This window comes from Hippocampus zosterae, chromosome 3 (genome assembly GCF_025434085.1).
Source record: "Hippocampus zosterae strain Florida chromosome 3, ASM2543408v3, whole genome shotgun sequence".
Lineage (NCBI taxonomy): Eukaryota > Metazoa > Chordata > Actinopteri > Syngnathiformes > Syngnathidae > Hippocampus > Hippocampus zosterae.
The window spans coordinates 16148983-16218256 of record NC_067453.1 but is presented as its reverse complement, the minus strand read 5'-3'; the positions used below and the strand labels follow the sequence as shown (position 1 = coordinate 16218256).

General features: G+C 42.6%; 5 protein-coding genes, 3 long non-coding RNA genes and 1 other non-coding gene across 19 annotated transcripts in view; 4 read left to right on the top strand and 5 right to left on the bottom strand.

Moving 5' to 3' along the window:
• Window positions 1-9551, top strand: part of impdh1a (IMP (inosine 5'-monophosphate) dehydrogenase 1a) — an 11957-nt gene extending 2406 nt beyond the window's left edge. For 3 of the 5 annotated variants that reach the window (XM_052060264.1, XM_052060262.1, XM_052060266.1), the window contains 15 exons: window positions 669-767; window positions 1851-1899; window positions 2328-2429; window positions 2540-2614; window positions 3916-4122; window positions 4204-4291; window positions 4365-4564; window positions 4904-4994; window positions 5073-5168; window positions 6115-6258; window positions 6972-7113; window positions 7223-7366; window positions 7847-7930; window positions 8143-8159; window positions 8932-9551. In XM_052060264.1, coding sequence (XP_051916224.1) covers window positions 669-767; window positions 1851-1899; window positions 2328-2429; window positions 2540-2614; window positions 3916-4122; window positions 4204-4291; window positions 4365-4564; window positions 4904-4994; window positions 5073-5168; window positions 6115-6258; window positions 6972-7113; window positions 7223-7366; window positions 7847-7930; window positions 8143-8159; window positions 8932-9035 — 1642 coding nt within the window. In that variant the 3' untranslated portion in view covers window positions 9036-9551. The remainder of the gene's footprint in view (window positions 1-668; window positions 768-1850; window positions 1900-2327; window positions 2430-2539; window positions 2615-3915; window positions 4123-4203; window positions 4292-4364; window positions 4565-4903; window positions 4995-5072; window positions 5169-6114; window positions 6259-6971; window positions 7114-7222; window positions 7367-7846; window positions 7931-8142; window positions 8160-8931) is intronic. The other 2 variants (XM_052060263.1, XM_052060265.1) reach the window with 2 other exon arrangements.
• Window positions 9552-12241: 2690 nt separating this feature from the next.
• On the bottom strand, window positions 12242-17609 carry LOC127597289 (proline-rich transmembrane protein 4-like). The gene is made up of 3 exons (XM_052060243.1): window positions 17329-17609; window positions 16715-17241; window positions 12242-14344 (listed from the first exon to the last, which is right to left on the bottom strand). Exons 2-3 carry the CDS (start codon window positions 17184-17186, stop codon window positions 12312-12314), a joined length of 2505 nt encoding a protein of 834 aa, XP_051916203.1. The 5' UTR covers window positions 17187-17241; window positions 17329-17609; the 3' UTR covers window positions 12242-12311.
• Window positions 17610-26501: 8892 nt separating this feature from the next.
• si:dkey-5i3.5 (uncharacterized protein LOC565091 homolog) lies at window positions 26502-34138 on the top strand. Of its 5 annotated transcripts, none has more exons than XM_052060303.1 (4): window positions 26502-26880; window positions 27938-28223; window positions 28474-28720; window positions 29603-34138. In XM_052060303.1, the coding sequence occupies exons 2-4, from the start codon at window positions 27993-27995 to the stop codon at window positions 29962-29964; spliced, it is 840 nt and encodes a 279-aa protein (XP_051916263.1). In that variant the 5' UTR covers window positions 26502-26880; window positions 27938-27992; the 3' UTR covers window positions 29965-34138. The 5 variants fall into 5 exon arrangements, with proteins under 5 accessions (XP_051916263.1, XP_051916259.1, XP_051916264.1 ...); XM_052060299.1 differs by lacking the exon at window positions 26502-26880 and adding an exon at window positions 27162-27245; XM_052060304.1 differs by lacking the exon at window positions 26502-26880 and adding an exon at window positions 27226-27245 and having other exon boundaries at window positions 27970-28223.
• A 651-nt stretch (window positions 34139-34789) lies between these two features.
• Window positions 34790-34871, bottom strand: trnal-aag (transfer RNA leucine (anticodon AAG)). The gene has a single exon. It is a non-coding gene; the product is annotated as a tRNA-Leu (tRNA).
• Window positions 34872-35234: 363 nt separating this feature from the next.
• rbm28 (RNA binding motif protein 28) lies at window positions 35235-45809 on the top strand. Its single transcript, XM_052060250.1, has 20 exons — window positions 35235-35606; window positions 36099-36254; window positions 36336-36466; window positions 36538-36613; window positions 36814-36906; window positions 37462-37533; window positions 38538-38634; window positions 39157-39341; window positions 39861-39924; window positions 39994-40103; window positions 40175-40248; window positions 40314-40449; window positions 41265-41329; window positions 41402-41560; window positions 41656-41805; window positions 42925-42999; window positions 43108-43192; window positions 44476-44623; window positions 45109-45223; window positions 45497-45809. Exons 1-20 carry the CDS (start codon window positions 35489-35491, stop codon window positions 45632-45634), a joined length of 2247 nt encoding a protein of 748 aa, XP_051916210.1. The 5' UTR covers window positions 35235-35488; the 3' UTR covers window positions 45635-45809.
• A 1555-nt stretch (window positions 45810-47364) lies between these two features.
• Window positions 47365-50542, bottom strand: LOC127597332 (leptin-like). 3 transcript variants are annotated; one of them, XM_052060332.1, is made up of 4 exons: window positions 50415-50431; window positions 49487-49520; window positions 49250-49441; window positions 47365-48737 (listed from the first exon to the last, which is right to left on the bottom strand). In XM_052060332.1, the coding sequence occupies exons 3-4, from the start codon at window positions 49397-49399 to the stop codon at window positions 48399-48401; spliced, it is 489 nt and encodes a 162-aa protein (XP_051916292.1). In that variant the 5' UTR covers window positions 49400-49441; window positions 49487-49520; window positions 50415-50431; the 3' UTR covers window positions 47365-48398. The 3 variants fall into 3 exon arrangements, with proteins under 3 accessions (XP_051916292.1, XP_051916293.1, XP_051916291.1); XM_052060333.1 differs by lacking the exon at window positions 49487-49520 and having other exon boundaries at window positions 49250-49414; window positions 50415-50542; XM_052060331.1 differs by lacking the exon at window positions 50415-50431 and having other exon boundaries at window positions 49250-49767.
• LOC127597348 (uncharacterized) lies at window positions 48659-49351 on the top strand. The gene is made up of 2 exons (XR_007961634.1): window positions 48659-48763; window positions 49179-49351. It is a non-coding gene; the product is annotated as an uncharacterized LOC127597348 (long non-coding RNA).
• A 2142-nt stretch (window positions 50543-52684) lies between the features above and the next one.
• LOC127597344 (uncharacterized) lies at window positions 52685-64922 on the bottom strand. Its single transcript, XR_007961631.1, has 3 exons — window positions 64813-64922; window positions 64657-64712; window positions 52685-52823 (listed from the first exon to the last, which is right to left on the bottom strand). It is a non-coding gene; the product is annotated as an uncharacterized LOC127597344 (long non-coding RNA).
• On the bottom strand, window positions 63135-63719 carry LOC127597343 (uncharacterized). Its single transcript, XR_007961630.1, has 2 exons — window positions 63365-63719; window positions 63135-63330 (listed from the first exon to the last, which is right to left on the bottom strand). It is a non-coding gene; the product is annotated as an uncharacterized LOC127597343 (long non-coding RNA).
• Window positions 64923-69274: the final 4352 nt, after the last annotated feature.

Below are 69274 nucleotides of genomic sequence, written 5' to 3'. Positions count from 1 at the left end.
TAGCAGGCATCATGGAAATTGACATGTTTGATTTGCTTTCACGGGCCACATAAAATGAAATAGCTGGCCAGATCTGGCCCCCCGGGCCTTGAGTTCTACACCTGTGATCTACACAATCAATTGCTTTTGCGCTTATACACTGGGTGGTGGTAGTAAAAAATATGCAATTAAACACTGTCACTTACAAAATAGGCTAAAAATATTTTCTCAAGTTACATATTTTCATGCAATTTACTTACCCAGGACAGAAAGTCAAATTTTAAGGGAAGGCTTAACTACTAATAAAATTGCATACAGTACCATTTGTATGTAAAACATATTTGCTCAGGTAAATTGCTTTTGAGGGAGATGAAACGTGAGTAGGAAATTTTAATAGGCAAGTTGATTTAAAAATTGACATAGTGAACATGATCATTGAGGCATAGTTAATTAAACTTTCAGTTGCTCTGAAAAATGGCACGGACATGCTTTCCATGTTGAAATGAATGATAGGCTAGCTTTTGTATTTTGCAAAATTAGAAAACAAGAAATTGTCATTATTTCAGATCATTTCAGTGGGAGTTGGATACTTTTCTGCTCTGAGGAAGTAACCTCTTGCCTTTTGTTCACAAATGTCATAAAAAGGTCTGTTTTATGAATTCTGAGCCTGTGTGTGTTTCTTACTTCAGCATGGCCGACTACTTGATCAGCGGAGGCACAGGCTACGTTCCCGAGGATGGCCTGACAGCACAACAGCTCTTTGCCATCGGTGACGGGCTGACGTACAAGTAAGGGATGCCAACAACTCAGCCATGTGTACAACCTACATTTCCCCAGCTGACGCAGAAAGTGCAAGCCAAGTGCACAGAGTTATGCGTTGTCTTCCATTAACTGTGCATAATCTTGTCAGAGATAACATATCTGCACGGGTTTTATATGGAGGATTATTTTGAGTCGCATACTTTCAAGGATGACTGAGTGCTGAGTAGATGTTAAAAGCATGCATGTGTGTGTGTGTGCGATAATGGTGTCGCTCGTTTCCTTTACGGGTGTTTGCAGGGTTTATCACTGTCAGGCGGATACATTCAGAACAGAATATATCCATTTGGATTGGAAGATTAATGTTTTAAATGAGAGAGAATTTATATGGAAAAGGAATCTTACCCTTGCTGGCCTTAAATGACTCTTTTCACAGTTTAATCAGTTCCTAGGTGTCTTGATAAAAGGTCTCGGTTTCTTCTGTGAAAAAAAAACCCACTCACCCACAAGTTATTTAATGTATACGGAGCCAATTCAAAACAGACTCTCGACACCACACACAGACCTGGCCAACAACTATGCTCATACGTTATAAATCAAGCAAAACAAATGAACAAGCACTTGGCATATATTTGAAAAACTGCAGTTGTGAATCGCTCGTTCATAGGCAAAAATAGGCAAACCACAGAAGATATATTGAGTTTAAAAAAATATATAATACGACGTTTAAATATGAGGAATACACTCCAGACATGGGGTGTCAAACTCATTTTTGTCTCTGGCCATTTTGGAGTTACGTCTTCCCTCTCAGGCTGGTTATGACAGTGAAAGCACAAAAATCTTTCATCGCATCATCGTAATATAACCTACACACAAGAGATTAATGGATTACTAGTTTTGAAATCAGTCAGCTCTAGTAGTTTGTTCAATTATTGCTCAAGTGAGTGTAAATACGGTAACAAAATTATTACAGGATCTCAATGTCATTTACTACACACGATTACGGTATTTGACATTTGGGTATAGATTTTAGCAAGGACCATGTTGTAATGTTTTACACACATGATGCATCATTCCAATTCGATGCTTATAGATTTTGTCTCCCTTCTCAGTGACTTCCTGATTCTGCCTGGTTTCATCGATTTTACTTCCGAGGAGGTGGTGAGTATCAACAACCGTGGACCACGGTTCATTTTGTGAAAAGTTGACCATTAGCAGTCTCACCAGTCCACACACATCCGCATCGGCGCTACCGCTTGCTTATGAGCATCTCCTTGTTTTCACCTTTGCCAACTCTGTTGGGAATTTACATTGTTTTCATGTACGGGGTCACATGAGTTGTTTGTCTGAGAGCAGGTGCTTGCTACAATCACACACCTGTGTCACCCGACCTCAGGCAAATGACTTTGCTCTCTAATGGTCTGTGGTTTGAAACAACGAAACACATTTGATTCACAGATGTGTTGCAGATGCACCTCTGCGATGTGGTCTGTGCATGGGCTAGTTGCAAATTGCTAAGCATCAATTCACACACTTTTGTGTGACAACCTCATATGGTATTGCATCACTTGCGTTGCGTTTTTTGATAGGACCTAACCTCTGCATTAACACGGAAGATCACACTGAAGACGCCTCTCATTTCGTCTCCCATGGATACAGTCACAGAGTCATCCATGGCCATTGCTATGGCAGTGAGTGCAGCCTGTTCGTGTGTCATGTTTTTTTTGTTTTTCATCTAGTTTATCCTCTGATTTCCTCAAACTAAAAATAGTATCTGCTGTCTCTGTTTGGCCGGTTGCAGTTGATGGGTGGGATTGGAATCATTCATCATAACTGTACGGCTGAGTTCCAGGCCAATGAGGTGCGCAAAGTCAAGGTAAGATATAAAGCCATGAAGTGATGTGCAGTGCAGAGGTTGTGGGTTTAATCCCGGTTCCGGCCTTCCTGTGTGGAGTTTGCTTGTTCTTTCCGGGCATGTGTGGGTTTTCTCCGGGTATTCCAGTTTCCTCACACATTCCAAAAGTATGCATGGCAGGGTGATTGAAGACTCAAAATTGTCCCTCGGAGTGAGTGTGAGTGCAGATGGTTGTTCTTGTTTGTGTGCCCTGCGATTGGCTGGCAACCGGTTCAGGGTGTCCCCTGCTTACTGCCCGAAGACAGCTGGGACAGGCTCTGGCACCCCCTGTGACTCTTGTGAGGATAGAGCGGTTCAGAAAATGGATGGATGGATGAAAATGAACATGGCCTTGATCCTTTTAGCACGTCCAAACCTCCAGGGTGCTTTCATACTACACAGTACATTTCATAGAGCACATTTTCCTCTAAAAAGTCAATATTTGGTGTAAGTCTAAATGGTCTAAAGTAAATTTTACAAGGAGAGGTTTTGAGTAACTTTTACTTGCATAATATTAGTTTATGTTGTTCAAAAAACAGTCACTCAAGGGATGAGGAATTAACCCACAATCTTAAGGTTGGGAGATGACCATGCTTTTTTTTCTGTGTAAAATTGACTCTGAATAGTTTAAATTTAGACTAGGACCAAATATAGTCTTTTTAGAGAAAAAATGTACTTTATGAAATGTATTGTGTAGCACCAGTCTGTTTAAAATTCTAGTGAGTTTTCTGCATTGGTGTGGTTCGTTTGGTCTCGTGTGAACACCACCTTTTCTCACATGTGGTTGGTTGAGATATATTTCTGTTCTCTTGGGCTTGTTATTGTATGAAACGAAAAAAAAAAATCGGGTAGAAATAGAGCAATGAACTGATTTGACCCTGAAACAGTGAAATATACGTATGGAATGAGATTGAATAATAAGCCTGAAAATGCTTCAAACAAACTCAAACCCTAGTGGAGCGAGGGTCGGTTCACTTAACCTATGAAATGTGTACACAAAGTGCTCAAGATTTGAGTCTTGGTATTGCCATTAGTTTCGCTAAGGCCCCATAGAAGGAACTGGATCCTTTTGGAGGGCAAGTACGAACGCTAACCCGATGGAATCGACTTTCAATATAAATGCAAAGAAGACGGAGTCCCTTTTGTGCTTGTTAACTTTTCTATTTTGGTTTTGTCTGGACCAAATCTTCTCCTTTATGTGAAAGCGTTTTTATAAAGTGACTCTGTGAAGCCACACTGAAAACCAACTGATACTTTGCTGCGGCATATTTTGTTCTTGTCAGAAATTTGAGCAGGGCTTCATCACGGACCCCGTAGTAATGAGCCCCCGACACACGGTAGGCGACGTGTTCGAGGCCAAGATCTGCCACGGTTTCTCTGGGATCCCTGTTACAGAGACCGGCAAGATGGGAAGCAAGCTGGTCGGCATCGTGACCTCTAGAGACATTGACTTCCTGTCTGAGAAGGACCACGACAGACCCCTAGAGGAGGTATTTATTCCTTTTATTATATTGAGATAATAGAAATGGTAAATATGTGACATTTAGATTCAGCCTGACCTATTTTTATAGGCAATGACAAAAAGGGAGGATCTCGTTGTCGCACCGGCTGGTGTCACACTAAAGGAGGCCAATGACATTCTTCAACGGAGCAAAAAAGGTAAACATGGGCTATGGGAGAAGCACAATAACGTCATCAACGCCAAAACGCACATCTTTTTTGACATTTTTAGGAAAACTTCCAATTGTCAACGACAGTGATGAGCTGGTGGCCATCATCGCCAGGACTGACTTGAAGAAGAATAGAGACTACCCTCTGGCCTCCAAGGACTCCCGCAAGCAGCTGCTGTGCGGGGCAGCGATCGGCACCAGGAACGATGACAAGTACAGACTGGACCTCCTCATGCAGGCGGGGGTGGATGTGGTGGTCCTGGTGAGTTTCCACAGCACCATGATCAAACTCAAGTTTGTACAGCAAATAACAAGCAGTACATAGGAAATTCAACCAGCGTTTCTCAATTGTTTTTTTTATAGGTTATTGGCAACACTTGGGAACTGTTTTAATTATGTTTCCTTTAAAATATTACAAAGTTCAGTTGAACCACTTGATGTTTCTCAGAGACCACACTTTGACAAAGGCTACTTTAACCCTCTAAGGGACAGCGGTTATTACAGTGGACAGCTTATCATGTTAGCGGGTTACAAGTTTTCATAATTGGTCCATGAAAGGCTTAAACCTGACCCACTAAACCCAACATTTTTTTCTTACGAGGACTCCTCCCAGGGTAACTCAGTTTACCAAATCAACATGATCAACTACATCAAGCAGAAGTATTCCGAACTCCAAGTGGTTGGAGGAAATGGTGAGCTTTTTTTTAAACTGTGAGATTTTCCATGACAGAGCGTTGTCATCACTTCTTTGCGTGGTTGTCTCTCTTTAGTGGTAACAGCTGCTCAGGCTAAAAACCTCATTGATGCCGGTGTGGATGCCCTCAGGGTGGGCATGGGCTGCGGCTCCATCTGTATCACCCAGGAAGGTAAATGATAGTGTGTCATGCGTTCATGAACAAACATTCACTCGTTTGTAGTTGTGTTCCTGCAATGGCAAAAGTGGGGTTGACTTAGTCATTCACAATTAAGACAAAAGTTGTCTCCAAGTCAAAGGTTGCTTTTAGAGGCTGATAACATCATTATGCTATTCCAAATTGAAAACTTTTTCAAATGCAGCCCACAATTTGGGTCTTCAACTGGCTGTTTTTTGGAGGATACACACTTCACACTACTTCACACCCATATTCCAAGATTCTTCGTGCCTTGCTTCTCACGGCTAAAAAATAATTGTAAATCATGGAACCATTTCATTCGTCCTGGGTTAAAACAGAGAGGATCAAGAAAAAGAGGTTGTATGGTATCGCCGGGAGTTTAAATATTCAGAGTAGCATTGTACAGAGGTGTCTGCTCAAGTGGACACAGATAGGGTCTCCATTTGGACAGATTTTTTTCATGTGGTCGATAACAGCATAGAAAATTATTAATCAGCAAAGCATCAACGCCATGCATCCAACATGTACACAACCATAAACCCATATTACATAAATGACTGTACTCAGTAGTTCAGTTATTCAGTATAAACAAATCACCTTCTAATGGGGATCAGCAATAGTATGGGCTAGCATACTCATTTGAATAACGGGCTAATACAAACTGAATTGACAACACATTCCCACACATAGCACTTAACACGTGGTTGATTTCAATAAACTCACCCTCTGTCGTCCACACTTGATAGAGAAACTTGCTGCACCTCACACGAGATGTGTTCACAGACCACTAACAAAATAAAATGAAATAGGAGGGGGGGGATGGACTCTTTCAGTTTAATGTATTTTCACTCATTTAAAAATCTACCATCAGCGACGACAGATTTTAATGGCAGGGCATGTTTTTCAAACATTGATTGCTATTTTATTTTTGGCCTCACAGTGATGGCATGCGGGCGGCCCCAAGGCACATCGGTGTACAAGGTTGCAGAATACGCCCGCCGTTTTGGTGTGCCTGTAATTGCTGACGGGGGCATTCAGACCGTCGGGCATGTGGTCAAAGCACTGGCTCTGGGAGCATCGACGGGTGAGACATAAAATTAATCAATCCAGCCATTATCTGATCCACTGATCCTCACGCTTGTTGCGGGCATGTTGGAGCCTCTCCCAGCTGTCTTTGAACTGTTTGCCAGCCAATCACAGGGCGCACATAGACATAGAACCATTCACGCTCACAATCACACCTTGGGACAATTTAGAGTTGTCAATTAAACTGCAGTGCATGTTTTTGGAAAGTGGGATGAAACCAGAGTACTTGGAGAAAACCTACTTGGGCACGGGGAGTACATGCAAACTCCACACAGGAAGGGCGGGGCCGGAATCGAACCCACGACCTCTGCATTGTGAGGTGGACGTGCTGACCAGTCGACCACCGTGCCGCCGACATGAAATTACATTTGCCATTTTCAGTTGTCCTCAGTCAGGTGCTGGAGCCTTTCCCCAACTGGGGTACATCCTAATCTCAACTCAACTCAAATGTATTTATAGAGCACTTTCAAACTGCCATTGGTGCAATTACTAGCCATTTAATTAGGTACACCTGCACAATTGTAAAATGGACCCAAACAAGAATTCTACCTTTATTAAGGTGGCAATGCTGTTTTGATCGAGACTGTAAGAGAGTGTTTAATTTAGCGGGTTGTTTGTAAATCTGGTTGTAATTTGCAGTGGTGTGTAAATGTCAGTATATGGAGGGTTGTTGTTTTGACTATTTTTGGTACTGCTGTTTTCTGTGCTCAGTGATGATGGGCTCACTGCTCGCGGCGACCACCGAGGCTCCGGGAGAATATTTCTTTTCTGATGGGGTACGTTTGAAAAAGTACAGAGGAATGGGCTCCTTGGATGCCATGGAGAAAAACAATAGTCAGAAACGCTACTTTAGGTAAGCAAAGGTGGTCCAGTGGCTGCCTTTTGCTTTCTTGCCTCCCAACATTGTCGCTTGATGCTATTAATTTACATGTATTGCTTCATTTTTTTTTGCGTGTGTCCAGTGAGGGAGACAAGGTGAAAGTGGCTCAAGGTGTATCGGGATCAGTCCAAGACAAAGGCTCCATCCAGAAATTTGTGCCGTACCTCATTGCAGGCATTCAACATGGTTGCCAGGATATCGGAGCTAAGAGCTTGTCAATTTTACGGTAGGAATTTTTAAAAAAAGAGACAACCTACTTCTTCAAAATTACTAGGAAATCACAATGCCCCATCACTGGTGAGCTATATTTAGAACAGGCATGCGGTCTATTACGTCTTTGGGGGCTATCTGGCGCCTGTGGTTACCGTGTTGCTTTGAAATTTGGTGTAGGGTTGGTTATTATGAAAATTATCTCCACTGTTAGGTCACAATGAGGTTGAAATGCAAAACGGCTTGCTCACAGACAGAAATGTGTGGATAAGATTTATTTGGTTATTTAATGTCACACTTGATGTGCGGGCATCCAGACACTCCGGAGATCCAACAACTTGTAAGCAAGCACTTTAAATTCCATTTTGCACTTCACATCCCCCTTTAATTAAATGTCAGCGATCGGAAACAAAGAGAAACATTATCATCTGCCGGATGAAGTTAGGTACTGCCTCCCACCCTCCCTCCCTCTGATGCAGAGTTGTTTCCATATCAGATCAATGATGTATTCTGGAGAATTGAAGTTCGAGAAGAGAACAATGTCTGCTCAAATGGAAGGTGGAGTACATGGCCTTCACTCGTAAGTATTTTTCGAAACTTTTGCCCGTAAAGTTGTCCTTTGCTATTGCGTGATGTGCATTTGTGGTCCAATTGTATGTGACGTTATGGCAGATCCCAGCTAATCCTCCCTTGTTTTTAGCTCACTGTATTCAGTCCTATAATTGGATGCAATGGCCGCGAAACATCATACTGTCTTCTCTCTTCCTCTTCTCACTCATGCTGTCATATTAGATATTCTTTTGTACCATGTAAGTACACCCATGCAGCTTTTTCTACATCTTCTCGCACAACCCATGGCATGTTTCTCACTGGTCTACTCACCAATACAATACACAGTGTTTCCCAACATTTATTGAGCCAAGGGATGTATTTTCTCTCAGCACACCACCAAACAAGAATTTAGCTTTCATATATTCAGGATGTTCTTTTGTTTTGCTTTTACCCCTCTCTTATTTGCCGAAAAAGTCACTTATTTTCTAAATATGTGCCAAGGCTTTGTCATCCAAATATAAAAACTATTATTTTGGCGCCATCTGATGGCGCTTTGGTGCCAAGCACCTACAGTATGTTGAACTGAGTGGAAAGTCAATTTATTTTCCAGCCTCAGCTTTGTCTAATAGAAAAAAAAAGTTATTTGACGCCATCTTGTGCCATCAATAGGTAATAGCAAACCGTTTAGTGCTGAAAGCAGCAAGCATTGGTAGTCATGTTAAATTAACTTTTTTTGTGAAACACAAAGCAATTCAAGCAACAGGTGGATACACAGACAAATTGTAACTTCTGCCATCTTCTGGAAGACCATTGATTTATCCTGGCTGTCTCTTTCGATCACTGGCATATGTAGATGAACAAAGAAACACTATTTGTTGTATAGGAATTATGATTTTTATGTCCAATTAAGTGAAATGGGATCATCTTCCATGGCACAGAGGTTGGGAATCACTTGTGTGACATAGAGTGAAATGATGTCTTCACCACAGAGGAAAATTTCATTTTTCACCCATTTTTCATCACTTGCAGTTATGAGAAACGACTTTATTGAGGCCGGAGGAAAGGGATACGCCCGCTCGGGACCGGATGTTCCCGCCCCAGCCCTGCTGAGCAGACGAACGACGCAAACATGAACAGGCCGCCAAAGTCTCTCCTTCATGTTTCATAATAACTGTCTTCTGGACATCATGCACCGCTTTTTTCTCTCATGAACTTTTCTGGATGATTTCTTTTAAAGAACAAACAGACGTTGGTGAAATAGTTTTGCGACCTGATTTCTTCCTTGCCATGTTCGGGGTCTCACATTTTGAAAAATTGGAATGTGTGTCCCGCTGCACGAAGCTTTGACATACTCTTCTGTCAAAACATGTGGTACACCTGAAGCAGGGGTGGGCAAGTTGTGGCCCGGCGGGCACATCGGGCCGGCTCTGTTTTGTTCAATGCAGCCCACCAAGCATTTACATTATTGTGAATTCTTTAAATGTGTTGCTTGATTTTAGTTGGTCCCCCCACCCCTCAAGGATTGGTTGGTTAAAATGTATTTATGAATGCTTCATTCATTCATTCATTCATCTTATTCAATAGTTGAAATAATATACATGTACATAAATACAAATAAATAATCAGTCAAATTAAAACTATTTTATAGATGATTGCATAAATTTCATTTGTTTTCAATGACGGAAGCCGCATGCAAAACTACCAATTCCTTAGTTACTATGACAACGTCTTCATCTTCTTCTATTTCTTGCATTTCTTCCTTTAGGCATTTGACAAGTACTTTTGGTGCATTACTGTCACCTTCTATACTATGAGAATGCCGCAAGTAAATGTAGTCATGGAGGAAGTAGTCATGGAAACTAATGTGTGACGAATCGCTTCTGTGCCATCTGCCAGAACAAATATTTGCTTTTTACGGCACCAAAAGGCAAATTAACCGAGCAGGATTCTGCCTTTGGCCAAAATGTGATGCAGGACTTTCAATAAGGTAAGACATTTTTTACACTTAAAAATAAAACTTTTTCATAATTAGAAACAGAAGTTTCGTCCAACCGGAATTAGTTTGTTGTCGTCCACACGTTTGGGGAACGGGGCTTTGGGGTGCCAGTTTCAGCTCTAATTTTAATATATTCAAGTTGCATCTGAGTATAAATCGCAGGAAAAGTCAAACTATGAAAAACAGTGCCACTTATATTATGAAAAATACAATCAAATCAAAATTGCGCAACCCTGGTACACACAATCCACTGCGATCGAGAACTGTATCGATAAAATCTATACGGTATGGCAATAAATGTTAAATGATAATAATGCTATTATTTTCATATTAATTTAACAATCTGCTTGTTATCACAATTTCCAGTGGCGCAAAAATGCACTACATAATAAAGAGAGGGACTTTGGCTTGTATGGATGTCCCTAATCAAGTGTCCACAGAGAGTGAATTGCCTAAAAACTCAGGTACCGGTATATAAAAAGGAATAACAATTTGTACTTTGAAAATGTAATTTTCTTTTTAACCATGAAAGTAAGACACCACAAATGTAATTTTATTGAAAAAGTATTTTATTTGCTCATTATTTGGAGAAAAATGAACATTGTACATTCCTCAATGAGCATCTCACTTGCACTGTTTAATTCAGGGTCTTTTCTTCCAATGGTAGTCTGTAACTTCTCTCAGGATCATCTGGTGTACTCTATATAAAATGGGCTGCCTATTACAACAGAGGGAACAAAAGAGCAAACTTGTACAAATGTGTAATTATGTGTATTTGCTGCTTGTGCTATAAAAGGGACTGTTTTGTGTGCGTGTGCATGTGTGCATCTGCGTGTGTGTGTGTGTGTGTGTGTGTGTTTGTGAGTGTAAGACTGCTATAACGTGCACATTTATTTTCTTGATTAAATAGAGGACACTGATTGACAAAAAGCTCTTGTTCTGACACTTGATTTTCTTTGACACTGCAGAGGCGATAATTTTAAAATAATTGAAAGATTGTTCATGTAATCATGCATGTCATTATATTAAAAGCAGTTTTTTATATTTTGCTTATTTTATGGATAAAAATTAGGTCAGTATAATTTACACATTTCTCTGACAGTCTTAATAAAAGCCGCGCATTGCTACCACGAAGGAGACAATTGTTGCTCTTGTATTTAATTACAGTTGATTGCAGAAGTGTACCGAATTTTATGTCTTATGAATGTTACCACAATGAAAAAAAAATGTACAGGTAACTAAATTCTAAAGAGCAACCTGTCAGCACAAGACAAGACTATGGCTATAGCGTTGCCCTTTTCCTGCAGTGATTAGCATGATTAAATTGACTTCAGAAATCTTCTCTTTACTATATTAAATACAGTATGTACAATAGAATTTCAGAATGCATGGAAAATAAGTTAAGATTTATATACTGCAAAAAAAAAAAGAAACTACACAAATGCACCTCAATAACTTGTGTTTGAAATTAATGTGGTTGAAAAGTTTATTTTAGGAGTCCAATTTTTTTTTAATATTTCAGGGCCAGAAATGAATAATAATAATAATAATAAAATATATGATCCTAGTAGGGCGGCCCGGTAGTCCAGTGGTTAGCACGTCGGCTTCACAGTGCAGAGGTACCGGGTTCGATTCCAGCTCCGGCCTCCCTGTGTGGAGTTTGCATGTTCTCCCCGGGCCTGCGTGGGTTTTCTCCGGGTGCTCCGGTTTCCTCCCACATTCCAAAAATATGCATGGCAGGCTGATTGAACACTCTAAATTGTCCCTAGGTGTGAGTGTGAGCGCGAATGGTTGTTCGTCTCTGTGTGCCCTGCGATTGGGTGGCAACCGATTCAGGGTGTCCCCCGCCTACTGCCCAGAGACAGCTGGGATAGGCTCCAGCACCCCCCGCGACCCTAGTGAGGATCAAGCGGTTAGGAAGATGAATGAATGATCCTAGTATACATATGAAAAAAATGTTGATTGTGTAGGTTGTATTCCACTTTCTTCAGATGGTTAATGATAAGGATTGCTGTAATCCACAATCATGAACTTTATAACAAATCCAATGAAATATTTCTCTACATGTGTGGCTATTTAGATGCACTTGTAGCTGTACCGCATTATTTGCTCTGGATATTTCTCTGTTAAAGTCTCTCTCTCTCTCTCTCTCTCTCTCTCTCTCTCTCTCTCTCTCTCTCTCTCTCTCTCTCTCTCTCTCTCTCTCTCTCTACGCTATGAGCATTTGCAGTGATATCATCGAACTGTATGTATATATATATATATATATATATATATATATATATATATATATATATATATATATATATATATATATATATATATATATATATATATATTTTTTTTTTTTTACATTTATCTATATAATTTCAACACATTACATGTGATTCAAATCACATACTTTACTAACTGTCTACAGTTCGATGGTATCACTGCAAATGCTCATAGCGTCAATTTGTTTGCATACGTTGACGAACTCCGCTTGCACGGCCAGATCCCATTCCAGCTGCTTGCTCTCGCTTAAGTGTTGACTTCCCATCAGTTGTCCAGATACTTGGCCATCCTTGGAAGCGACGCTCAAGCTTCGGTAACGTCTGTAGTATGACAAGTGCGGAATGGGACGTGGCAGGCTGTTTTGTGCCTTGATTTGCCCTCTGTTTGCCCAGGAATTGGAGCGGAGCTTTCTTGTCTCCTTGGCTTTGCTACACAGGCCCAGAGTTGAACCAGACATGCTTCCTTTCCAATCATACTGCTCAGATGACACGGGTGCTTTGTTGTGGGATTTCAGTATGCCGTGAGGCTGGGAACGTTTGGAATTGTTCTCTTGATCCAGGTCTCCACAGGAAGAGGTTCGATAAAGAGAACTTTCCACAGAGGCAGGCCCTTGTTTTGATGTGCCTTGTTTGGGAGAGCCCAGGGAATGGCTGGAGGAACAAGGGAAAAGTCTCGGCACGCCAAATATGCTGTGAGTGAATAGGGAATCACTAAAGAGAGCCTGGTCGATGCTGCGGGACAAGTCTATTGGAGATGGTGGGTGTAGGTCAACAGTGGAGTCGGCCCGTAAACTCAGGGAGGAGAGCTGGAAGTCTTCATGTTTAGGCTTGTGCGCTGGGCTTGCGGGCGTTGGTAGTAAAGCAGTCTGAGCTTGGTTTGGCAAAGAGGTACAGGCAAGACCATTTGCAGGGGTATCCAACATCAAGCCAAGAGGAAGAACCTCCGACGGTCCCTTTGTCGTGACACCGCACTCTACCATCTTTTGGGGTTTCTCTTGCAACCAGGAAATTACGTGTGTATTTGCATGGCCCAGAGCGGGTAGGGTGATCCCACGTGTGGGTGAGCTGCAGGACAGTCGAGACCAAGACCCTGGCCTGGGATGAGCATTGAAAGACTTGTGACAGAACAGAGGATGCGTGCCAATGAGAGACAAACCAAGGCAAACTCCGGTTTCACACAGCCGGCATCCAATCTGATATCCCCACCAAGGCCAGGGCAGGAAGCCGTAACTTTCAACTCCGCCTAAACCAAGAGCGTGTAAGATTCCATAGAGTTGCAGGCCACCGCATCCTAGCAAACACAAAGAAGCCCCGACTCCGGCACCTGCTGCCCGACCCCAGTCTTCCACTTTTGCAAAAGGGCAACTTGCGGGATGCATCATCTCAGGAGATCCTCCGCACTCCCCATTGTCATCCAGCCGGTAAATGTGTTTGGTGTCCACGTGTATCAGACAGTAAAAGATGGCATAGGAGCTTGAGAGAAAAAGTGTTAAGCACACAAAGACCCCCTGAGGGACCAGGAGAATGATAGTGGGGAGGCTGTGAAAGAGCTGCAGAATGCCAATGCATCCAAGAGAAACACCAAAATGCACCATGGATAAAGAGAGCAGGAGGCAAGGTTTGGGGAGGGCGGACATCGAGGGGGAGATGGCGAGCGAAAGCGACAGACGCTTGCGAGAGCGCAGGGAAAGAAGGAAGAAGGCCAGGGAGAAGGCGGATATCAGACAAGGGAAGGGAAGCTGGGAGAGAAGCAGAGAACTCAGAGGAGGAAGGCGGTCTTGGTGTTTGTAAGCGTCATAGAGCAAGCAGAAAGCCTGAATTCCGGTGAAACCGACGAGAAATAAGTGCAGCAGGGCGAAGTAGGGGCTTCCAGACGGACAGCGGAAGGGGAGGCCCAACAAGCAGACCACTGAGATCAGGCTGAACACTGTAAAGACGGAACCAAGACCGTAGATGTGGGCTTCCCAGGCAAATCCCCATGTGGCGAGGGCAGTGTTCCAGTCCGAGTACAGAGGAACAAAAAGGACAGACCTATGATCCAGAGAGGGACCCAGGGAGTCACTGGGTGGAAATTCATCCTGGTTCATGGAAGTCCAGGTTGGGATTGTTGTCTCACAGGGTGTGACTGATGTCTGGAGAGGACCAGTGGTCTTGGGCAGTTGCCGGTCATCATCTGTCGAACAACAAGACAAGAACATGTGAGTTCAACATGTGAGCTATATTTCTAGTGTCTGGTCAGGGATGTGGGCGGAGCCTCTGGTGCACATGTGTTCGTTCGACTTTATCATTGGTTAGGTTCACAAGCGCAAGATTGAAAGGAGCTAGTTGTCGGAATATTGTCAACTTTGGAGTCTAATTTTGTAGTCTCTCTTGTGGTGTGTAGTGCATTTGATTCCTTTGGTTTCATTTCTGTGTTTTTCCCTAAACCTGTGTGGTTTAGATTCTGATTTTGAATTTGCATTTATAGTCTTAGAACCTTTCGAGTATGATTAGGCCTTTGTTTGATTTGGTTTCTCCGATCAGAATTTGTTGTATTTTTATCTTTTTGCTGCATATCCATGTTGATTGTTTTCCCGTTTAGTCATCCCTCTGATCAGTTCTATATCCGGCGACGAGTTCTTGTTGTGCTTCACCCAGACACCTCCGATAATTTTCTGTAGCTTGAGTTTTTTTACATCAACCTCTTGTCTACGTCGTTTTTCGCTAGTTGCTTCATTCTCAATCACAATGTCGTGCTTCCTGTGTTTGAATAAAATTGTATTGTCTGTTCACGTGTGTCAGCTCTATTCTTAGGATTCGATATTCAAGTACACGATCGTAGCACAGGGAGTCTTCAAAATATATGTTTTTAGGATGTTGGAGAACACACCCTGGAGTGGCTAATGACTATTTACAGTCATTCATACCTACAGTCACTGAACGGAATTAAAAACACAAACTCGCGTAGCAATCTTGTGACATTGATGTTGTTTAACATTAATACCAATGTTGGTTGATATTATCGATATTTGGCTCGATCAGATTCACAACAGTGTCTGCAGCATGTGCTGAATGCTTGGATCTGCTGCACTCCTTGGCAAGTAAAATTATTCGGATCGGTGATAAAATATTGCCTCTATCCAAAGACAATCAAGCACTGGCTCATTTACATGCAACAGGACTGCCTCCTCAAAACAGGCTAATTTCAGCGACGCTATAAAAATAGGAGGAACAATATACTGATGTTTTGGAGATGATGAAAGCATGTCAGATATTTCATAAGCCTGGCAAGCACTTTATAAGAAGTGACTTCGGGAAGGATCAAGACTTGTGCATGGCCTCCATTATTGTCTTCACTACGAGGAAACAGTACATGGAATGGAGTGGAGTCTGTTAAAATGCATTATAAAACAGAACAGGCTTGTAAGTGGGTCACACAGAGCGTGGGGAGCAAGCGCAAGCAATGAGCGCACATGCAAGTGAGACAATATCGACTTCTCCGACGCTCCCGTTTTGCCTGGCTATTAATATACTGAGGGGTTGTATGTTGTTATTGAATCATTTTGGAGAGACACTGAGAAGTGATGTGGACCTCATTCATAAAAAAAGAAGGGTCATGCTCAGATTTATTCGTGGTTATTAATAGGAATGTGTCCGAGTTCTTGTCCTCTGTCATAGTAATTGGACTGCTTATCCGGCAATGCCATCAAGTGCTTTTCCTGGCAATTTGCCCCCAATGAATGTCAATTGTTTCAACAGAGTGCATTGTAAAACTGTCACATCGGGACAGTGAATATTCTAATGAGGGCAACAGAACAATATTTGCAAGAGCAGGCACAACTATACTTGGCTTCCATCCATTTTTTATTGCGGTTGTCTTCATGAGGCTGAATTGGAACCTATCCCAACAAGGACACAAATAAACAAACATTCAAATTCTCACCAAGGGAAATTTCGATCTCTTCAATGAATGCATGTTCTTGGAATATGGGAGAAAGTCAAACCCAGAACCTCAGAACTCTGATGCAAACATGCTTAACTGCTTGGTCACTCTGCTGCTTCAGCCCCAACTTGTCGAGTTGTAAAGTAAGATTGCTCCTCGTCGTATGGCCTACAATACTTCCAACGCTGACATGATGGAAAGCGAGAGGAATGATGTCCCCCAGGCAGACAGTTAGCACGTTTGTCGATCTGACTATAAAACTAAAGGACTGACAGTCAGTATGCTGTTTTCTGCAACACCCTGAGATGGTGCCAAAGCCCCGGCTAGTAGGTACTAACCGGCATCAAGGAAGTATTGTTGAAGTTATACGCAAGTATACAGTCCTCTCCTCCATGCTCTTCACGTTTTAGCAGGTCGCAACAGAGAGTGGAGGAGTCACAGAAAGACATAGAAATGGGTATCCTTTGAGAATGTTTAATTGATCTTTGAGATCATAGTTTGTGATGTAATTAGAGTTAAATTGCTCATATACAGACGGCAATTTTTTTAAAGCGTTGACATTAATTACTTGCAATTGCTCTTCATGGCAGGGCTTTATGCCTGTCCTCCGGTTTATTTTACCTCTTTCAGTCTCTGTGTTAGCTCCTCTGATCGGGGCCAGATCTTCAAATCCAACTTTTGTCGTAACGGCCTTTCCTGGTCTGCCAGTGGCTACAAGTGAAGTACTGTTCTCCTTGTTGGACTTAAGGTCTGGACCATACTGCCCACTTGGGAAAAAGTCCAGCATAACTCCATCTGTTGTAGAAGCTACTGATAAAGTAACTTCTGCAGCACTCTGGGTCTCCAGTCCCTCGTCCCTTCGATGTGACGGCATTGTCTGCAAAACCTCCTCGACATCACCGTACTCACCGAGAAATCCCTGTCGACCGAAATCCCAATTTACAGATGGACTTGAAGAACGTTCAAGCATGTTTTCCCCCAAACCAGAATCAAAAGGTCTCCGTGAGGATCCCTTGGGATGTTCTCCGGTTAGCAGCGCGGCACGAAATGAAAGAAGCCATGACAGAAGGAAAAGATTCCACTGAAAAACCATGGTCAGGGTCTATGAAATCCCACTTATCACATCATGGATTGATGATTTGTTCCACCTAGAAGCAAAAAAACGCAGACATTTAACAAACACAAGAATGGCTAGAATAGGGTGGTATAGAGTGTGCTTGTTTCAGTATTCTTACCTCATCGGTAGCCCACTCTGCTGCTTCCAACAATGGATCACTGCATAACTGCACTCTCACTGCATAGTGCGCTTTTTTTGTTCTGTACACATACGCACACACACTTGTAGACCCCACCTCCTGCAGATAAGGCCCACTCACTCCATATACTGAAAGTGCCCTACATCTGTGCTCTCAAAGCGTGGTATCATGATGAACTAAAAAAGAAAAAAAAACTCACGACCTAAGAACAGTTCAGTTTTGAAATTTGATTCAATACATTTGCAAGGAACCTTGACTCTTGTTTAAATCGGTATGAAATCACAGCTAGAAACCCCAATTGAAAAAAATAGCCTGCTTAACCATGGTTTCAAAGTAGGGTAGGGTTGCAACCCTAACTTGAGTTGTTAATCTTCACATGAAACCATATTCTGAAATCTGAATCGTATCTCAAAACCGGTCTGTTTGAAAAACAAACCTGAAACTCTAATTTGAATATTAACCCCTGCATGAAACCCTACTTTGAAAGCCTACCTTGAACCCTGCCTTGAAACGATACTTTGAAACCCTAAGTCTGTCTTTAGACCCAAAGCCAGGAGTGTCCAAACTTTTTCATTTGAGTGCTGCATACGTAAAAATGGAAGGAGGCAAGGGCCACCTTCAAATTCTTCAACTTTTATTTAACACACTCAAATCATTTAAGCAAGTAATTGTGCATTTTTTCTATTTTATAGTCACTTTGAAACACTGCAACAAAATAGCTTTCGATTAAAGGTGATATGGGAAATTCTTTGGGATTTTTCAAGCTTTTGGGGTGCCCACCGGCCAACTCCCTGTCATCCCACTCGACTAGCTCCACCTCTGCACTGAACAGCAGCCGAATGCGTCTGCACATGCCTCACCAGTGTTTTGAAGAGACATTGTTATTTTAGTTGGAAATAGTTTATTTGTATCTTTGTACTTTATAGCTTGAAAAGCTCTACAAGATATGAACCATTTTAGTACCTGTAGTAGGACTGCTAACGCTTTTTCTGTTCTCAACCGTTCGCCACAAAGGCGGGCAGTAGCCGACTGTTGTCTAACCACAACAGATCAATACACAGCATTGGATGATATTGACAGCGGATGCTGTTGTGGCCTTTGTGCTAAAGTGGCAAACATGCAGCTCCTGCAAAAACCAACATTCTCTTTGAATAGCAAAGGCATGATAGCCAACCGAGTAAAGATCCTACTGAGTGCCCTTTAACATTATTATGACTATTGTAATCATTGGGAGGATTTTGAGATGCTAGTAGTAGTAGTAGTAGTCTTTGTCTAATAAACAAAACTGCAAGGACGATTGAACAAACTGGAATGAAAGACCAATATAAATGCTGTGTATAATAAGGAAATTAGTACCGGTAGATTATATCTCCTGAGGAAATTCCGGTCCTCACTTGGAATAAGTATTCCCATTGAAATGTGCGAAACTTATTCCTGGACGCTGTGCAATATTTTTCATATGTACTACACATGTACATGTTATGCAAATTAAGCCAGACACTTTACATCTTATTGTCGATATTGATGCCTTGTAATTTGTACTAATTGTTCAAATATGACTTCATTGGCATATATCATGTATACTTCCATACTATGCATAATAACAGGTTTGAGATTTTTATAATTTATCAACATGTCATTGTATCACTTTCACGATTATAATTCCCACATGCACAAATTGTATAAGAATTCTGCAATAAATATAGATTATAATATCTTTATTTATTGCTTCCACCTACTTCAGAACAACAGCCATTACCTTAGATGTCCACCTTTTGTCTTCCTGCTTAGATTATATTCCATTTTCTCACAATACGAGTTTCAACAATTGTCACAAAATTGGTCTATCACAACACAGCACATGAAACACTCTCATAGACCGATAAAGGGAATCGAACAGGAAGCAGGCCATTTCTGTTCGAATTTGGGGTAAATATCAGAGCTTTTATTGAGATGAGAATTTATCTCACCGAGCCCAAATTTGAAGCAGGTATCCTGGACAAATGGGCGATGCCATTTTGTGAATCTTGTTTGCCTACAGTACACCATCTATAAGGCAGGCGTACCTTCGTAAATGCAAGAATGATCAATTCCTGCATTTGCCAAGGAAAAACAGCATGGGTCCGTCCATCATAATCAAATTGGCTCATATGTAGTGCATTTGTTCAGGGTGGGGGTTCAATCCACTGACTTTGTGGCCTAATTCAATTCCCTGGGATGTTCTAAAATAGATGTTGATCCACATAAGTTTGGATATAAAACTAAGTTACACGCTAGCTCCTTCCACTGGCTCGCCCATGTTTAAGATTGCACTTATCATGTAACAAATATCCACTGAGCATATTCAGGTTCTGCCAAATTCAAATGACACTTTTTAGACTCTTTCTTGTCCAGTATATTGCCACAATATATCGTGAGAGAGGTGCTGAATGTTGTCGAACGATCTGTTCTCAAATGTTGAGAGTATAATTAAAGTAATCAGAAAAGTAGTTGCAGAAGAGATGGCAAATACAACATTTCAGTTGATTTACACAGCTGGTAAAGTGCAGTGAAAATTGGACCTTCCTTCCATTTGATCCATCTGTTGTTGAGCGACAGTACAGGAAAGCACCAAGCCAGCCGTGAGTAAGTCGACCGGAAAGGAACAATGGCAGGCTAAGCACATGAGGTCAGTCAGATATGCCACCAAATGATCGGTGCCTAACACTTAGTGGTCTAAATCCATTGGGGTTGCTGTTTGGATAAATTGTAATCCAGCGAAGACAAAGTCAGCGGGGACCCTGTGGAGGGTGGGAACCCACCGGGAATGACAACAAGATGCAGCAACAAAGCTGCACAAGCAAAGTCAGGGACAACAAAACCTTGGGCCAATATGGGCTTTCTATATCTTGTTGCCAAAATCTGAAAAATCCATCCATCCATCCATCCATCATCTACCGCTTATCCGGGGCCGGGTCGCGGGGCCAACAGCTTTAGCAGGGAAGCCCAGACTTCCCTCTCCCTAGCTACTTCTTCCAGCTCTCCCCGGGGGATCCCGAGTCGTTCCCAAGGCAAGCTTGGTGACATAGTCTCTCCAGCGTGTCCTGGGTCTTCCTCGGGGTCTCCTTCCGGTGGGACATGACCGGAACACCTCACCGGGGAGGCGCTCAGGAGGCATCCGAATCAGATGACCAAGCCACCTCATCTGGCTCCTCTCGATGTGGAGGAGAAGCGGCTCGACTCTGAGCCCCTCCCGGATGACCGAGCTTCTCACCTTATTTCTAAGGGAGAGCCCGGACACCCTGCGGAGAAAACTAATTTCAGCCGCTTGTATCCGGGATCTCATTCTTTCGGTCACGACCCATAGCTCGTGACCATAGGTGAGGGTTGGGACGTAGATCGACCGGTAAATTGAGAGCTTCGCCCTTTGGCTCAGCTCCTTCTTCACCACGACAGACCGATACAATGTCCGCATCACAGCAGACGCTGCACCGATCCACCTGTCGATCTCTCGCTCCCTCCTACCCCCACTCATGAACAAGACCCCAAGATACTTGAACTCCTCCACTTGGGGTAAGATCTCCTCCCCGACCCGGAGGGGGCACTCCACCCTTTTCCGACTGAGGACCATGGTTTCAGATTTGGAGGTGCTGATTTTCATCCCAACCGCTTCACACTCGGCTGTGAAACGTTGCAGTGAGAGTTGGAGAGCCCCGTTTGAACGAGCCAACAGCACCACATCATCTGCAAAAAGAAGGGATGCAATACTGCGGCCCCCAAAATGAACCCCCTCAACGCTTCGGCTGCTCCTAGAAATTCTGTCCATAAAGGTTATGAACAGAATGGGCGACAAGGGGCAGCCTTGGCGGAGTCCTACCCCCACTGGAAACGATTAAGACTTACTGCCGGCAATGCGAACCAAACTCTGACATCGGTGGTATAGTGACCGAACCGCCCGTATCAGGGGGTTCGGTACCCAATACCCACGAAGCACCCCCCACAGAACTCCCCAAGGGACACGGTCAAACGCCTTCTCCAAGTCCACAAAACACATGTAGACTGGTTGGGCGAATTCCCACATACCCTCAAGGACCCTGCTAAGGGTGTAGAGCTGGTCCAATGTTCCATGGCCGGGACGAAAACCACACTGCTCCTCCTCAATCTGAGGCTCAACTTCCTGACGGACCCTCCTCTCCAGCACCCCTGAATAGACCTTACCAGGGAGGCTGAGGAGTGTGATCCCTCTGTAGTTGGAACACACCGTCCGGTCCCCCTTTTTAAAAAGAGGGACTACCACCCCGGTCTGCCAATCCAGAGGCACTCTCCCTGTTGACCACGCGATGTTGCAGAGGCGTGTCAACCAGGACAGCCCCACAACATCCAGAGCCTTGAGGAACTCCGGGCGGATCTCATGAAAGAAGACCTCGCGTATCTTTCCGGCCCCTTGGTGATGGGTCTGAGACGGTGGAACCAGGACTGGCTGAAGCTGTCGGTTGACCTGGCACAGGATCGCCGCGCTTGGGCCGCCATGATCAGGGATGTCGTGCGCGCCAAGGAAGAAGCCGGTTCAACCCGCCCAGGGTGAAGGCCGTTGCAAACAAAAAAAGAAACCCTGGGGCCTTGCCACAGAGGAGCTTTTTAACCACATCGGTGACTACAACCACAGAGATAGGAGAGCCCACCTCAGAGTCCCCAGGCTCTGCTTCCTCCAAGGAAGGCGTGTTGGTGGAGTTGAGGAGGTCTTCGAAGTACAGTGCACTCCGCTTAATAGAACACCGGTTAATAGAGTAATCCGCTTAATAGAGCAAAAGGCTCTGGAACAGATTTGCCTAATGCAATTTCCTATAAAGATACTCCGCTTAGTAGAACAGATCCCCGCTTAATAGAACAGGCCGTAAGCAATGAACATTGTAAACTAGTGGTTTTCGAAGTGTAGCTATCGCGATACTGTACCACTATCGCGAGAAAACGCGGTAGTTCTAGCCGTATACAGTAACAGGTAGCACGCGTCACTCCACACATAGACACACGCACGTCACAATGGCTTCAACTTCATTCAAGAGACGAGAGAGAGACGAAATGTAGCTATCGCGATACTGTACCACTATCGCGAGAAAACGCGGTAGTTCTAGCCGTATACAGTAACAGGCAGCACGCGTCACTCCACACATAGACACACGCACGTCACAATGGCTTCAACTTCATTCAAGAGACGAGGGCTATCACCTGCGGATAAGTAGGACATACTCAGACGATACGATGCATTGCCGGATTCTCAGAAGGTACGCCCGCGGTTTCCAGGACTTCCCTCTTATCCAGCGCATTGAGAGGGAAGTCAACCGCAAAATTACGGACTCCTGTTTCCAGACAAAAGTAACGAAATTTTTCTCGTGATTTGAGATGTTTGACTGAAGTTGATTAAAGTTGTTGTTTTGTTGTTTGATTAAAGATATGGACGTCCACAGTCGAAATATCTCTTCTAACTCGTCAGCAGGGGTTTTTCTGCGTGCATAACTTGGTCGTCGACGTGTCTGAAGGTGTACCTAATTAAGTGTCTCCGGTTAATAGAAACCCCGCTTAGTAGAACAGAAGCGCTTCGGCCCAATGGTGTTCTATTAAGCGGAGTGCACTGTACTCTGCCCACCGGTTCACAACGTCCCGAGTCGAAGTCAGCAGCGCCCCATCCCCACTGTACACAGTGTTAGTGGTGCACTGCTTCCCCCTCCTGAGACGTCGGATGGTGGACCAGAATTTCCTCGAAGCCGTCCGGAATTCGGCTTCCATGGCCTCACCGAACTCTTCCCACGCTCGGGTTTTTGCCTCGGCGACCACCGAAGCCGCGGTCCGCTTGACCAGTCGATACCCGTCAGCTGCCTCTGGGGTCCCACAGGCCATAAAGGCTCGATAGGACTCCTTCTTCAGCTTGACGGCATCCCTTACTGCTGGTGTCCATTAGCGAGTACGGGGGTTGCCGCCACGACAGGCACCAACCACCTTACGGCCACAACTCAGATTGGCCGCCTCAACAATAGAGGCACGGAACATGGTCCACTCGGGCTCAATGTCCCCCGCCTCCCCCGGAACATGGGAAAAGCTCTGTCGGAGGTGGGAGTTGAAACTCCTTCTGACAGGGGATTCCGCCAGACGCTCCCAACAAACCCTCACTATACGTTTGGGTCTGCCAGGGCGGACCGGCATCTTTCTCCACCATCGCAGCCTACTCACCACCAGGTGGTGATCAGTTGACAGCTCCGCCCCTCTCTTCACCCGAGTGTCCAGAACATGCGGCCGCAAATCCGTTGATACAACTACAAAGTCGATCATCGAACTGTGGCCTAGGGTGTCCTGGTGACAAGTGCACATATGGACACCCTTATGTTTGAACAAGGTGTTCGTTATGGACAATCCGTGACGAGCACAGAAGTCCAATAACAAAACACCACTCAGGTTCTGATTGGGGGGGCCGTTCCTCCCAATCATGCCCCTCCAGGTCTCACTGTCATTGCCCACGTGAGCATTGAAGTCCCCCCAGCAGAACAAGGGAGTCCCCAGCAGGAGTACTCTCCAGCACACCCTCCAAGGACGCCAAAAAGGGTGGGTATGCTGAGCTGCCGTTTGGTGCATATGCACAAACAACAGTCAGGACCCGTCCACCCACCCGAAGGCGGAGGGAGGCAACCCTCTCGTCTACCCGTGTGAACCCCAATGTACAGGCACTGAGCCGGGGGGCAATGAGTATGCCCACACCTGCTCTGCGCCTCTCACCGTGAGCAACTCCAGAGTGGAAGAGAGTCCAACCCCTCTCGAGAGAACTGGTACCAGAACCCAGGCTGTGTGTGGAGACAAGTCCGACTATATCCAGTCGGAAATTCTCTGCCTCACACACCAGCTCGGGCTCCTTCCCTGCCAGAGAGGTGACATTCCATGTCCCAAGAGCTAGCTTCTGCAGCCGAGGATCGGACCGCCAGGGTCCCCGCCTTTGGCTGCCGCCCAGCTCACATTGCACCCGACCCCTTTGGCCCCTCTCATGGGTGGTGAGCCCATGGGAAGGGGGACCCACGTTGCCTCTTCGGGCTGTGCCCGGCCGGGCCCCATGGGTGTAGGCCCGGCCACCAGGCGCTTGCCAACGAGCCCCACCTCCAGGCCTGGCTCCAGAGGGGGGCTCCGGTGATCCGCGTCCGGGCAAGGGAAACCTAGATCCATTTATTGCCATCATCATTGGGGTCTTTGAGCCGTGCTTTGTCTGGCCCCTCACCGAGAACCTGTTTGCCATGGGTGACCCTGCCAGGGGCATAAAGCCCCAGACAACTTAGCTTCTAGGATCATTGGGACACACAAACCCCTCCACCACGGTAAGGTGACGACTCACAGAGGGGAATCTGAAAAATGAAATTACTAAATGTAAGAGAAGGACAAATGGTGGAGTACATGTAGCAAATATATTTTTACACACACATATATACACACATAAAAAAAAAAAAAATCCTCATCTCACCCCTCGGGTGGTGTCCGTCCCTCATTCAGCTCGGGTCCTCTACCAGGGGCCAGGAAGCTTGAGGGTTCTGCGCAGTATCCTTGCTGTTCCCAGCACTGCACATTTCTGGACCGAGATGTCTGATGTTGTTCCCGGGATCTGTTGCAGCCACTCATCTAGTTTGGGGGTCACTGCCCCGAGTGCTCCGACCACCACAGGCACGACTGTCACCTTTACCTTCCAGGCTCTCTCCAGCTCCTCTCTGAGCCCTTGGTATTTCTCGAGTTTCTCATGTTCCTTCTTCCTGATGTTTCCATCACTTGGGACCGCTACATCCACTACAACGGCTTTCCTCTGCCCTTTATCTATGATCACGATATCTGGTTGGTTCGCCATTACCATCTTGTCAGTCTGGATCTGGAAGTCCCACAGGATCTTCACTCTGTCATTCCCCACCACCTTCGGAGGTGTTTCCCATTTTGACCTTGGGGTATCCAGTCCATACTCCGCACAGATGTTTCGGTAGTCTTTGCCAGCCACCTGGTTATGGCGTTCCATGTAGGCTTTCCCTGCCAGCATCTTACACCCTGCAGTTATCTGTTGGATCGTCTCAGGTGCCTCTTTGCACAACCTACACCTTGGGTCTTGTCTGGTGTGGTATATCTGGGCCTTGATGGCTCTGGTGCTCAGGGCCTGCTCCTGAGCAGCCAGGATGAGTGCCTCTGTGCTGTCCTTCAGGCCAGCCCTCTCTAGCCACTGATAGGACTTCTTGAGATCAGCCACTTCAGTTATGGTCCAATGGTGGTACATCCCGTGTAGGGGCTTGTCCTCCCATGATGGTCCCTCTTCCAGCGCCTCATCTTCTGTTCCCCATTGTCTGAGACATTCTCTGAGTACGTCATCCGTTGGAGCCTTCTCCTTGATGTATTCATGAAGCTTGGATGTTTCATCCTGGACAGTGGCTCTCACACTCACTAGTCCCCGGCCTCCTTCCTTTCGGCTTGCGTATAGTCTCAGGGTGCTGGATTTGGGATGGAACCCTCCATGCATGGTTAGGAGCTTTCGGGTCTTAACGTCCGTGGTCTGAATCTCTTCCTATGGCCACCTTATTATTCCTGCAGGGTATCTGATCACTGGCAGGGCATAGCTGTTTATTGCCCGGGTCTTATTCTTGCCATTGAGCTGGCTTCTTAGGACTTGCGTCACTCGCTGGAGGTATTTGGCCGTAGCCGCTTTCCTTGTTGCCAGTTCGAGGTTGCCATTGGCTTGTGGTATACCAAGGTACTTGTAGCTGTCCTCAATGTCTGCTATTGTTCCTTCAGGGAGTGAGACCCCTTCAGTGCGGACTACCTTTCCTCTCTTAGTCACCATCCGACTACATTTATGTATGTCCTATGCATGTTCTGCATAGGACATACATACATACACACACATATATATATATATATATATAATATACATATAGCTGCCAACTGTGACAAATGGGCCCGCCACAACAACTATCGCTGGCCAAAACTCAAAAAGTATTCAGTATACACCCCCCCCCCAAAAAAAAGGAATTAACCTCACCTTTCTGACTAATTTAAACTCTTTGTTACAGCTCATTTTCAGAAGCAATCCAAAATTCGAAGACGAGGATGATCTCGTAACACTGACATTATTTTGGGTGTTGTTCAAAATATTCGTCACAGACGCCTACTGTGACACCTGACTAGCGCTAAATATTCGACTACTGGTAAGTAAACCAAATCAAAGAACCGTTTCTGAAGAAAGCACATTACATATTACGTGTTACATGAACTATAACGTATGAAACCACAAACATTGCTCACATAGTTCAATGATGACAGTTTACCATATCACGAAGGGGTGATGTCTTGAAGTCTTCCTGGCGTGCTGACGCTCTGAAGTTCAGGCGCAAACATGACATTCAAATATATTTTATTGTATAACAACATCGTTTAGATCATCAAGTTAAATACAGTAGTCCTATTTCAATTGAAGTTGACAGCTGGTTTCACGCACGCCCCGGCAGTGGACTCATCTCTTAACTCAGAGGGGCCATCCAACCGAGGCAGGTAGGCAACCGGGCATTCGTCCTCAGTCCGCATTCTACGTCCTATAGCTCTCATACATGACAAATGCACAATTTTTGAATAAACGTCAACTCCAGTGTTTATTTCGGCGACAGTTTGATTTCCCTTTCGTTTCCTTTCTAAAGGGGGCAGCAGCATTGCGCTTGTAGGCTTTAAAGCGCATGATGCAACATGAGGAAGAATACGTGTCGCACATATCTTTGCCCTACTTTTGTCTTGCAAGGAATACTTTCTTTTCCCCCTTTTTTTAAATTAGTGCCGCAGCTATTAATATTTTGACATATTTTTTTCATTTGTTTGTCATAGGTTAAAAAAGCCATCACCGAGATGACCAGAAGAGAAAATTGGTGCGTATCAATTGTAATAGTATTATCAAGCATGTTTGTATAAACCTTAGAGTTATTAACCAGGGTGTAACGTTTATCCATTCAAGAAAAAAAGAGAACTAAAATACATATTCATTTGAGGTTTGGTTGTTTTTGCTAAGGTCAAGTTTTTGAACTTTTTGACAATAACTGCTAACAGCAGTGTGGACTCTCGCCGACAAGGTCTGCAATTGTTTTCAAATCTTAAACGTGTAACTTTACGAACGCTAGCAGAAAGACTCGACTCGATCGATTTTGACCTAATAAAAACGACTTGCTCGCTCATGCCGCATAATGTACACGAAAATAACGATAATGAAGGCATTAACAAGACATGCACATCACAGTGTAACGTTAATGTTTACAGGAAACCATACTGGTCAAACCAATTGTAGTTTCACATGGGGAGTTTCCATCATTTGTCAAACGTCACCAACGCTTCAATATTTTTTTTAGGGCTTGGTGCCTTCTTAATACTTGAGCACTACCGAAAACAATTATGTTTTATTTTATGTGTCTCTGTATTTATCTGGGCGTCGGTGACGTCTCTAGACAACAATGTATCAAACTTTGTCTTGTAATAGTCATTCACCGTCAAAAACCTCAGGGTTGTATATTTATACATTATGCATAATCTAATTTCACATTTTCAACTGACTATATTGTCTCTCAAGCCCTCTGGAGCCTGTTCCTCCCTGTCCACCAGGTCCCCCGGCAGCGGCATCAGTGATGCTGGCCAAGAGCATCTTGCGACGAAGCTTCTCCTGCCTGCGCCTCAGTAAACATGTCACCCTCTACATGAATGAACATGTTGCACCCGCACCGTCGGATCACACCTACGAGGACCAGAAACCTCTGACGCTGATGCTGCCGTGGTTGGGCGCACGTCCCCAGGCCGTAGCCAAATATTGCGACATCTACCTCCGCACCGGCTTTGATGTCCTCGTAGTCGAGAGTGAGGTATCTATTGTTGGACGAAGGGTGGCCTTTCTTCCTCCGCGTGTTTGTTTAATTTTGGGTAGTGAGAATATTGGTTATCCGAATACAGGCTGGAGATGATGAATAGGGCCTTCGAAGGTTTTATTTGCAGAATATTCCAGGCACATGTGAGTTACAGACAATGGCTGCAGCTGATCACAAGTGCAAAAACACAAAGGACTATGTATCTATCTGTCTGTCTTTCTAAATATCTATCTATCTGTGCTTGCAGGTAAAAGAATTCCTATGGCCTCGTTGGAGTTTGCAACACGGCAAGAAGCTACTGGAGTTGTTGCATAGTGACCGCTTTGCGTCACGGCCGCTGCTCGTCCACGCCTTCTCCATCGGCGGTTACACCTTCGCACAGGTGATGGTGCTTGTATCCGAGGACCCGCAGAAGTACAAGACACTCACTGGGAGGATCAAAGGACAAATCTATGACAGCCTGGTGGTGGGCTCTGTGGAGTTGATGGCTTCAGGTCAGTGTTAATCTTGCAGTCACATCATACTGAATGATGTTTGATTGGTTGAAAGCAAGGAGGTGTGAGAACACATTTCTGATTCACTTGTCATGCTTTGCCACCCAGTTTCTTGATGGTTTTAGGATATATTTATGCCGCTGAATTTATGAATATTTTTTTTCCAGAATTGGCTCCTGGCTTTGAGGTACTTATTTTTCTAAAGTGCGAGTAAAACAATGTTTTGCCATTGGTATTCTCTTTATTTTCTTCATGCCAAGCTTGCCCATACACTATTCTTTCATTTTTGCTGCAATATAATGAAAGGCAATTGTTATGGCAGCGGATTCTGCATTCAAATCATGTTCCATGTGAAAGTCCGGCTGCAAAATTTGGCAGTATCAGCAGTAAATTGTGAAAGCGCTATATAAATCAGCATGTATTGTATTGTGTATTGTAAATTACAAAAGAGGTGACATCAAAGCATAAACCCTACTTTTAGTAATCACATTCATTCTCATTCCATTAGTTTAGAAATATTCCCCAAAAATATCCCTAAAGAAAATATGGAGCTAACTGAAAGAAAGCCCAAATGATCCAGAAACCATTAAAGTATCTCTGGCACTTGAAAAAAAAAATGTTGGCCTGTGTGATCAGTCTGTTTTCATGGAGCATTGTAAACATGTGAGAATATTTACTGTTAAGAGGTTGAAATTCTGACAGGTCTTAAAACAAATCATCGATAATCAAAATGATTGTTGTTTAATTGTTGCCTCCAGTTCACCTCTGTTTATAAGGTTAAAAAAACACAATAACAATAGCATAACACCCATCACAATTGAAGTGAGCAAAACCTCGTTAAAACCGGTCAAATGTTAAGCGAGTGTTGTCTTGCGTATTCAGGTGTGGCCAAGATCGCGTTTCCTCGCTGGGAGACGGCAGTGAAACAAATGAGCCTGCTGTACTTCAACACGTTCAAGCGTCAAACCACTGACTACTATAACAAGAGCATCCAAGTCTTCTGGAATTCTCCCTTTACCGCGCCCGCGCTCTTCTTCTACTGCGACAACGACCCGCTGAGTGACCCGCGTGCCCTGGAGGAGGTCATCAACTTCTGGCGGGGGCGTGCCATGACCCTCACCGCTAAGAAATGGGAGTGTTCCAAACATGCCGGCCACCTGAAGGCCCACCCGCAAGAGTATGTCGACACTCTGGAATCCTTCGTCCACTCGCTTTCTCTTGTTCCACTCAAGGCTAAGATGTAGCTTGAGGGGGGGGAGTCACTCCTAACTTGGCCCACTTGCTGTTACTAACTTCTCAGGTTCTAATAGTTGTCGTCAACTCATTTAGTCAACTTATTTAGTTGAAATGCAACAATCGTTGCAGTAACAAATGTATATTTCAGGTCTATATTTTCAATGAAGGAGTTTTAAGACCAAACGGCAAACAATACAGTACATCTGCATTCATATAGCGCTTTCACAAGAGCGCAGCTGTCACAAAGCGCTTAAGGCTGCATTGAGGAAAAAAAATAGTATTCCACTACAAGATTAGAGTCGTAATCTTGTGAGAATGAAGGTGAACGGTCTCAAAAGAAATGTAAATTTTCCTCCAAAAAAGTTTTGGGGTTCTTTTCCTTCTTGAGACTCTTTAATTAAGAAAATTGTTAATCTTATAAGATTAGTTGTATTTTGTTTCAGGAAAAAATGCAATATTACATGTTGAAGGTTGTTTCCTCTTTATTCTCCAAAGTATGACTTAAATTTAACTAAGATCACTCCGTTTGCCTCTTGAAAATGCAACTTTTACAAAGCTAGATTTATGAATTCATTTTTGTAAGATGACTTTCTCTAAAATGTTTCTTTGTCAACTATGTTGTACTTTTCACATTATAAACCTCCCATAATCCCAATTTATTCTCGTAAATGTACAATATTTTCGATAGATTTTTTTCTCAGTTATCAAAACTGGATTACAATTTTATTTCCATGAAAATATCAGATGTTTTCCCTCAAAAATAGTACTTTCATGCATAACTTTTTCCCTCCAATTTCTGTTTGCAACCATCCATCCATCCATCTTCTACCGCTTATCCGGGGCCGGGTCGCGGGGGCAGCAGCTTTAGCAGGGAAGCCCAGACTTCCCTCTCCCTAGCTACTTCTTCCAGCTCTCCCCGGGGGATCCCGAGGGGTTCCCAGGCCATCTGGGTGACATAGTCTCTCCAGCGTGTCCTGGGTCTTCCTCTGGGTCTCCTCCCGGTGGGACATGCCCGGAACACCACACCAGGGAGGCGTTCAGGAGGCATCCGAATCAGATGCCCAAGCCACCTCATCTGGCTCCTCTCAATGTGGAGGAGAAGCGGGTCGACTCGGAGCCCCTCCCGGATGACCGAGCTTCTCACCTTATCTCTAAGGGAGAGCCCGGACACCCTGCGGAGAAAACTAATTTCAGCCGCTTGTATCCGGGATCTCGTTCTTTCGGTCACGACCCATAGCTCGTGACCATAGATGAGGGTTGGAACGTAGATCGACCGGTAAATTGAGAGCTTTGCCCTTTGGCTTAGCTCCTTCTTCACCACGACAGACCGATACAACGTCCGCATCACAGCAGACGCTGCACCGATCCGCCTGTCGATCTCTCGCTCCCTCCTGCCCTCACTCGTGAACAAGACCGTGAACAAGATACTTAAACTCCTCCAGTTGGGGCAAGATCTCCAACCCCGCCCCGGAGGGGGCACTCCACCCTTTTCCGACTGAGGACCATGGTTTCAGATTTGGAGGTGCTGATTTTCATCCCAACCGCTTCACACTCGGCTGCGAAACGCTCCAGTGAGAGTTGGAGAGCCCTGTTTGAAGGAGCCAACAGCACCACATCATCTGCAAAAAGCAGGGATGCAATACTGAGACCACCAAAACGGACCCCCTCATCGCTTCGGCTGCGCCTAGAGATTCTGTCCATGAAGGTTATGAACAGAATCGGTGACAAAGGGCAGCCTTGGTGGAGTCCTACCCTCACTGGAAACGATTCCGACTTACTGCCGGCAATGCGAACCAAACTCTGACATCGGTGGTATAGTGACCGAACAGCCCGTATCAGGGGGTTCGGTACCCCATACCCTCAAAGCACCCCCCACAGAACTCCCCGAGGGACACGGTCAAACGCCTTCTCCAAGTCCACAAAACACATGTAGACTGGTTGGGCGAATTCCCACATACCCTCGAGGACCCTGCTAAGGGTGTAGAGCTGGTCCATTGTTCCACGGCCGGGACGAAAACCACACTGCTCCTCCTCAATCTGAGGCTCGACTTCCTGACGGACCCTCCTCTCCAGCACCCCTGAATAGACCTTACCAGGGAGGCTGAGGAGTGAGATCCCTCTGTAGTTGGAACACACCCTCCGGTCCCCCTTTTTAAAAAGAGGGACTACCACCCCGGTCTGCCAATCCAGAGGCACTCTCCCCGTTGACCACGCGATGTTGCAGAGGCGTGTCAACCATGACAGCCCCACAACATTCAGAACCTTGAGGAACTCCGCGCGGATCTCATCCACCCCTGGGGCCTTGCCACCGAGGAGCTTTTTAACCACATCGGTGACTACAACCACAGAGATAGGAGAGCCCACCTCAGAGTCCCCAGGCTCTGCTTCCTCCAAGGAAGGCGTGTTGGTGGAGTTGAGGAGGTCTTCGAAGTACTCTGCCCACCGGTTCACAACGTCCCGAGTCGAAGTCAGCAGCGCCCCATCCCCACTGTACACAGTGTTAGTGGTGCACTGCTTCCCCCTCCTGAGACGTCGGATGGTGGACCAGAATTTCCTCAAAGCCGTCCGGAAGTCGGCTTCCATGGCCTCACCGAACTCTTCCCATGCTCGGGTTTTTGCCTCGGCAACCACCAAAGCTGCGTTCCGCTTGGCCAGTCGATACCCGTCAGCTGCCTCTGGGGTCTCACAGGCCATAAAGGCTCGATAGGACTCCTTCTTCAGCTTGACGGCATCCCTTACTGCTGGTGTCCACCAGCGAGTACGAGGGTTGCCGCCACGACAGGCACCAACCACCTTACGGCCACAACTCAGATTGGCCGCCTCAACAATAGAGGCACGGAACATGGTCCACTCGGACTCACTGTCCCCCGCCTCCCCCGAAACATGGGAAAAGCTCTGTCGGAGGTGGGGGGGCCGTTCCTCCCAATCACGCCCCTCCAGGTCTCACTGTCATTGCCCACGTGAGCATTGAAGTCCCCCAGTAGAACAAGGGAGTCCCCAGCAGGAGTACTCTCCAGCACACCCTCCAAGGACTCCAAAAAGGGTGGGTATGCTGAGCTGCTGTTTGGTGCATATGCACAAACAACAGTCAGGACCCGTCCCCCCACCCGCAGGCGGAGGGATGCAACCCTCTCGTCCACCGGTGTGAACCCCAATGTACAGGCACTGAGCCGGGGGGCAATAAGTATGCCCACACATGCTCTGCGCCTCTCACCGTGAGCAACTCCAGAGTGAAAGAGAGTCCAACCCCTCTCGAGAGGACTGGTACCAGAACCGAAGCTGTGTGTGGAGGCAAGTCCGACTATATCCAGTCGGAACTTCTCTGCCTCACACACCAGTTCGGGCTCCTTCCCTGCCAGAGAGGTGACATTCCATGTCCCAAGAGCTAGCTTCTGCAGCCGAGGATCGGACCGCCAGGGTCCCCGCCTTTGGCTGCCGCCCAGCTCGCATTGCACCCGACCCCTTTGACCACTCCCACGGGTGGTGAGACCATGAGAAGGGGGACCCACGTTGCCTCTTCGGGCTGAGCCCGGCCCGGGCCCCATGGGTGTAGGCCCGGCCACCAGGCGCTCGCCAACGAGCCCCACCTCCAGGCCTGGCTCCAGAGGGGGGCCCCGGTGACCCGCGTCCGGGCAAGGGAAACTGAGTACCATTGATTTTATTTTTCATAAGGGGCTTTGTGAGCCGTGCTTTGTCTGGTCCCTCACCTAGGACCTGTTTGCCATGGGTGACCCTGCCAGGGGCATAAAGCCCCAGACAACTTAGCTCCTAGGATCATTGGGATACACAAACCCCTCCACCACAGTAAGGTGACGGCTCACGGAGAGGTCTGTTTGCAACGTTCCTTGAAAATAGTGTACAACTATATTTGAACTTGAAAATATTCGATAAGTGGTTCAACTTGTTTGATTCTTTGGTACATTCACCTGAGAAGAATGGGAGCAAAAGGCGTCGGTTTTCTGTGTGTTCATTGCCGATGAGTAATGTTGTTACAGAGTTACCACTGCACTTCTCTATCAGAACCTGTTTTACACAAAGGTTTGATTTATTTCTCGGGGTTGATACAAATGAATGTATCCTGGAAGTAATGTCTCTTGAGACTTTTGTTTACTTACATTTTTGGTTGGTGAAAAAATGTCATGCCTTCATGTGTGCGTAATTTCAAAATAAAGTTGGAATGTATCGATTTGTCTTATTAGAATTTATAACACAACTTCATTTCTTCAATTGTCTTGATTGCATTGTACTTTTGAGAAGCAAAAAACTGCCAAGTTATTGGCTAATTATTCGTCAGCAAGTAATGGCATGCTCACTCTTAAACATTTACCGCTAATTCGCTTGGCAAAATGTGGAGAATTTTTTTGCTGACTTCATTTGACCACTTGCAAGTTGTATGCGAATGTGTTTGTTTGTGTGTGTGTGTGTGTGTGCGTGTGTGTGTGTGCGTGTGTGCGTGCGCATGAGCACATATTTACTTTTATTTTTGTGAGGATTAGTGGTTCAGATAGTGGATGGATATACCTCACCTGTATGTGTTTTGGAGACTGAGGGCTACTACTTGGGTCTTGATTAATGTCAAGGGCTACACATTTGATGCAGACGTATTAAAAATGCTCAAAATGTGATTTTTTTTTTAAATTAACAATTGAGGATATTTTAATCTGAACACACAGGCATAATTCCGGACAATAATTAGGTAATATGTGACATCAGCATGCAGCAGCATTTTCATAATTCTCTGCTAGTGTTCATATTTTCAATTTGTTGCTGTTTTTGAGAACCGATTCCGTGGTTCTTGGGCGCTTTTTGGTTATTTTCGTTACAAAACATTTTTGGCAGCGGTGGGATTCGAACCCACGCCCCCGAAGAGACTGGAGCCTTAATCCAGCGCCTTAGACCGCTCGGCCACGCTACCTTAGGACAACTAACGCTGAATGTTTCTGGGTAGGTACTCTACATGTCAATCAAATGCAGAACTGGAGGCGAGTGTCTGAAAGCTCAAGAACTAGCGCAAATGAAACTGTACTAGCTCAAAACTACTCTCCAGTAACTTAATAAAAATGAGCATGTTAACCGAAAACGTTTTAGTTCTCCTTTAACTGTAATAAATGTAACAGTTAAAAAAGAGCGCGAACTACGTTAATGTAACACATGTTCGGTAACAGGTCATACCAGGCAAAAAACAAGATAGTGTTCCCGCCTCAACATTGGGGGCAACAAGTAGCGATAAACTCCTGTGCCGAAAATAAACGCAGAAGAAGAAGCAAATGACGACTTCCGTCCGTACAGATTTCATGTGGCTTCCAAGATGGCCGCCTACATCATGTAAACATGCGACCTCATTTGGTCGTGCCCGTCGCAGAAATTTCATCTATTTAACTTTATTTCCGCTGTAATAATGTATACGGTATTAGATAGTTAGACAGAACCGTGAAGATACACCGTTTGGGACTACTTTTGATTTATTTATTTTATCCTGAAAGACAGTCTAGCATTGGCCTGCTAACGTTAGCGAGGCAGCAGATAGCAAGCATGCCAGGTCATACTCTGTTCGTCAACTGGTTGCCGAAGTCCGCTTCCAATGAACGACTTGAGGAGATTTTCTCCGAGATCGGTCCTGTCAAGAAATGTTTCGTGGTCAAAGACAAAGGTGAATTTTCCTTCCTTCTTTGGGCTGACCTCGAACTAGTCTTTTTGAAAAAAGTAATTAAACTAAGAGAACCTATGGGATTAAACCAACATTTTACAAAATTGAAAGTTAATATGGGGAATACAAACGTATTTTCCATCCATCCTCCCTCCCTCCTTCTACTGCTTATCCAGGGTCAAATCGCGGGGGCAACAGCTTTTGCAGGCAAGCCCAGACTCCCCTCTCCTTAGCCACTCCACCAGCATTAAGTTTCTCTTGTAACATAAATTGGACTAAAACAGCTCGATTTCATGCAAAGCAGACGCCGTTATCTCGCCTGGTGTGTATTGCATCATAATCAATTTTGGTTCGTGCAGATTATTCACTGTCAAGTTAAAATGTCATCCCTCCCCGCCAGTTTGTTGGTTATTAATCAATAACAATTGACAATTAAAGTAATCATTATTTGCAGCCTTTGTTTTTTTAATCATATGCCGCGATCCTCTGCTGTAGGTGCAGCAAAATGCAGAGGATTTGGCTACGTGACATATGCATTGGAGGAGGATGCACAACAAGCATTGAAAGATATCAAGGAGTATGATGGAACAAAGCTTTTGATCTCGGTGGCTAAGAAGAAATCGGTGGACAAAAGGGGAAAAAAGAAAACAGGTCTGTATGAATTCCCGCAGTGTGGTGCACTCATACAAATTTTCTGCTAATGATACGTATTTCTGTTATTCTTATATTTAGCTATAGAAGAATCTGATGCAGCCTTACCAGCAGGGCCACCACCACCGAAGGCAACTGAGCGGAATGTTAAAAAGACCCTCAAGAAAAGGACACTAAAAGCTCGACTTATCATTAGGAATCTCAGTTTTGAGGTAAAGTCTGCTTCTTTCGCAGGAACTGTCACAAGAATGGTGTTAAGTTGACAAAATGCTTTGTGTTGCAGTGCTCAGAGACGGATCTTGTGCAGATTTTTGCCCAGTTTGGAGAAGTGCTTGATGCCAAAATACCTCTTAGACCTGGTAAATGCCTAGCACCCATGCAGATGTTATAAAATGTGCTCATCTGAACATATTAGACACACCTGCACAATCTAATAATAAATAAATAAAAGCAGTGCATTACCATAGGATTCTTGTGCTGGGCCTCTGGTTGGATGGAAATTCGACAAGGATTGTTCTTATTTTTCTTGTCTGAATAACTTTTTATGTTCTTTTGACAGATGGTAAGATGCGAGGCTTTGCATTTGTCCAGTTCAAAAATTTGATCGGGGCACACAAAGCGCTTCGAGATATGAACCTGAAAATGATTAAAGGTAATTCTGATGTATTTGTATGTCTCTACACTTGTGCACTGGTGCGACCAACCTTTTCAATTGGTGCGACCAACCTTTTCAATTGGTCGCACCAGCACAGACTTGGTTGCACCCTTTTTTGGGGGGGCGGTCCAGCGCGCAGTCTCGGTTGCCATAATGCGGAGCTGGTTATGCATGCCTCAATAAATGGGAGCGAGTTGAATGGAAAGCCGTTCTTTATAAAGTAAAGTGCAAGTTAAGTTAGAGGGCTTTTAACTCAGCAAAACTAGACTTGCAGACTTCGATGGTTATGGATTACATTTTTGCAAGGTTTTCACTTGACGCACGTTCCGTCTTTTGTGTGCTGTCTGACAGACGGACACAGATGTTCGAGTGCCTTCGATGTATGCGCCTGTAGGAGAAACACACACTATAGTCGTGTGACGGGACGAATCTTTAACCACCACATATTGAAAAAAATCGGAGCATTTGCGAGCTTGATGGGTGCACTGTTGGGATCATGTTTTACTTGTATTTGTCAATGTTATTCATATTGGCTCACTGTTCCATTTTAAGGTCGCCAGGTGGCTGTTGACTGGGCTCTGCCGAAGGACAAGTATGTTGCCATGGTGGTGACTCCCAGTGAAGGTAGAGAGCAGTGTCACATTTGAAATTTTATAGACCTTTTCATCATGTTTGTAAATAACATGGTGCTTCTGGTTGGCAGAAAGCAAGGGACTGCAGCTGACTTGATCTGAAAATTATGACAAAAACTTGCTACATGGTGTTATAACCAAAACCTTCAAAATGTGGTTTCCAGACAAGTCTCAAGACCACATTTTGAAAGTTTTGGTCTTGTCTTACTGGCCGGACAGCATTTTCTGTCAAGACCGGTTAAGATCAGGACTGATGTGCTATTCTTCAACTTCATATGTGATAATGAGAAGCACACGGTAGAACAATAAATGCTTTCAGTTGATGTGTTTCTAACCGCCACCACCCTCATAATGACTGCAAGCTTCGGAGTGTTGTGACTGAGGATTTTTAGTGCTCGAGGCAATATTTAGATACCCCACCTTGCACGTTTAGTTGTGCTGGGAAAATAAAGCTTTGAATTTCCTTCTTGAACCAGTTGTGTGATTTTTAACACTCTAGATGGCAATTTTATCTTCAACATTGGGTTGAAAGTACACTAATGTGCCATTTTAAATCCCTTTGTTAAATCAACAGTGCAATCTCGAGGAATAACGGGTTCATGAAGCAATTTTGTAGGTTCATATTCCCAACCCTAATGTTTAGGTTTCGTCTTGGTCTTGACTTGTTCTCGACTCCCGTGTGTCTTAAGCTTGTCTTAGTGTCAGGCAAGTCTTTGCCTTGGATAGTCTGGTCTTCAGCACACCAGTGCGGCTTCATAATAATATGCACCAAAAGCTTAAGGTTTATTTTTGTTTCCTTCAAAAAAAAAAAAAAAAGTTGAAACCAATAGAATCCTCTGGCGACACACAGCGTAAGGGTTTGTTGAATAATGGTGCAATCAGAGCTATTGCCACCCAGAAGTCCTTGTGACATCTTGGTAAAAGGTCTATGACAAGCTATTTTCAGAAATGTCCCTAAAATCCAGTACATCACTGACAAAGTTGTTGATTCCACAGAGTGTACGACTGGTGAAGATACCACTAAGAAACAATCGGAGCCTCAGGCTGATGCTGAGGATAAGGACAAGGAAATGTGTGAAGCAACTCACAGGAAGTAGGACCCTCAAATGTGTCACCAAACATAAAGGAGGAACTTAAGTGAAACATTTTGTCAAATCTACCACTGTCCACTGTTGACTGAAAATCACATCACAGTGTCCTCGCACTCGCAATTGTAAATGTTACCTGACCAAACTTTGACATCACCATCAGTCGACAGCAGGGGGCAGTGCTGGATAAAATATTAACCCCCTCAAATGGATGAAAGCGTGGATTCATCTGCTTCATTCTCTTTCCACCAATGTGATATTGACTGCAAGCCTAATGCAGAGTGCAACTTTTGTTACCTTCACAACTGGGGCGAAGTTCGGGTGTTGTGACAAGGTTCCTATGATCTGTGGTCATCGTATTGATGACCCAGAATGTGAGGAAAAAAGAAGTTCAAATTAAGACAATAGAAGTGCGGATTAATTTTCACTCGTAGAGGCAGCACTTCATCATGAATCCGCTTGTGAGTTAGTGCATGTATACATTAGTCACTCACATTGGTTGTGTGTTGCGCTATTTCTGCCCATAGGTTCAGTCCAAAAGCATCCGGACAACAGGAGGAGGAGGATGATGATGATGATGATGACGACGATGATGATGATGAAGAAGAAGCAGACAGTGAGGAAGACAGTGACAGTGCTAGCATTGATTCGGCCGAGGATGAAGATGAGAATGATGATGAAGATGAGGAGGATGGTGATGAAGACCAATCAGGTCGGGCCTTGAGAACAAACAAAATCGAAACTGAATGCCTTTTTTAAATGAGGAAATAGCACTTTTTGATATTTGCATTCTATTTAAAGTTACAAAATGTTTTATAAAGTAAAGACCGCACAATTCATCCATCCATCCATTTTCTAATACGCTTATCCTCACGAGGTTCGCGGGCGTGTAGTCGATCCTAGCCTTAACCGTTTGCCAGACAATCGCAGGGTACACATAGACAAATAACCGTTTACGAATTTCTGCAGTGTGAGGTGAACGTGCTAACTAGTCGGCCACGGTGCCACCCTGGACATTTTGTCCATCATGCTGAATTCATGGCTGCTCCAAGTGGTGTGCATTACTTGGCCACTGGGTAGCAGTATAACACAGTCATGCAACACAAACGAAAGAGACGTTGTCACTCCACTACTCTAATTGACTCTTGAAATCTGCACTAATATTAGCTGGAAGACACCTTGTGACTGGAGTGGGGTGAAAAAAAGGTAATGCTTCTTTTGTTTGTACTAGCTCAAAAGAAGTCAAAGACATCGCTCCCCTCTGACGTGATGGAGGGAAGAACAATTTTCATCAGGTTTGCACTTCTTTTTTCCTTGTCTTGTAGTTGTTGTTGTTCTTCACTCAGACTCTTGTTGCTTTCCAGGAACTTGTCTTTCGATACCGAGGAAGAGGGCCTGGAGGAAGTTCTCCTCCAATATGGAGAAATGAATTACATCAAGATTGTTTCCCATTCAAACACGGGACATTCGAAAGGTTGAGCCCAACATGACCACTTGGGACCCCGTCTTGCATGTTCTTCGCCTGACTCTGCTCTTTTCGCCCAGGTTGTGCCTTTGCCCAATTTAAAACCAAAGAGGCAGCGGACAAATGCATCGCCGCAGCGCAGGACACGGCAGAGGTAACTTTTCAAATTTGTGCTTCCGACGTCGCATATTCATGCTTTAATAATGTCTTCGCTGGCAGGCTGGCGGAATCCGAGTGGACGGGAGGAAGCTGCTGATTGTGGCCGCTGTCAACAGAGAGGACGCTGCCAAGTTGAAGGTCAAAAAGGTCAAAGTCCAAACGGGCACCAGGAACTTGTATCTGGCTAGAGAAGGATGTGAGTTAATCCCTCTTGCTTTTTGTTTGGAGTGTTTTTCAAACACAAAAGTCAAATAAACCAAAATAGCTCTCAGTCGAGTTATAATAACATGGTAAATAAATGTTATTTCATAACTGTTCTTCATTTAATTTCTTATTGAAAACTGATTTTGTTTTTTTGCTTATAAAATTTGGTTTGTAATGTCTTTTAATAGTCTTTAGTTTTGAAAATATATCGTTAATACGACACTAATTTCATTTTTTTTGTACATAATATTCATCTGTACCTTTTAATATATATATTTTTAAATACTGCATACTTTACAATATTCTTTACAAATGTATCTAATATTTTACCTTCATTTTAAAATGCAATGTAATTTTATTTGTCAGTACATATTTTAAAATCCACTTTTATTTTTAGTTGTTTTTCAAATATTTGTTAATTAGTTAGTGGTCCAGTGGTTAGCGTTTCGACCTCACAGTGCAGAGGTACCAGGTTCAATTCCAGCTCCGGCCTCCCTGTGTGGGGTTTGCATGTTCTCCCCTGCCTGTGTGGTTTTTCTCCAGGTGCTCCGGTTTCCTCCCACATTCCAAAAACATGTATGTCAGGCTGATTGAACACCCAAAAATTGTCCCGAGGTCTGAGTATGAGCGCGGATGGTTGTGTGTGTGCCCTGCGATTGGCTGGCAACCGGTTCAGGGTGCCCCCGCCTACTGCCAGAAGACAGCTAGGATAGGCTCCAGAATGCCCTCATCCCTTTTGAGGATCAAAGTGGATCGGAAAATGGATGGACGGCAATGGAATAAATGTGAATTTGTGTTCTCCTTCAGTGATCCGTCCTGGAAGCAAGGCGGCCGAGGGTGTGCCTGAAGCAGACATGATCAAAAGAGCCAGAGTGAGTAAATGCTCACAGGAGGACGAACATTCCATTCATTCATTGATCCTTTGAATTTCCATCTGCATGCAGTTTGAAGATTTAAAAAGAGCTAAGCTGCGGGACATCAACGTGTTTGTCTCCAAGAATCGTTTGTGTGTCCACAACCTGCCAAAATCCTTAGACGACAAGAAGCTGCGAGCGCTATGCTTACAGGGGCTAGCCGGCATCGAAAGCGTGAGGATAACAGAGGTTAGCGTTGTAAAACGTCCACGAGAGAGCGAATGTTCTTTTTTTACTTACCACTTTGTGTATTCACATTTGTTTTGGGTATTTTTACCCTCCAGTGCCGCATCATGTATGACAGGAAGCCTGAGAAGGGTCAAGTCATGGGCCACTCTCTAGGCTACGGCTTTGTCCAGTTTCAGGAGCACGAGCACGCTTTGGCCACGCTGCGCTACCTCAACAACAACCCCGACATCTTTGGCGCACACAAGGTTGGCCTCTGGCTTTCCCTAGTTATGCTTCCTGTTTTGTTCATTCTAATCATTTATTTTTGTTTAAGGTACAAGGTGCTTCACAATCAAAACCACCAATAAACAAAATAAAGCAGTTTGTACAAAAGACTAAAATACAAAAGAAAATCAGTAAGTAAATAGTTAACAAATACAACAAATTTGTATAAAACCAACAATATTAAGTAAGTGTTGGATTGCTTTCCCATTCCCTTTATGATGAATTCTCATTAAAACAAACCCTTGGGGAGGGATGAGTGGAACGGGCGTTCTTTTGTTTATTTCAACAAAAGTTAATGTGGTGTGCACGCTGGTGTTTTTATTATATTTGGTGACAGTTTTGTTCTTACACATTATTGATGTTTCGCTGACAAACATTTTTCATTAAAATTGATTGAGGACTGTGTTTAAAAGGCCATATTTTCCATTTTATTTTCATTTTGTCTGTCCACGTAAGGGAAACAAAAAATATTCTTCCTGAGAAAATGAGTACAATAAATGCTAGTTATGTGTTTGGATTCAGGATAAAGAAAGTCTCAGAAGAGGGAAAAACACCCAAAAAGCAAAACCCATTTTGAAGGGTGTGATTGTTAGTTTTAGTAGTTTGGAGGTTGTTGTATCACATCACTTTGAGGAATTGTGCACAGTTCTCCAAATGAGATTCAGGGTGTGCTTGTTTCAAGCTGTTTGTGACACCCAGTTGAATTTCACTGTAAAACTGATACACGAAACAAAAGAGAATTTGGCATTGTGTATTTAACTTCAAAATATGTCATTTGAATGAAAATCTGCTATCTAGCTAGCATATCGCGCAAAACAATGCACTGCTGAAGGAAACTAGCAAAAATGTTCCGTTATCGATCAACCGTCAAACAGCTGCAATTGTGCTGCAAACGGAGCAACGCATACAAACAGAGAATACAACAATACCATTCTGTGTAAATAGTAACTTGGACTGAAAATTATTTGGAGACCATGTCTTGGTACACAGTAAAAACCCATAAAAAGTTCAGTAAGTAGTACAGCAGTGGCTCAAATACTGAACTGTGGTATCGTAATTTTTGACGTTATTGATTTATGACTTTGTTTGCCATCTTCCAGAGACCCATTGTCGAGTTTTCCCTGGAAGATTCCCGCAAGCTCAAGATCAAAGAAATGCGACTGCAAAAAAGCAAGGTGTGTGTGTGTGTGTGTGTGTATGTTCTTTAACGCTGTTTATGTAAAGGTTGAGAAGCCCTGTTCAACTTAGCAAGTTCTTTTTTTCCTTTGGTTTTGCATGAACAGAATTTCAACAAACAAGGTGGACGTAGTGTGACGCCTCAGATGAGAAAAGCCTGGACTGGACAAGACTGGAAAAGAAACAAGCAAGGTAGAAATAAAGCAGTGTCCTGGATATAAAAATGTCAATGTCAACTAGCATGTCAATGTTCAGAAATGGAACCAGTTTTTTTGTACTGCCTAACCTCATTTAGGCCACAGATTTCAATAACAGGGCAAAACACAAGGTGAATAAATAAAATAATAATGTAAAAAAATAAAAAGAGATAGGCAAACCCAAAAATATGAAACTGTATCTCAGTGAAACTACAATTATATGTATATAAAACAGAATAGATTTGATCAAATAGGTATAATAAAAAGTATTGAAATGTGTGTTTTCATCACTCTAAATAGGTTTTCATATGAGAGGTATTGAAATTCACTAATTCTAATACAAATTCATACTAATACATACATACTAATTCATATACAAATATAATAATGAATCAAGATAACGAACTATGGGTCGTGACCGAAAGAACGAGATCCCGGATACAAGCGGCCGAAATGAGTTTTCTCCGCAGGGTGTCCGGGCTCTCCCTTTGAGATAAGGTGAGAAGCTCGGTCATCCTGGAGGATGCTCTCCACATCGAGAGGAGCCAGGTGAGGTAGCTTGGGCATCTGATTCGGATGCCTCCTGAACGCCTCCCTGGTGAGGTGTTCCGGGCATGTCCCACCGGGAGGAGATCCCGAGGAAGACCCAGGACACGCTGGAGAGACTATGTCACCCAGCTTGCCTGGGAACGACTCGGGATCCCCCGGGGAGAGCTGGAAGAAGTAGCTAGGGAGAGGGAAGTCTGGGCTTCCCTGCTAAAGCTATTGCCCCCGCGACCCGGCCCCGGATAAGCGGTAGAAGATGGATGGATGGATGGATGGATGGATGGATGGAAGATAACGAACAAAAAAAGATTCAAGCACATTAATAAATAAATGGATAATTACATTGACCAAAATAATTATAGAAAATAAAATGCATAAAATTGAAGAAGAAGAAAAGGTATACAATATATAAATCAGGATGTATTGTCTTGTAATATTTAGATGTGTGTAAAAAAAAAAGAAAATGGAATATAATTTCAAAGAAAACAATGACAAAACAAAAAAACAACTTTTGTTTTTTGGTGCATACAGTTATGACATTTTTTGAGATAATTGATGACTCACTTGGCTTCAAGCCGCGTGGAATAATTTGAACCTCAAAACCTCTTGATAAATGGACACACTTCCAAACATTTTGTTGCCTTATCACTTCCTGTACATGCCATGGCCAGGCATCCCTGATACTTTTGTCCATTTCTTTTTCCTTTTCCCCCGTTCAATCCCTCCACGTAGGTTTGTCATCAGCTCCTCACAACAAACCGAGACCCAGCCAACACTGCGGCTTCCAGACCAAACCCGAAGTGGAGCATGTGGACCTTCAGAACGGAAAGAAGCGGAGGAAAGTGCTGCCCTTCACGTCCCACCGAGGACCCAAGATCAGGTACAGATGCTGTGATACGCAAGAATGCTCCAGTACCAAAGCGAGAATCGGCACATTGTTAATATGGCAACCCAGCAGACATTGAATAATTCTTCTGTTTCTTTCTTCTACTGTACATACTCCTTTTACAGTGCTCATATTGAGACGCCTCATTACTGAAGTGCCTTGTGCTACGGGCTACATTTAAGTGAACCGTGTGATGGGAAACGTATACAGCAGAATGTTGAATTGTAACACAAGTTGTTGGTCTAGAGAGGGTTATACTTGCAACATGTTCAACGGAAGAATGTGATTTTCAAGAATACTTAATATAGAACAGATTTTTACCTCAATTGCATGACCTAATGGCGTTATCAAGCGTTGGTGCTTGAAACGATCGATAAGTATTCATATGTCAGTTCTTGGACTCGTACATATGCATCCATAGTGTTAAGCTGTCGATATTCTGAAGAGCAGACTTGTAACAAGCCTTTGGACTCTTCCAGAATGCGTGACAAAGGGAAGCAGAAGGCTCCGCCCCCCAAGAAAGCTCAGCGTGGAGGCAGCAGAAAAGACCGTCAAACGTGGCAGATGGAGAAGCGCACACAGACAAGAAATCAGGTTTATACAGCATTTTACTGATATTCTGATGTAAAAATATGAATGAATGACTAAATTAAAGTTGCAAATTATAAAAGTGGAATGATAATAAATGAATCGAAATAAAAATGTTGTAGCTGGAATATGGATTTATAGGTGTAATCAAAACCTATAAATTCTGCACTGTGAATGGGCACATCGTCCTCCATTTATAAATGAGTAGTCATTCTATTTTGGAACGATATGTTGTGTGGACATAAATATGCATTTTTTGTGGCCGCGTTCTCCCTGTAGGCAAAAGGTCCAATGAAGCATTCGAGAAACAGGGGCAGCGATCGATTTGACAATCTGGTGGAGCAGTACAAGAAGAAACTTCTCTCACACAGCGAAAAAAGCTCTGGTATGAGAAAAAACAAGTGGTTTGTTAAGTAAACTCATTTGCATTTGGACGTTTGGAATCAATTCCTGATTCAGTGGTGAGGTGTCATAATTGTACACAATGTTTGAATGAAGCTCCTGTGTTAAACTATTATGATCTCCCCTGTCAAACAAACAGGTGTTTTTATTGTACATTTAGGCTGTCTTTATATTAAAACGATGAAAACAATTGGCTCTGTCGATCATTTTATTGGTTTGACAATCCGTTTTTGTTGAGAGATCACAAGAGAGGGCAACACGGTTGAAAAGTGCCTAATAAGTCTGCCTCACATTTCTGAGGTTTGCTGTTCAAATGCCAGGCCCAAATTTACTGTGTGCAATACAATACAATACAATACATGCTGATTTATATAGCGCTTTCACAACAGCGGCAGCTGTAACAAAGCGCTTTACAAAACAGTTAACATAAAGTAAAATAATAAACACAACACATAACATAAAACACGGACAGTCGTGCAGTCCTAACCACTTTTCCGTCACACGCTTTGTTGTTTGAAGCAGTTTGCATGCGCTCCCCATTCTTGAGTTGGTTTTCCCTAGAGACTCAGCTTGCCCCCTCATTCAAAATACCTTCAAGTTAGGTTCATTGCAGAGACTAAATTGTTTGTAGGTGTGACTGCATAAAAATCCCCCCCCCCCCCCCCACAATAATAGAAAAAGCTAATGATGGTTTTATTCAAAACTTGTTATTCCTAGCAGCAACTTGCAGAAACTATATCTATCTATCTATCTATCTATCTATCTATCTATCTATCTATCTATCTATCTATCTATCTATCTATCTATCTATCTATCTATCTATCTATCTATCTATCTATCTATCTATCTATCTATCTATCTATCTATCTATCTATCTATCTATCTATCTATCTATCTATCTATCTATCTATCTATCTATCTATCTATCTATCTATCTATCTATCTATCTATCTATCTATCTATCTATCTATCTATCTATCTATCTATCTATCTATCTATCTATCTATCTATCTATCTATCTATCTATCTATCTATCTATCTATCTATCTATCTATCTATCTATCTATCTATCTATCTATCTATCTATCTATCTATCTATCTATCTATCTATCTATCTATCTATCTATCTATCTATCTATCTATCTATCTATCTATCTATCTATCTATCTATCTATCTATCTATCTATCTATCTATCTATCTATCTATCTATCTATCTATCTATCTATCTATCTATCTATCTATCTATCTATCTATAGGTTTTGTCAAATTGTATGCAAATAATATATTTAATGAATACAATTGTGGCGGCACGGTGATCGACTAGTCTGCCTCACAGTGCAGAGGTGCTGCAGGGTTCAATTCCGGCGCCGGCCTTCCCGTGTCGTATTTGCATGTTCTCCCTGTGCCTACGTTGGTTTTCTCCGGGTAAGATGTGTTAAAGGCCTTGAATTACATTCACTTTTTATGGCAGACGCACACGCTCACCCAGAAAATTATCGACACAGTTCACCAGACACAGAATGAAGCTCCTCGCAATGCCATCTCTGTCCCCAGACCTCAACCGCAGGACCCAGGTTGCTTTATGTTGTCAGATTTTTAGCGGGTAGTCATTGAAAAAGTTGTGCAGTGCTCATCAACGAAAATGCCCTTTGAACTATTGAAGACCTCCCCCCCCACACACACACCAAAAAGTTAGAACAAGACAAGTGCTCCAGAAAACAGAAAGATGGCTGGATCAAGAGAGTTAACTAAATTGAAACAAAAGTCAATTTATTATCCATTTTTCCTTAAATAGTTTTTCAAAAAGCAAATACAGTACAAAAATATACAAAATGCTAATTTGAAGGCTATAAATACCAGTAACAAGCGCTGGTGGTGGGTGTTGACATAAATAAAAGCCCAGTACTTAAATAAGAATGAAGCCCCAGTGGTCGGCCTCACAGTTCTGAGGTTCTGGGTTTGAATCTGGGCTGCGCTCGGTTTTCTCCGGCTTCCACATTCCTCAAGCATGCACGTTAGCTTTATTGAAGACTCAATTGTCCTTTGGTGTGAATGAGAATGATGCCAAAATCCTCTTGTTGCTTTACTATTTTTTGTTTGTTTGTTTTTCTTCTGCATGTCAAAAATGTCACAAGGTGTCCAAAGGTTTGTACACATGTCACCCCCCGTTTGAGGTGTCATTCAGACCGATGCAAGGCCATATGCATTTGACAGATTCGGCCGTAGTTGCAGCCTTTGCTGTCCCAGACTGCAGATCAGCTGCAGCTTGAGACGCTTTATTGCCACTGCGTTGTACACTTTTCTGTTGTTGATAAATCTGTTGATAAAGCACATGGCAGAAGACCTGTCAGGACTAAAACCGATAAAAATGACTGAACTTCTAGAGCAGATGTTCACATCAAGCCAATGAAGGTTTTGCCTGGAGGGTTGCGGTGGAACTTCGCATCAACAAAAGCTCTATTTCGTGGCTGTTTGCGAGAGCGATAAAGTTTTACCTGTACCAGCTTCAGGTTGTTCCAAACTGCAAAGCCAAACTGTCAAATGCTGATGGCCTCATGTTTGTCCAAATGAAGCAAAATGAGGGACTTTTTGGACACCTTGCATAACTGCCTCGCATATGTTTACCTACACTGATGGTTTTGTTTTAGCGTGTTATGTTAATGAAAGGACAGGAAAGACTGAAAGGACATTGAATCCTTTTTGAGTGTTCAGAAAAAAATTGGACAGCACTGATTTTGAGTCCTCAGTGAATCTAACGTATGTTTTAGAGTTTGCGTCTCAGCATTTGTCCAGGTGCTCCATGTTCTGCAGCATCCGGGTGAGGATGTCCTTGACTCTGACCAGCGCCTCGATGCCGACGGTGAGGACGAAGCTTCGCTGACTTTGCAGCCGTTGCAGCGCGCCACCCGTGGCGGAGGTCCTGTTGGCCTTGGCCTCCCCGCAGCGGCCCTTCTTCCACTGACCGAGGTAACTCTTCAGCCACGAAATCTCGGCCTTCACCTGAGACACGTTCAGAGAGTCTGAGATGAGCTTGTCGTAGCCGTCCAGCAGTGTCACCACTGAAGAGAGCCCGTCCAGTCGGTCGGCCGGCGGCGTCAGCGTCATGCCGGGAGGAACCTGCCACGCCACAGACAACCAATAAAGTTTGTTCATTTCCACTCTTACAATCACCAATTTTCTAGAGGTGCGATGATTAATCGACACCTAAACGATTATCAAGTTAACCGATCACTATTTTTTGACATTAGCACAGCTTTTGAGTAGAAGATACAGATAAGGCGGTTATCTCATGTCAATTATTTGGCAGAGATGCTAGCACTTTGGAAGTCGGATAAGTTCAGACACCCACACTTTACACTTAGAATAATTATATGTATGTTATAAACAGTATTTATTGGTATGGTAAGTGTGTGTTGTGACCATGAGAAATGAAAAAAAGCCACTGATGTTCAACTCAAGTGATGCGTTGAAACATTGCTCACATCTGCAAATAAATGATTATTTTGCCATTCTTTCCACACAACCCTAACACAGCAAATGTTTGTCATTTTCTTTCAGGGTAAGTAGTGTTAGTCAATAGCCCGCTGCCCATTTGCAGAAAAGGTCTATCGGCCTTCTGTAGAAGTTACCTGGATTTTATTGAGTCTGGCAACCAACTGCTTGGACTTCGCCTCCACTATGGCTTTCATCCTGATGACCTCCACCGACATGGGGACCGCCGTGACCGCGCCCCAGACTTGGGATATGGACACCAGGATGGCTAAGGTGATGCAGTCCATTGTGTTTGTTTGTGGCTGTGGATCCCGGGAGAAATGCCAACAGTATTGTCATTCAAGTCTTTTGTGCACTTTCCCCATCAAGCAACATAACCGGTCACTTCCTTCCACTCATTGACGCAACCTGTTTGATTGTGCGGGCAAAAATATTTGAGATTCCTTCAAATAAAAGTTGGGTACAAAGATCAAACGCTTCCGCACATCCGCGCTAAACCTAATTTGGTCCGGCATCCAACTCATACTTGTCAATAGGAGTCTTCATTAGTTATGAACAGATGATGGAAAAGTCTCACGACCATTTCCAATAGTTTATTTATTAAAATACTTACAACTTGCAAAACAAATAATTACAATCCTAATTTCTTTTTCACCAATGTTTGTTTTTATAAATTAATATGACAAATAGGACGAGAAAAAAATAAGATCAGGCTTGTGATTTAACAGTACTAATAATCATTTTAACTCAATTGATTTTTATTTGCTTTGATTATTTCATCTTCAGTTGTATAATTTAAAAAGAAAAAGTTCCATTTAGTTTTATTTTTTATGATTTATTATTCTATATTACTATTTAATATAGTGTGGTAAAGAAGCAGCAAAAATAAAATCCTGTTAACATTATTATAATAATACATATATATTTTTAATAAGGAATCTGAAAAAAAAAAAATCTGAAATCCAGTATTGAGTCTCGGAAGACACTTAAAAAATAGAGCTTTACCTATATACAGTATGTAGAGAGAGAGATTTGATAAAAGAGAAAACATGGCAAAATAAGTTCATTTTACAAAATGACAAGAAAAATCTGCATTTTTCTAAGCAATATTTTCAACTTAATGAAGCCTATTAGCAATCAAAACACCTGATCGCAAGCCTTATTTTTCCGCCTATAATGTCGATACACCTACCATAAATACTCATGCCATACTGAAGTTGTTCATGCAAATATCAAGCTTTCAATAAAGCACAAAACAGAAGCCAAAGGTCAAGCACTGAGAGGAGTAAAAGTTCCGCTTACCTTTTGGTGGTGAGTGTGTCCACTGTTGGGCCACCATCTTATAGTGGTGGGATGTTGAGTCACCTCTTACTCATCGCTTTCCCCGACCCCCCATTCCCTTTCGTCCATCCCCTCACCTTCCTCTTCCCAGCCCATCGCGTTATAGCCTCGTTTACATGTGCAGTAGCCCTTGTTGTGTTTTTATCTTTTTCCACAACAATCAACCTGTTATTTTTCAGTCACCGGACAAAATGCATTCAAATTGTATCGTTTGCAAAAATACTGTGCACTGAAGTAGAAGCACATATCATTTAGTATATATTATATAAGCCTCCTGTTAGGTTTCTTTTGGTACACCAACAAATGACCCATCGGGAATTAAGAGTGGACTAAAGCAAATGTCATTTTTAGGTTCAATGCGGGAAGGAAAGAGGTTCATTTTCCAATTTGGCAGTTTGGGGCAAAGCAATTTTGAACTTTGCACTTTTAGGCACAAAACTGGGCCAAATCCCGTTTCAAAGGTGGCCACCACACTAGATCAAACCACACCATCCATGGCGGTTGAAAAAAGTAACAAGCCTGTTCTGACAAGAACTAGAAAGTACAGATAGCCATTTTCAAAAGTTGGGACCCAAAGTAAAAAGTTGCCACAAAAATACTCAGGTTAAGTACAGATGGCTATAAAATCGAATTAAGTACAGTAACAAATATATCTGAAGTAAAAATGTGGTGCTGTACTGTACGTGTTCCCAATCATGTCTTGACCTCCACCCGCCATTGCTCATTCTAAATATTGCCCAATAGCAGCCAGCAGGGCAGCTGTGTTTGTTTAGCACGGAGCACAGCCTCAACTGTTGTGGACCATTCAAAGCATACAAATGTGACAACAATATAATTGCAACACAAATATATTTCATATATATTTTTGTCCATTCTTTTAATTTCAATTTTTCACATAAAAACTATTTTAAAACAACATGGTGTACCAAAAATACAGGCAAATCTCCGTTCAGAGGTCGATTTATGACAAATTAAAATGAAAAAGGAATATGTACAAAAGAAAACATTCATAATCTAGAACCAGAAAAAGCAGTGAATATTAATCCAAATATTTATTTTCCTATGATAATTGTATTGCCATGTTCACACACATTTTCTTCACTTTGCAGGACTAAATCTCAGGCTTAAATTGCACAGGTGATTCAATTAAAAAAATTATTAAAAAGTAATATAAATAAAAAGAAAGATACAAAAATAATTTTACAACATTTGGGAAAATGCAGGGATTTTGACATCTATACATGTATATTTTTCCACAGATAATAATATCAAATTAAAGTATAAAGTCGTAAGAAGGCATTTTTTTTGTACACATGCATTTTTATATTGTTAACTTATTTATGTTATTTGAGGTTCATCAGAGTTCAGGCATTGATCAGAGAGGGAGAATTAATTGGGATACATTTTATAAGAATTTTAAATATTTTTATAATGTTCCACAAATGATGATACCGAAACAAATTATAGTGTCATATTAATGTTAGATAAGTTAGTTAGTTAGATAACCTGTATTTGTCCCACACTGGGAATTTGCAGTCTACAGCAGCAAAATTGGGGAAGAAAAAAAAAAGTAAGGTGAGGCCTTTCTATTTTGGTCGTCAGGCCACCGCTGGATAAGGAAGGACAAGAGATATAATATGAATCAATTAATTAATGATTAAGTAGTACATACACATTTTTAAACTACAATTGGACTGATATACATTTTTACTGAAATACATTTTAATACATCTAATGTGTGTGTGTGTGTGTGTTTGTGTGTGCGTGCGTGCGTGTGTGTGTGTGTGTGTGTGTGTGTGTGTGTGAGTGTGTGTCACACAAAATACAATGTAGCACTTTATCACAAAAGTGAACACACACCTGCCATTTTGGTAACACTGTACTCTTTTCACAGGACAACAAAAATGACTCTCTGCAACAATGTCTGTCAGTGTATATCCTGCATGACAGTAACATTGAAATTAAACCACTGATAACAAAAGTGAGTGCACCCCGAAGTGAAAATGGTAAATGGGCTGTCATTTATATCGCGCTTTTCTACCTTTGACAATCAAAGCGCTTTTCACTGTTTCCTCACGTAGCTACTGATGACGCAGCATCAGGAGCAACTGGGGTTCAGTATCTTGCTCAAAGACACTTCAACAAGGTCACAATGGCAGGTGGTTGAACCCCCAGGTTTGGTCCTTAAATATTTTCCAGAATGCCATGTGCTTGCTTGTTTGTTTTGTGTTTGGCCCAATTGAAGCTCTCACGTCATCACATGCAGTTAGAGCATTTCAGCAGCAGCTCACAGACGCGTTTTTTTTGGATAGCTCATCTTTTCTTCCAGAATGGCTATTCTTGGATGAGTGTCTGTGTTGTGACATAAACCTGTCAGTGGAGAGAAACAAAAAACAAAAAAAACAAGCCAAGAGTGAACCATGTGCCTTCGATTAAGTATTCAGGGAAATTATTATTTTTTTAATAATAACATGCCTTTTACAGTTGTTTGTTTTAGGTTTCCCTCATGGTAATTTACTGTAAAGCGGGCATACCTCACACACTCGGGGATAATAAACAGGTCTCGTAAAAATCGCATGTCCACTTTAATAACGCGCTCAACTCAAGCAGAAATGTGACGTTATCAGGGAAACTGACGAGAAAAGGCACTTTTAAAGGACGCACTTCTGGGAATGAGAGTCAAGCGGTGGTAGAGTTTAAGTCCACTTTAATCTTCGCCGGGAATCGTCTATTATTCATGAAAGCAAAAACATGGAGGAATGACCAAGACACTCATGTTCAACAGGGAAGAAGACGAAGAACAAACAAAAAAAAGTTTTACTTTTCTATGTGCCAGCAGCAAACTGGGTTATAAATGCGGACATCTGGGATTAATAACAGCTGCCGGTCACTAAAAAGTTTCTTAACAAGGATTTTTTTTTTTGCCTGCCTGCATACATCATCATCACTAACAGGAACAACTTCAAGGTAAAAGCAAGTTAAATACATTTACATATTTTCAACCCCTTCAGATCAAAGTCATCACAAGTCTGATTGTCAGATGTTGTAAAGATTATCCTGAGTGATTATCCTGTAGTTTGTGATGTGTGTGAAGAGTACTTTTTTTTTCCCACCGTGATGTTCTCAGAAAGCTGTCGGCTGACAATCGTAAATGTTAAAACTATTCAAAAGTTCCGATTGTAAATCCTTAGGTGGGAACACATCCTTACAATCGGGTGAAAAATTAGGCTCTTATCAATTACCAGTTGAGGATTTGTTGTGCTTTGGTGAAGGTCTACTCTTTAAATGAGTGTTGGTCCAATTAATTTAAAATGATTACTGTGGTGGTCAATTGAAAAATCCTTGATTTAAAGTATTTGTTTGCAGATTTTTAAAATGTGATTATGAATTGCTTTAAAATAAAAGAAGAATAAAGTTGATCACCACTACCTGTAGTCTAACATTTAGTTTGATTGTACTCTCTTTCTATGCAGGTACTAATGGTTGTCTGTCCAATTAAAAAAAGAGGTTTTAGGATGATGTGGAATTAATTGAGATTACTTTTTTTTTTGCCAATGCATACTTTTAAAGCGCAATTAGTAATTTGTTTAAAACCCTAAAATGTTCGTCTTATGCCTTGCAGTATGTTTACAAGCCATCAAGGGAGATCAATGAATAGGAAGTCACCTCCTGAGGTAGACAGGACAGGACAGGACACCACTCATTAATTATTCATGAGTCACATGACTTGTTTGATTTCGTGAGTCACATCTTTACAAGAAATGTCTGCAACCATGAATAAGGTGTACAATGTTCAATTTTAGAGCTTCAGCTACCGATTTCTCTATCGATTTACGTGTTGATGTTCTGTATTTAATTGATGAATCATATTAAAAATACATTTATTAAATTTCTATCCTTTTACTGTTCAAAAACAGGTCATTCTCATTGATGGTGCAAAAATTATGATTCTGTTACTATTTTGGTCTGAAAGTTCAGAAATTAGGGATAATATTAGGTCAGGATAATCACCAGCCATGTTTGGTGCCTTGTATTCCATTTAGAATGAAACCAAATGGAATGAAAATACCATAATGGCCCGAATATAAGACGGCCCTGATTATAAGACGACCCCCTCTTTTTGAAGACTCAGGTTTGAAAAAAGACTTTGAACACCAAATTAATTTTTATACAGAAAATAATTACAGTACATCTGAAACAAATGATCATAACAATATATTTGAGAGAAAAAGCATGTTATTTTGCCTCAATCAAATCTTAATATCTGAACATTTAAATATGTAAACTAAAGTGCAATCACATTCATAATTGAATGGCTTCTGCTTTTTGAAATGTAAATCATAACTTCTCCTCAGCTATTGTTGCTGCGTTTCTCCATTTTCTCTTCTATTATTTTCTTCTCTTTTCTTTCTTACCACTATTTTTTATTTTTCTTCTTCATGCTACTGCTATTTTTTATTCTTTGTGACGGGTTCAGTTTGGCCTGGGGAGTCAAGTTCAGCAGCTGAGTTGAGCATTTGCTTCAATGATATCTGGCACTATCTAGCGTCGTGAATGGGTATAATGTCTAGACCCTGAATATAAGACGACCCCCACTTTTCCAGTCTTATTTCAATGCAAAAAACTAATACTCCATATCATACGTCACAGGGAAAATCAGAACGGAATTTCATTTGTACTTAAAAGTAGCGGCATATTCCTGTTACCCATCCCCCAGAGTAGGAATATAAAATGAGTAACTTAGTTATTCATTTCATTAAATCTAAGTATAATGACAAGTCGCATGGGGAGAAGAAGAACACTGCTTCAGGTATCATTTAGGAATACATTAAAGTTACTATTTGACCATTTTTCAACTGTGGTTCAGAGGTGATCCTCACATAAAATCGAACATGACACAAGAAGAATGCATTCTTTTAACATCTTGAATTAGCAAAAAATATACAGTATATTTTTATTTTTCACAAATGAAGGGTGCGGTGAATGTGTATATTAACTGGTTGAGTTCGGTACCTCTAAAAAGGTTAAGAACCACTGTATTAGAGTATGAATTGGTCGCGAATAGTTGGCCACTTGGGGTGATCTAGGGTGATCGATCAGCCATAATAGGCCTTATTTGGCGATTACGATCACGCCCTTTCCACAAAAATTGGCCGATCACAATCGATTGCTGATCTATCAGAGCACCTCTAAAAATATTTTTTAATTTTTTTCAGATATTGGGCATAGAATAGGTCCCAAGACGCCCGGAATGAGGAAAATGATTTTAAGGCGGAATAGATATAGTTGGCCAAGAACCGTGGAAGGAGATGGCAAATCCTTATATCTCCACAACCATGATTTTGCAGGAAACAATGTTTTTTTTTCCCAATTATTAACCTTATTAAAGAGAACACATTGTTTCCCCATTTTATAATGGTAAATAGTTTGTAAAAATAACACCCCCCATGTTGTGGGCGGAACAACAGTATCGATTTGTGGAAACAACATATTAAATTGACCATATATGGACATCGGAGGTGTCCACCTGGCAGCAACGATTTGTAAAATACCTAATTTGGGAATTTCACTCTGAAGAGTGTGGAAAATAGTTCGCAACATGTCCAACAGATCAAAAAATGTTGGAAGGAGGTGATAAATATTGCAAGTTTGTGTCCTGAATTCGAAGTTGAAATGAATCAAGTCATGCGGAAGGAGGAGGTACATTTTTGAATTTCTTTCTAATAAGATGGAATTTTGGGGAAGTGTAAAATAGTTTTCATAACGTCCTTAATGAGCTCAACAGGAAATTGTGAAATGCTGACTATTTGGGGAATGTGGAAAGCAATCCTGAACCGGTCTTTACTTTTATGACTCCTTTGCAGTCCGAATGGCTTGAGAAATGTGGAAGGGAAAACACAATTTAACAAAACAAAAACAACAGCAAATAAAACTCCATGAAACTCCATGAATCACAATAATCAATCATGAATGATACATGAATGCTATATTGTCATTTCAGGGTAGTGTGCCCTGTGGCCAGAGCAAGAGTTGTTCACGCAGGGAAAACGGGGGGTGGAGGGGCTTGCAGTCGGCATCACGTTACTTTTCCAGATGCCGGCCAAAGAAAGCAGGAATTCCGCTCAGCAGAACCTGCCCGGGTGAGTCACGGGAATGACGGGAATTCTGATTCTGCGTGTTATTGAACTTACACCCCACCCTTCCCCCTCCCGCTCCACTGCCACCCCAGAGACTTGAATGATGTCTTCATGCCGTAAAGTGTGGTTGGAAAAGACCCGAGTCAGCTTATGGTGACGTTCATGGCAATGAGATGCTGCTGAGTGAACGGGCATCTGCACAAGCACACACGTGGTAAAAGTGTTACGGTGGAGACTCTGCGGCCCCGATGTTAAGTACACTCAAACGAGAGCTGATCATCAGCCCAATTGTTATTCATTCATTCATTCATCTTCCAAGCCGCTTGATCCTCACTAGGGTCGCGGGGGGTGCCGGAGCCTATCCCAGCTGTCTTCGGGCAGTAGCCCAATTGTTACAGACGTTTTATTTTGTTGTAGTGCATGTCGATTGAAATGGGTCATGCCGGAGAGCTGTTTAGTCACCTTATTTTGTGGAGAAAAAACATACTAGACTAAAAATAAATACTTGCAATTGCAATAATTTTTACTTAAACATATTTGTTTTATATAGACATATTTTAATTCCTAATAGTTTACTCATAGTTTTTTTTTTTGTTTTTTACTCCCCCTCTCTCGGATACTTGATATTTTAACTTTTGACCACAGTCTTTGGGTGTTTTAAACAGCCCATAAAATAACCAATAACCTGAAAGTATTGTTTTTCACCATGTTGAATCATCAAATTTTATTATTGTGCTTGTAATTGACACAAAAGCCAAGTGACAGATGTTACTAATATTTAGCTTTCCTTGATTCTTGAACAAAAGGGTCGACATTTTCTAATCAGTATTTATTATTCTGTTGTTCAAATTCTCTCCACCACGGACCGCGATTCATTTTTGAATTACAATTACCGGTATTTAAGTTTTATTTTATAGCATTTGGGGGGGGGAACGGTCGTGCTATGTATGTATGTTTAATATGATGACCACTATCACTTAGTTACTGTTAATACAGTATTTATTTTATAAAAAACATTTGTCAAACAAAACGTAGAACATGAACACAAATATGAAGAATCATTAATACTAATGCTTTTTGAATACGATTTTAGGTTTACAATCAACATGATTAAAAATGAAAATGAAAAAAATGTATAGAACTTCCTGCTTTGGTTGCTTTCAGGGTTGAATTCATACACACGTTGGAATGTTTGTATGTACACTGTATGTGTCAAGTAGATATAATAGTAATAAGTTATGATGCAACACACACTGTTGCTGTCAGGAAGTTTTGAATCAGTGAGAAAATATTTTCTGCATTTCTGAAAAAGACACTATCGCGCCCTCTTGTGGATAGATCAATTATCACACGAAATTTCATGTTATTGTATTGTAAACCCTTGTAACATTTCCCACATTGTACAACATTTTACACTGTGCTTGAATGTCGAAAATACAAACATTGTGCAGCAGACGAGATGTGTGTGTGTCTGTAGCGCCTGGAAGGACGTACGTATCCTCTGCAGATGCTTTTTGGGGTAAGGGCTTCCTGGTGACTTCCATTCGACAGCAAGCCCAGACCGCAAAAAGACCCGAAAAGAATCTGATATGTGTCACATCACACTTGCTGCATCATCTGAAACACACGTGCATACAACCATCATATCCAAGAGCAGGAAAGTATTACATCTTGGCAGAGCAGAACACATAAAATAGTGATCACATAAAAAAGTCTACATCAGGGATCACCAGCGTGGAGCCCGTGAGGACTACACTAATAGTGCTACGAGTGTGATTTGCTCGTAGAAATTATGATTTAAAAATGCAAACGCTGGCAGTATTATGAGACATCTTTAAGATGATCAGAGCCTGAAAATGTTATTTACATTCATTAAGTATGAAAAACAACACATTCTAATATTATTAAATGTAATTCGTACAGATGTTATTTCAGACGTGTATCAATTTGGTAGCCCTTCACACAATCAGTACACATGAAGTAGCTCTCACGCTCCAAAAGGTTGGTGACCCCTGGTCTCCATACCTCTTTTCAAATGCCAGAATTTTGTGATGTCAAAAATAAGACCAAGATAAATCTTTTTTTCACGATGAATGTACCTGGACAGAAAGTAAATCTTTTCCGGGGCGAAAATAAATGTAAGCAATTAAGATAATGTGGTTGCACAAGTGTGCACTGCCTCTTTTAGCTGAGTATTTCCCTGTGTCTATAATCAACCAATCACATTAAAATCGCTGCCATCAGGATGTAACTTCATTTGTGGTCATTTTTGTGGTCACTTGAAAAGTGATTATTTTAGAAATACAAGGATTTTGACCTAATGGCAGTGAACCACAAGTTAAATAGGAGTTGGCACATGGCTGCCACAATTTAAAGTGCATCTGATTAACCTCTAATAAAGTTCAGACGTTCTAATAGGCTTTTCTTGCCTTTTTATCTGTTAAACATAATCCTGAAGGTTTTACGTGAACACTGACTGCTATTTGGTACTGTTCCCATAATTGCCTCCACCTTGACAAGAGCCCAAGTTCCTGCCAAGGAAATACAAAAGCAAAACATGATCCCACCATTGTGATTCACTTTAGGAATGAGGGTCTTTTGAAGTTGAGCAGTAGTGTGTTTGCACTAAACAGAAGTTTAGGAATTACGGGGAAAAAAAAATTATTTTGTTTTCATCTGTCCATAACAAAATTCCTCAAACATATTTGCGAAAATCTGTTATGGTCCAATAAACGCAAAGCTGAATTTTTGGTAATTTATAATGGTCCCAATCCCACAAAATCCTGGTCTTGGAACAGGTGCGGCGACTTTTTATATGAACTGCAGATCTAACTATGATTTCTTAAACTATGATTTCTTTCTGTATTATAATGCCCCCAAGTGGCCAACGTGTGGACACCAGAAGGGGGGCCTCAGTCACAATGAATTGTGAAGATAAATTAAAAAAAAACCAAAAACAAAAAAAACCCTTTTTCAAATAGTTTTTATTTTGTATTTATTTTTCACATTGATAAAGAAGGTCCATTGCGTGACTATTAATATTAATGCAAACTTCCATAAAACATGTATGTTTCACCTTTACACTGTTTGAATCAAATTTCACCCATTTTGACATATGACAGCAATAATGATATCCCAAATGTCATTCTTTAACCCTGATATTTTAAGACTTAGACTATATGACCGAAAATATACAGTATGAACATGAAAATATTGGGGAAAAAAATCAAGGCAAATGTTGGAAATCCGTGAAATTTCACATGCCATAAATGTGTTTATTTTTATGGGACATTGGTAACAGTGTTCAAAAGGAGCGCTTGAAACGGTCCCAAAGAATTGTCTTTGTTTCCGCTCCTTTTGCCTCTAACCCTGCAAAAACGTGCACTTATTGGCCTTTGAAGCATCATGGGAGGAATCTTGGAAAATCAAAACAGCTTAAGATGAACAATCAAAATTAAAGATAATATTCCTGCTACGAGATGTTTTTATACTGCAAATGTCCTCACATCTATCTATTTATCTCTCTCTCTCTCTCTCTCTCTCTCTCTCTCTCTCTCTCTCTCTCTCTCTCTCTCTCTCTCTCTCTCTTTATATAAAAAAAAAAATCCTCATCTCACCCCTCGGGTGGTGTCCGTCCCTCATTCAGCTCGGGTCCTCTACCAGAGGCCAGGAAGCTTGAGGGTTCTGCACAGTATCCTTGCTGTTCCCAGCACTGCACATTTCTGGACTGAGATGTCCGATGTTGTTCCCGGGATCTGTTGCAACCACTCATCTAGTTTGGGGGTCACTGCCCCGAGTGCTCCGACCACCACAGGCACGACTGTCACCTTTACCTTCCAGGCTCTCTCCAGTTCCTATCTGAGCCCTTGGTATTTCTCGAGTTTCTCATGTTCCTTCTTCCTGATGTTTTCATCACTTGGGACCGCTACATCCACTATATATATATACAAAGTGCCCTCCATAATTATTGGCACCCCTGGTTGAGATGTGTTTTTTAGCTTCCAATTATTTTATTTTTTTTCTAAATAATATGGGACCTTAATGGAAAAAAAGAGAAAAATCCAACCTTCAATACAAGTGCATTTATTCAGTGGGGAAAAAATCCCACATAAAGAAATAATTATTTGACATCAAATCACCTGTTCCACAATTATTGGCACCCTTAACAATTCCCAGGAAATAAATATAATTGAAGCATTTCTGTCATTTCTACAGTAGTTTACAAAGTTTACCAGAGTATGTAGGAACATTTAATTAGTAATTCATCACTTCCTGTCTCCCTGGGGTATAAATATGACGTGACACCGAGGCCATTTCTCTTATCCACTCTTAAACATGGGAAAGACAAAGGAACACAGCATACAAGTGAGGCAGATGTGCGTCGACCTTCACAGGTCAGGCAGAGGCTACAAGAAGATTGCCACTCAACTGCAGCTGCCCATATCCACTGTGAGAGGAATAATTAAGAAGTTCAAAACAACTGGAACAGTGGTAAACAAGCCTGGACGAGGAGCCAAGTTTATTTTGCCACCACGCACAGTGAGGAGGATGGTAAGAGAAATCAAAAGATCTCCAAAGCTCACTGTTACAGAATTACAACAAATGGTAGCATCCTGGGGTCACAAAGTCTCCAAATCAACCATCAGGCGCTGTCTACACGCCAACAAGCTGTTTGGGAGGCATGCACGGAGAAAACCTTTCCTCACTCACAATCATAAACGCAAGCGTCTGGAGTTCGCCAAGCGGTATTGGGGCTTCAACTGGGACCGTGTGCTTTGGTCAGATGAGACCAAGATTGAGCTTTTTGGCAACAAACACTCTAAGTGGGTCTGGCGTACCACGAAAGATGCGCATGCTGAAAAGCACCTCATACCCACTGTGAAGTATGGGGGTGGGTCAGTGATGCTGTGGGGCTGTTTCGCTTCCAAAGGCCCTGGGAACCTTGTTAGGGTGCATGGCATCATGAATGCTTTGAAATACCAGGACATTTTAAATCAAAATCTGTTGCCCTCTGCCCGAAAGCTGAAGCTGGGTCGTCACTGGGTCTTTCAGCAAGACAATGACCCTAAACATATGGCCAAATCTACACAGAAATGGTTCACCAGACACAAAATCAAGCTCCTCCCATGGCCATCTCAGTCCCCTGACCTCAACCCCATTGAGAACCTGTGGGGTGAGCTGAAGAGGAGAGTACAGAGGAGAGGACCCAGGTCTCTGGATGATTTAGAGAGATTCTGCAAAGAGGAATGGCTGAAGATCCCTCTTTCTGTCTTTTCCCATCTTGTGAAACATTATAGGAGAAGATTAGGTGCTGTTTTGTTGGCAAAAGGGGGTTGTACAAAATATTAACACCAGGGGTGCTAATAATTGTGACACACATTATTTGATGTCAAATAATTATTTCTTTATGTGGGATTTTTTCCCCACTGAATAAATGCACTTGTATTGAAGGTTGGATTTTTCTCTTTTTTTCCATTAAGGTCCCATATTATTTAGAAAAAAAATAAAATAATTGGAAGCTAAAAAACACATCTCAACCAGGGGTGCCAATACTTATGGAGGGCACTATATATATATATATATACATGTAATACAAAAGATAATTGAATTAATGTTTGTTATATATAAATAAGCCATTGCCAAACTGCGAGCACGCAGGGGTCCCATGTTATTTTATTGTCTGTCTACATATGTTGCTGCACCATTAATAGTGAAATATCCATTGTTTCAAGTGAAATTACACTGCAGTGTTGACAACCATTTTGTTAGCCCAAATATTGACTTTTTGCAATTTTATTAGCAGTTACCTACAGTGAGACAAAGTTATTTGGTTTTGTTTCAATGAATAATGTGGAAAACAGTTTGCATGCCCAATCTAGCACTGCTAACTCAAATATCCACTTACAAATTAAGACAAAATATCAGCGCAGTGAAAAAATGTGATCCGTCATAAGTTGAAGTAGTATGGTATGCATGAATTGGACTCTGACTCTTTGGAGATTGCCGCATGTATGACCCTTCATGTTTCTGCCGGCACTTGCGGAAATGTGGTGGAACACAGAGAGTTCTCGAGACAGCTTCAAGCTCGCAAGTACAGTCGTACAATTTCCAGATTCCCATGAGCATTGTGATATTTTGATACCCCGTGAACTAGTTGGGTACTAAAATCCGTTTTAGTTAACACAAGTCAAATTTGACCCTGGAGAGCCTCAGTAAGAGCAAAGTAAGGAGCACCTGTGCAAAAGAATGATAGATTTTCATTTGTATTTATTTTCAGTTGCTTTGTGATCATGACCAACAATTGGTTCGATTTCAAAGAGAAAGAAAGACGTTTAGGGAATTTTCGTTGCTGTCAAATGATATAATGGCACACGCATGACTCGGACAGTACATAAGGGACAAAATATCGAATATTGAAAACTGACGAGGTTTGAAAAAATAAATCTTTTTTTCAGGGCAGGGGGTTCCAAACAGCAAAATAGTCAATTTTCCCTGTTTTGAATTTCACTTGTAAATTGAAAATAAAGAAGGGATGACAAGTGTATGATCCTCTGAAACAGAAGATTTTAATCATATCATGATTCACCTCACATTTTTTATGAATAAAATCCGGCTTTGTTTTTTAATTTGATAGTTTTGTGTGTTAGAACCCTTATGATATGTTACACAACAATAGAGAAAATATTCAAACATAAAGCTCATTGACTCTGACAAGTAACAGGTGGTTGGACATATCTCTTCTGTACACACACACACACACACACACACACACACTCTCACACACACACACACACTTACACAGACACTTCCCATCATATTTCGACACGCACTGGTTACACAATTAGGGACACCTGCACGAATGCGATACAAAACAATCATTTTTAACACAATGTAACAGTATTGATTTACTGTAATATGCAATCGATGCACAAGAGTTTAAATGAATTCATTTTGTTGTAAAAGGTAGTTATGAAGATTGCACTTGTATGGGGCATTTATATACAGGTGTACCTACTGTCATGTACCATATGGCATTGCTTTTCCAAGTCCAACCACTTGGTGAAGATTAATCACATAAAATGTTAACTTGAAGTAAAACGCACACACACACACACACACTTACACTTGATTGCCCAATACACTCGAAAACTGCGATTGGCCAGCAACCGGTTCAAGGTGTCCCCCGCCTACTGCTCGAAGACAGCTGGGATAGGCTCCAGCATGCCCCGCGACCCTTGTGAGGATCAACAGGTCGGAAAATGAATGGATGGATGGATACACACGTAAAACACGAGCGATGCCACTTTGACTCGAGCGTCATGTGAGCTGTCCGTGGTCCTGAAAGCTCCCAGCCTCTCTACAGCAGCATCTTTCGGTACACGCCCTAACCTTAACCGTACACCCCCCACCCCCCACGTGCGTGTGTGTATGTGTGTGTTTTTATATATATATATATATATATATATATATATATATATATATATATATATATATATATATATATATATATAGATAGATAGATAGATAGATAGATAGATAGATAGATAGATAGATAGATAGATAGATAGATACACACACACACAGGCATACAGAAAGAAATGCAGATTAAAATATTTTGATATTAAAATACAATTAAATTACAAATAATTTGGAAACAAAATACAGAAAGAAGGAATTTAAATGTACTGAACTGAAATGCAATACAATTTTGATAAAATACATTTGGTCTGAATAAAAATAGAAATCAAATAGCAAATATAGTTTCTGAATTCGAGCAAGCAAACCGACCGGTAAGATTTCTCGCCACGCCACCTGAGTACGTGCATACCCTGTGACGCACGCACTCTCTTCAGCCATTCCATAATATTAATAATCACTATAATCATAACGACACAAGACACCACACGCGCGCATCTTAAAGTAGATACACCACAATTGCAACAATGCCCCATCTGGGTGCGAGTGTTCGTGTGTGTGCGTTTGTGTATGTGTCCGCGTGTGTGCCTGCGTGTGTACGTCCGTGTGTGTACATACGTTTGTGCGATGGATGCAGGGAGACGACTTACCTCTGCATGCTCGACCGAACGCTCCAAATTGGTCCGGATGGAATGAAAAAAAAGCCCTTGGGAAAGACAGAAAGAGAAAAGGGGAGAGCACTCACAAGATGAGATTCCTTCCACGCACTCGGCAGGCAAATAAATAAAGCATCCGTGGGTCCGTACCCCGAGCGCGTCCATACACACGCGTCTGCTTGTCGCTGATGCAACACGTTCGAGCCCTGCGTTCGTTTTCTCTCCTCTCCACTATGCGCCTCCATTTTACACCCCCCCCCCACCCCAACCACCCACCCACACACACACACACACACTCACACACACACACACTAGCCTTTCTGGGAGGAAATACTGCAAAAGCAGTGCCACCCCATGGCCCCCACACACAAACACACTTGCATATTACACCCCCCCCCCCCTCCAACACACACACAAATGGAAGCCGGTCAATTCCTCCAGTCTAGATTGACCTGCATTGACGTCATTGCGTCATGAGGTCTCCCCTGGAAACACGGGGACTCCCAAAAATAGCAACACATTAATTCAGCCTGCATGTGCTGGGGTTGGCTTGGTGGTGGGTAGAGTGGTTCTGTGAAGGGGGGCCTGTTGGTTACCAATCCAGAAGATTCTCCCGCCCCCCCCCCCCTTAACCCACCCACCACCAATTCCAAGCAATAATACAGTCTCTCGCTCTGCCAAGGACAGGCACATCACGACTTGGGGCTATTTTTAGGAAGAAAGGGAGGGAGGGAGGGATGGATGGATGGATGGATGGATGGATGGATGTCTGGAAAGAGTGAGGGGAGGGGTAAGAGATAGGGAGATGGGTGGGTGTGTTGAGAGACGCCCACACCTCTGCTCTACTTGCCACTAGCTGCATCCAAGAAACACAAACTGCACCTGGGGGTATAAAAATAGAAACATAACCTTCATTTAGCCACGTGGCACTTGCCTGACTCTGACTTGATGCGTGTGCTTGCCTGTGTGCATGTGTGTGATTGTGTGTCTGACTACGTGATTGTGCTTCTGTGTGTGTGTGTGTGTGTGTGTGTGTGTGTGTGTAGTCCCTAATGAAGAGACAACAGTAGAACAAACCCGACAAGGGCACCTATGGAGCTATTCATTCAAACATAATTTGATAAGTTGGATTTCATTTGTTTCGGTGGGTTGGTGCAAAACACGATGGAAGCTTTCATAATCAAGAAGGGACCACGTGGCTATGTGCAAGGAGACATTATGTATACATTGTATCGTTTTCAATTCATTGGGATCTTGTTCACGAGCGTGAGCAGGATAGAGCAGAAGATCAACAGGTGGATCGGTGCAGTGTCTGCAGTCATGCAGATTCTGTATCGGTCTGGCTTGGAGGAGCAGGACCTGAGTTGATACGTTCTTTCCCTGCATCTATGGTCACGAGCTGTGCCGGGACACGCTAGAGCAGGTGTCACCAACATTTTTGAGGGTGAGAGCAACTTCATGTGTACCGATTGTGTGAAGGGCTACCAAATTGATACACGTCTGAAATAACATATTTGTCCAAAATACCTTCAATAATATGAGGATGGGTTATTTTTAATACTTGATGATTTAAATTGTCAGACTTTGATCGTGTTTCGAAATGTCTCACAGTACTGCCAATGTTTGCATTTTTAAATCATAATTTCTACTAGCAAATCACAATGTCCAGGCACTGGCGGGCTACTCAAGTGGTCTTCACGGGCTACCTGGTGCCCGCGGGCACCATGTTGGTGACCACTGCGCTAGAGAGAATGTTTTCTGGCTGGTGTGTGAACGCAATGGGATTCCCCAGGAAGAGCTGGACAAGGTAGATGTGGAGATGAAAGTCTGGGCCTCCCTGCGTATACTTCTGCCCCCCCCCCCCCCCTACGAACTTGAGCTAAGTAGAAGAAAATTGCTGTTTGGATGGATTTTTTTTAAAGTATTTTATTTATTATTAATCATTTCTCTATGTTGTTTTGATCATTCGCTATGCTTTTTGCTAGTTCCTTTAATTTCCTTTTTTATATATATATTTCTTATTACATTTGTGTATTAAGTTTATTCTCCTCATCTGTTGACTTTTTTCTTACACAATAACTGTTTATTGAGTTGACAACTTATCCTTTTTTTGGATACTTTATTTTCGTCCGTTCTCAAGGTATTCTACATTTCCTCATTGTCTTCGGGTGACTTTTCTTTATTTTTTCAAATATATGCAGTATTTGTCGACATTTTTGTTTTAGTTTTGTATAAATTTGATACTGATGCTTTGCCAAGGGAGTGTGGCGCCTTCAAGTGTGAAATTCAAACTACCTCCGCCATCTACTGGCCATATGGGTGACCTGCATTGTAAAGGCAAAACTCCAAGTTGCATCATATCTGGAAGGAGGGAGTCACTTAGCAGCTACAAGACCTTTACGCAGTTATGTCACACCTACTTGCTTACAAACCATTTTATGACAAATGGCTTAACCAAGGCTGAGCCATTCAGAAGACAGGACAAACGGCTTGAATAATGCCTGAATGTGATGATTCACATTTTTCAAGGTTTCATTCACTGCGCATTGATTTAATTGCAAGTGGGCCAATCTGGTTGACTTAGACGACGTTTCGCCTCTCAACCAAGCCGGCTTCTTCGGGTTATGCCATTGGCTAATTAGGACAGGTATCACTCTTTTTTTTTCATGATGAGTTTTTAAATCACTAGCATTTGCTAATTTATTCTTCTAATTTGAATGAGGAGTTCAGCTTTGGGCGGCCCGGTAGTCCAGTGGTTAGCACGTCGGCTTCACAGTGCAGAGGTACCGGGTTCGATTCCAGCTGCGGCCTCCCTGTGTGGAGTTTGCATGTTCTCCCCGGGCCTGCGTGGGTTTTCTCCGGGTGCTCCGGTTTCCTCCCACATTCCAAAAATATGCGTGGCAGGCTGTTTGAACACTCTAAATTGTCCCTAGGTGTGAGTGTGAGTGCGAATGGTTGTTCGTCTCTGTGTGCCCTGCGATTGGCTGGCAACCGATTCAGGGTGTCCCCCGCCTACTGCCCGGAGACAGCTGGGATAGGCTCCAGCACCCCCCGCGACCCTAGTGAGGATCAAGCGGTTAGGAAGATGAATGAATGAATGAATGAGTTCAGCTTTCTTCTCTCCTGGGGTAGTTTAAGTGTGAGACGCTTCGGCCAAAAAGAAGATGTGACATGAGGTAAATTGCTTCCAAAGGGGTCCAAACTCTGGCTGTAATGCATATTTCAACAGTAGATTCAGAAGTACATGTGGTGGAAATTCAGACTTAGTTCATGTGTTCATTGAGGGACTGGCAAATTTTCTTTTGTGTTGCTTGGATGATTGACACGGCTGGGCTCTTTTGACGGTAGTCAATCACTTTGGGTTACAAACTTCTTTTGTGTACATTTACTCGTGTGCACTTTCCATGATCACAGTACGTTCTGGGTCAATTTTGACTCGGTCTATCTCGATTAATGAATGACAGCTTTTTTTCAAAATGTAATAATAATATGTCTGACATGAATAAATGGATGATTCATTGTGAATGTTTCAGAGGAAAACGAAGTTTACATTTATACCATTAAAAAAAAGAGCAGCTCTTGCACATGTCTGCCTTCACTTAAGGCTCTCAAAAGCCAGCTCAGAATAATTGCATGCGTTTAGACCCCTTTTTATTTCTGTTAATGGAGTTTGATTGGTTTATTTTGATTTTGACACATTGTGGATATTTTCACGCAACCTTTTGTCACCTGTACATTGTCAAATATTTTCTTTTTGGGAAAAGTTTTACATTTCAGGGTGACATTAAGGTGATTGCTTTAATTGCTGTCAAATTGCAAAACGTGTGAAATTTGACCTGGACAGTATGTAAAGGTTAATCTCCTCCGAGGCCAAAGCGCCTGTCTTTCTTCCTGCTCGTGATGTTTTTTAAATGGTTTCGCAGTGTTTTAATTGCGTCATTTGGCGTCCGTATGGTACAAATATAACACAGTGGGGTACCTTGGGAGACATTAGTGGAAATGGCCTTGAGGGCTTGGAAATAACAAGCGGCAATATCTGCAGAAATTAAGAGCAGACGCCAGCATCCATTACGGCTTCTGACAATAAGCAGTTTCGACTCGACCTCCTGTAAATCACAGTGCAAAACCCTTAGAGCGCAAAATTACCAACGACAATAAGAAGAGAGGTGGGGAGGGGGAGGGCGACAACGTTTCCCGACCTGCATTGAGCCAAGGCAGTCCAGAAATGTCACACCGCAACACAAAATAAAAATGTCATAAAAGGCGTAGAAGGCTACACAGTAGGCATCTGGTTAGCATATCTGCCTCACAGTGCAAAGGTTCTGGGTTCGATTCCGGCTCCGGCCTACCTATGGATGATTTCCCCTGTGCCTGCATTGGTTTTCTTTAGGTCCTCCCGTTTCCTCCCACATTCCAAAAACATGCATGGCAGGTGAATGGAACATTCAAAATTGTTCCGAGGTGTGAGTGTGAGTGCAAATGTTTGTTTGTCTTTGTGAGCCCTGTGATTGGCTGACAACCAGTTCATGCTCTTTTCCGGCAGCAGGCTACCCTGCACAGACAAACAGCTGCGATAGGCGACCCTCGTGAGTATAAGCGGCTGAGGAATGGA

Excerpts from the sequence above, each read along its gene's own strand:
- LOC127597289 (XM_052060243.1), bottom strand. The coding sequence starts at position 17,186 with ATGGTTTTTCAGTGGAATCTTTTCCTTCTGTCATGGCTTCTTTCATTT. Across the intron at positions 14,345-16,714 it reads TAACACAGAGACTGAAAGAG|ATGATGACCGGCAACTGCCC; the intron begins GTAAAATAAACC and ends GTTGTTCGACAG.
- si:dkey-5i3.5 (XM_052060299.1), top strand. The coding sequence starts at position 27,226 with ATGACCAGAAGAGAAAATTG. Across the intron at positions 27,246-27,937 it reads ATGACCAGAAGAGAAAATTG|CCCTCTGGAGCCTGTTCCTC; the intron begins GTGCGTATCAAT and ends TTGTCTCTCAAG. Across the intron at positions 28,721-29,602 it reads TGTGGAGTTGATGGCTTCAG|GTGTGGCCAAGATCGCGTTT; the intron begins GTCAGTGTTAAT and ends TTGCGTATTCAG.
- rbm28 (XM_052060250.1), top strand. The coding sequence starts at position 35,489 with ATGCCAGGTCATACTCTGTTCGTCAACTGGTTGCCGAAGTCCGCTTCC. Across the intron at positions 37,534-38,537 it reads GGTGGTGACTCCCAGTGAAG|AGTGTACGACTGGTGAAGAT; the intron begins GTAGAGAGCAGT and ends TTGATTCCACAG. Across the intron at positions 41,561-41,655 it reads AAAGCGTGAGGATAACAGAG|TGCCGCATCATGTATGACAG; the intron begins GTTAGCGTTGTA and ends TTTACCCTCCAG.
- LOC127597332 (XM_052060333.1), bottom strand. The coding sequence starts at position 49,399 with ATGGACTGCATCACCTTAGCCATCCTGGTGTCCATATCCCAAGTCTGG. Across the intron at positions 48,738-49,249 it reads CCAGACTCAATAAAATCCAG|GTTCCTCCCGGCATGACGCT; the intron begins GTAACTTCTACA and ends GTGGCGTGGCAG.